A 70,258-nucleotide genomic window follows, 5' to 3' on the forward strand; every position below is an offset into this window, starting at 1 on the left:
TCATAATTCATGAGCGACAGAGAGAGAGAAGCAGGCACCGTAGGGACCAAAGGAGTCCTATGAGGGACTCTATGGCAGGACCCTGAACCCAGATGCTTAACCCACTGAGCCATCCAGGCACTCTCCAGAATTCCACCTCTAAGGCATGTCATGAGGCAGGAAAAAAGATTGTTACTTTTTTTTTTTTTTAAGGAAAAAGATTCTTGCAGGTAGGAACGTGGTCCACTCCTCCAACACTCCCAATCACGTGGGAAGGGAATGTTAATGTTGGAGACCTTTTCCCGCCCCAAAGAGGAAGGGAGGAGCTCGCGGACAGCACCGCCTCCAGGCCCCGCCCCCTCCCTTGGGGCTCCGCCCACTGATGCCCCGAGTCCGCCGCGGGCTAGCCGAGTCCGGGGGCGGGGCTCACCCTTGCCCTCGGGGTCTCTCGGGCTCCGCCAATCAGCGAGCGCCCTGTTGGCCGTCCGCAGCTCCCGCGCCCCTCCTCCTCCCGCCGGCCTCCGCTTCCTAGAATCCAAGATGGCGGGATCCAGGCAAAGGGGTCCCCAGGCCAGAGTTCGGCCTCTTTTCTGCGCCCTACTGCTGTCGCTTAGTCGCTTCGCCGGGAGCGACGGCATGGGAGGCGACCCTGCGGCTACTGGTGCCGCGGGCACCGCAGCCGGGTCGCCACACCGGCGTTTCGAGTACAAATACAGCTTCAAGGGACCGCACCTGGTGCAGAGCGACGGGACAGTGCCCTTCTGGGCCCACGCGGGGAGTAAGCCGGGAAAGAGGGCGGGAGGCCAGGGTCCCTTCCCCGCCTTGGGTCTCCTCTTCTCTACCCTCTCCCTGCTGCACACCACTGGCGCGGCGGATCCTTCTCAGCAGCCCCTCCTGCAGGTCGGCTCTGGTCCGCAGGGCTCTCCGCCTGCGCCCGGCTCTTCCCCCCGTTCTGCCCACCCCTCGTCCTCCTGTCCTCTTTTCTTTGATCTCGCCCGTTCTTTCCGTTCGGTCACGAGGTGTTTTGTTACTTTCCTATACTTCAAGCATTAAAACTCTCTTCTAAGCATCACGTTTCACCCTAAACGCCACGTCTCAACGCGAACGCCCCGCAGCCCCACCCCCGGCCATCCCAACCTGAGACTTGTTCGCGGAGCTTCCCTACCTCCTTTCCCGCTCGGTCCTCCCCTGCGGTCTTGTCTCCGGTGCTAGCAATGGTTAATGCTCCAGTGTGTACCCCCGATGACTCTAGAGATGGCATATGTTGGTTTTAAAGTAGTTTTTAAGTCTTCTTATGTCCGAGGACATTGTTACGCTACTGGAACTACTACACCTTGAATTTGCCTCTTTCAGTGGCTTGGTGTGGGCTTTGATCTTTTCAGTTGTATTAACACGTTATGTAACATGAGTCGCACTCCTCCGTTTATTTAGAAGAAGGGATATATTTTTTGGTATTGTTTCTGCACTTAATACATGAAAATAACATTACATATACAGCCTCTTCAGAGTTATAGTTTTTTTTTTAATTGAAAGTAATCTGTGCTCCTTGTTTTATTCCCTTTGTATGTTTGTCACTGTTAGTAGGTAAGAGAGCCTTGCTAGCCATTTACATACGTGAAAGAAAACGTATCTGTACTTTCTAGTGCTGATGTGTCACTGCTGACTAAGGAATCAGCCCTCACACTTGGCATGCTGTAAGCTCTGTTCAGTGACCATCAGATGCATCCTTTGAAACAAGTGGCAAATGCCTTTTTACGGGGTGAGAAGTTCTGTCATTTTGGGTTCCATTCATTATGTGTAATTAAACAGTCATTTATAAAAGGTTTGTATACCTCGTTTTAGAATGTCAGGTGCTTGAAACAAAATATTCCATTTCCAGAAAAAATATTCCATTTCCAGAAATTACTGAGTAGGAAACACACTCTAAGGAGGGAGCATTTCACTGAAATTAATATATAATTTGAAGGTAAAAATTTCAATTTGACTTAATGACCAAGTCATTAAGTATTCGAAGTAGAGTACAATTATTTTGTTTCTCAGCAGGCATTTTCTCTGTGCCCGCTCATTGAGGATTTATTGCTGGGCTTTTGTTATCAAGGTAACATTGTTCCTAATAAACAAAGATGCTGCAGGTGTACCAAACACAAGTTTTGGGGGTTTTTGATTCTTGTTTTGGAATGATGCTGAAGTTTTCAATAGTGGTGATGAATTTGCTCACACTTTTTTTCACTTCTGCATCTCTCCCTTGCCTGCTTTTTCTTCTTTCACACTTATGCCATGTACATCAGTCAATTAATGTTAACTACTCAGATTAGCTAACTTGACTTTCTCTACAGAGCCTATACCCAACTAAGCTTGTCTGCTGCAAAAATGTCAGGTAGTATACCTGGGTGAATTAAAGTTGGATGACTAGACTGAACTTGAAATAAAGGGATTCGTGTTTTAGTCCTGACTTTTCTGGATACTGACTCTGGGAATCCCTGCTGTGAATACCCCTTGCTTTCATTATCGCTGTAACTTTTACAGTCTCACTGTTTTCTTAACTCCATTGATCATTTTTTCCCTTCTCATTTTACCCTGAGATCCACTATTTACAGCAGTTTTTATAAATAGAGAAATTTGAGATTCAGTTTAAACATGGCCCATTACATTCATCCCTAAATGAAGATCAAATCGATGGTGTTTCTTTCTTAACTCTAATGGCCTTTTGTACTGTTAGTACACATCCTGGGTTCATAAGGGCACAAAACTGATCACAGCAATTTGTAACCCTTTGTAGCTCTCAGAGCTCTTTCACCTTCATTTTCTGATTTGATCATTTGTAGGCAAGGCAGGTGTTCTCTGTCTTAGAGATGAAAAAACTGCTGTTCAGAAAAGTAAGGTTCTTGGAAGGGACATAACTGGTGTCAGTAGACTAGAACCCCTGTCCAGGTCTTCTGAATCTGTGTCTGCTACTCTTCTCATGAGGCTTTCCCCAGTGTTTAAGTGCTTGAAAGTGTTGGTGACAGTGGCTGATCTTAATAAAGTACCTCAGCTTGTCTTCCGTCAGTTTTTCCTACCTGTAAAGACATAATACAGTTATTTCCCAGAATGGATGTCAGAATTCGTTAATATAATAATATAATAATCTGAGAGGATGTGTTAGAATTGTTCAAACTTAGGCCTGATAGGTGCTATGATAGTATCTAGTTCTATAACAGGACTAGCTAACGTTTTCTGAAATATTTCTGTACATTATATGCCTGTGAGGTTATTAGAGAAACGGAATCACTTACCTGTAATCAAACAGCTAGTAAGTGGTGGAGCTGGGATTTGAACCTAGCTTGGAGATGCAAACCACCATTTTGGGGATCACAGTTCTCTCTGAGAATCTGCTGACACTGAAGAACTGTTTATTGACTTGAAATTCAGTTGACCCTCTCCCTAGAAGAATGCATATATGCACAAAATTTTGCATATAACTTTTGGGATTTTTAGAAGTGATTGAGCCTAGCCCCTTCATTTTACAGGTGAACATATGGTGAACCCAAGACAGTAAGAATATTTGCTCAGAGTCACACAGCTGAACTGAGACTAGGAATAAGTCTCTTGATTCCTAGTGGTATGTTCTTTTCACACTGTTTCAGCTTTCTGACATTTGTAAACTGCTAAAATGGTTCACAGTTTAAAAAAAAATAATATGCAAGTTTTTGAGATACTTGAAAAAGAATATAATGGGAATCAAATAGTTGATTTGCTTTTTAAGTCATAATTTCCTTCCTCCTGCCCCTTGAATTTTTAATGTATTGCAGCATTAATTTTTTTCCAGAAGTATTTCACTATGCAAAAGATGGGGGTGGGAAGGCTGTTAGAAAGCTCTAAAATTCTATTTTATTTTCTTACTATTTTTAAAATATTTTATTTTTTATTTCTTAAAAATTTTTATTTATTTATTTATTTGAGAGAGAGAGAGAGAGCACAAGCTCAGTAAGGGGCAGAGGGAGAAGCATTCTCTCTGCTGATAAGGGACCCGGCCACAGGGCCCTCTCCTAGGACTCTGGGATCATGACCTGAGCTGAAGGCAGACACTTAACCAACTGAGCCATCCAGGTGCCCCAAAAGCTCTAAAGTTTTAAAGTTGAAACTATCAATGTGTAATTTTTTCCTAACAAAATTATTGTACAGGTTACCAAGTTAAAATTAGATCTCTCTCGGCATATGGAACAGTTTGGTGATGGTTCGTTGAGTTTTACCTAATTATAACCTAAAGCTCTTCTTCCCTGATTTTTGTTCCAGATGCTATTCCAAGTTCAGATCAAATTCGAATAGCACCATCTTTAAAAAGCCAGAGAGGATCAGTGTGGACAAAGACGAAAGCAGCCTTTGAGAACTGGGAAGTTGAGGTGACATTTCGAGTGACTGGAAGAGGTCGAATTGGAGCTGACGGCCTGGTATGATCATTTCTTTACCTGTGTATCGGTGCGTACAAATATCGATGCATATGTATATCCGTGCATATGTGCATCAGTGCATATACCACTAGCCTCTGAATGTCCCTTGTTATATATTTACAGGCAATTTGGTATACAGAAAATCAAGGCTTGGAGGGTCCTGTGTTTGGATCAGCTGATATGTGGAATGGTGTTGGGATATTTTTTGATTCTTTCGACAATGATGGAAAGGTATATTTGTTGTCAGAACTATTACCTACTTGAATACATCTGCTAACAAAGTTAGGCTGTGAGAAATACAGCTTATTTAACACTTTGGTCTGGTTAGTAGTTTGAGAAATCTCCAAACTCTATTTTAAGTATGATGATTAGTCTTGTATATAACCGAGACTTTGGAAATTTTAAAGCTCTTTGTTCCTGATTTGTCATGCACCAACTGGAGGTCGTAATGGAGTTCTAACTCTGAGAACTTTGCAGTGACCTCCCTCAGCAGCACCCTGTATGCGTGTAGTAATTTTGATGTATAAGCCTGAGTCATTTAGAGGTAGGCAGTGGAACCAGCAGTGTTTAGGATTATAGTCTGTTTTCATGAAAATACCCTGTGCTTTACTATTACTAGCTCACATATTAATACCTTTTTATAAGTTAATCACTCTTTTTGATCTGCCAGTTTCTCTGATGATGTCTTTAGGAGAGCCTAAAACAGTTCAGAACAAAATGTACTTGTGATTTAGTGACATTAACTTGTGCTGTGTTAGCCTTAAGATTGATGATCTTTGTTTCAGCTGGTAGTTTCTCTGCTGATTGTCATGGGTTATTATTAGCAATTTAAAAGAATTTTAATAACTTCTTAAATGCTGGCGCATACTAGTCCTGTTACTAAGCTCCCTTGGGTCTCACACGTGTCCCACATAGTCCTCAAATATGTGTTGTAGTTGATCATATTCTCTCTCTCTCTCTCTCTCTCTCTCTCTCTCTCACACACACACACACACACACACACACGTCTTTATTGAGGTGTTTAGAGACTGTCTTTGAATGATTATAATAGAGTTTACTAAATTTTTTCTAAATAAATAGAATCTTTTCTATTAATTACTTTAAAATTTTGAGCCCTAGAATTTTAGAGAAATAAGAGACTTTACAGCACTTCTAGAATGATCTAGAATTCTTTGACCTAAGGACTTTAAAACGAAATACATTCTTTTTATTTTTAGAAAAATAATCCTGCTATAGTAATTATAGGCAACAGTGGACAAATCCATTATGACCATCAAAAGTAAGTGTATGTTTTTTATATTACTTGGTTGCAACAACTTTTTAGAAACCTTGTAAAAAGAGATTATTTCAAGTCTGAATATTTTTCAGATGAAATAAGATTATCCTTTTTCTTGAGATGTATTTTGTAACTTGGTAGAAAGGTCTTTTTTAAATTTGGTCCTGGATGAAAGTTCATTCTATGGACCACCTCAGATTTCAAACATAAAAAAGACTTGTTTTATTGAACCGAAAACTATGTAATATTTTGAAAGATTTATAAAATGTTCCTGGTTCTTGGTGATGCCCTTAGTCATGTTTCTTTCATCTTTCAAAAATAAAGTTGAAATCCTTAACCAAACTAATGGCTGAGAGATTTACACCACCGCATACATCCTGCATGTTGATTTATTTAAAGATTCCCAGTAGGCTACAAAATTTCTAAGTGTTTAGTATATTTATAATGTGTGTGAATTAGGCATGTACATTGTTAATTTTTACATGTTTGTTGTGGGAGGAATTACCTTTGAGCCAATCAGGAACTGTAAGAAAAGTTACTCATCTGCATTTCCATTTACTGTTTCCTCCTAGTTTATCAAGACCCCCTGTGGAGCTGTTTAAACCAGAGGTGCCAAGGCCACCTCCTCCTGAGTCTCCTTCCCTTGACTTGGGGTAGGATCTAGGCATATGCATTTTAAAAGCTCCAATGTAAAATAAATAAATAAATGAAAAGCTCCAGTGTATTTTGATTCTGCCCTGACATAAAGGAGGATTTCGCCCTCATCTCAGAAAAGTAAAACTTTCTTCTTGCTGTCAGCACATTGGCTTCTGATGTTATCCATAGTTCTGACAGGAATCACAGGGAAAAACTTGTGCATTAACTTTGTGTCTTCTGAGTAAGTAACTTCAAATGTCCTAAGACTGTCATAACTTAATAATATATTCCCTTTCTGGACGCTGATCATTTTAAGTAGTGAATTTTTAAGTACTGAGAAGCTTTCTGACGTTTTTTGTTTGTTTTCCCTTTCTTCATACTCTAGTGATGGTGCTAGTCAAGCTTTAGCAAGTTGCCAGAGGGACTTTCGTAATAAACCCTATCCTGTCCGGGCAAAGATTACGTATTACCAGAAAACACTGATGGTAAGTAACACGCACTTAAGAGATGCTCAAATGAACAACATTCTAGTGGACTTTTCATTCTGAATCTTTGATAAAAATTAAAGGCATGTAAGTTTGGGTATCGGTTTACGTATTCAGCATTACTATGAGAGAACAGAAGTGTCTTCAGAGCTTGGCCTAAGTAGTCATGTGGTGTTAAAACTTGCCCATAGGTTTGCATTCATCAGTACGTTTAAGCATCTTACTTGCTAGATGCCACACATTACATACATATCTGAGCCATCCAGATACGGATCTGAGTAAGAGAAAGCTCATTTTCTCCAAAGAGCTTGTAGTCTAGTGGAGGGAAGATACTTGTGTAACATTACTGTGCTAGATGGGAGGTGTGTCACAGCACACGTACCATTAAGGAATCAAGGGGTTAGCATCTTGTAACTGCAGCTGGGAGCGGAGAAGGTCAGGAACAGTTTCTCAGAGCTGAGCTGCACCAGGAAGGGGAAGGGGGGACTTTTCTGAGACGTGGTGCATGTTCCAGGCAGAGAAAACAGGCACAGGGACTGGTGAAAGATTGGGGAAAGGCACGTGATTTGGAATGGCTGGGGATAGAGGAGTTGGGTTGAATAGGGTTGAATAGAGGGGATAGAGGAGTCTGGGGAGTGGGGTTGAAAGGTCCATGGTGGCAAGTCACACAGGCCTTGGGTAGTTTATCCTGTAAGGAACTGCTGAAAGTTTTAAGCAGGAAAGTGAAATGATCCAGTTTGCGGTTTGGGCAGATGACTTAGGCAGCAGTGTTCTTAAAATGGCATTTGTGAAAGGAGGCGCTGCACTTAGTGGGCCATTCCCTGTGCTCTGTCTTTTTAAGTGCAGTGTCCCACTTATTTTTTCTGACATCCCTATGGGGCAGGCATCCCCATCTTATACACAGGGAAGTGGGATATGGAACATTTTAAGTAACTTATTGTTACTTAACATACCATATTGTTAACTAATGTACCACGTAAGTAACACAACTGTGATGTGAACCGAGTGCCTCCTTCCCTTCGAGACTCCACTTGCTGTCTGAGCCAGGGGAAAGGGAAGAAGAGAGGAGAGGTGATCAGGAGGGAGAGACTGTGCTAGGGGGTGGGAGGGTGTGTGCAGTGGGGACTCAAAGATGGTTCCGGGATTTCTGGCCAGTTGTACACCTAAGCCAGGAAGCAGCATCTGAGTTTGAGTGAGGAGTGGGAGGGCAGAGGGTTGGTAAGGAGTTTAGTTTTAGACAGCTTGAATTCAGGGCAATATTTATGTAAAGTGGGTATATCCTGCGGCACCTGGGTGGCTCAGTCAGTTAAGCGTCTGTCTTTGTCTCAGGTCCTGATCCCAGGGTCCTAGAATCCAGCCCCTTAGCAGGGAGTCTGCCTCTCCTTCTCCTTCTCCTTTTGCTGCTTCCCCTGCTTGTGCTCTCTCACTCTGTCTCAAATAAATAAATAAAATCTTCAAAAAAAATAAATAAAGTGGGTATATCCAGCTAGCAGTTCTTCTAATATCATGGGAACTTTGCTTGTTAAAGGTACCATCAATGCCATCATACTAATAAATAAAAAACATCTTGTTTAAATTTTTCTTTCTCCTGTCTCAGTTCTTTGGAAGACTTTAATATTGGCTCAGTCTTTTTTTTTTTTTTTTTTTTTTTAAGATTTTACTTATTTATTTGACAGAGAGAGACACAGCGAGAGAGGGAACACAAGCAGTCACACCCCCTCCCCAACTGAATGAAGAGAAGCTCACTCCTTGCATGGCAGTCTATTTAATTTAATATAATTATATTTAATTCCCAACTAGCTGTGGTAAAAATTATAAATTCATCTTATTTGTTTGAGCTCTGACACTGGGGTTTTTGACCAAATCTGGTCCCTCTTCTGTATGAACCATTCAAAGGAAGTCATCATGGTTCCCTGAGTCTTCTATTTTAGAAAGATTTTCATGGAACATTATCAAATATTTCTCTTTAAGCCTTTGACACATTGTAGGATAAAAACTTCGAAGTGAAATATCTCATATAATGATGCTAAATAAGTGAGGTTATACATGGACAGGGGATTACCCTTTATAATAGAGAAAACTGATCGCTTTTTGACGGTTGGCTAGGAGACCAAATATAAAGATCAGTTAGTCATAAATTGACTATTTGAAATTCATTTTACAATGCCTGTTGTAAAAGCTATAGCTGTAGTATGTCTTTTTTAGGTAATGATCAATAATGGCTTCACACCAGATAAAAATGACTATGAATTTTGCGCCAGAGCGGACAATCTGGCTCTCCCTTCCCAAGGGCATTTTGGAGTATCGGCTGCAACTGGAGGTCTTGCAGGTAAGTCTTGCCATCTTTTAATGTTACAAGTTCGTGAATTGAGTTTCAGTGGGAACAGTCTACTGGGAGATTTGTAGACTTGTCTCCTCTCAGCCTTTTAAGACGAGGGGTACTGCAGAGCCAGTCTTTTGGTATCTTGAATCTGCTCATTTTCTGCTGATACTCTGTAGGTATACAGTTGGCTGGGGCCGCAGACAACTGATGGTTGATATTTAAAGTCAAGGCTGAAATAGGTTAATTGCCAAGTGGTTTAGGATCCTGAAAGTTGTCACAGCACATTTAAGTGAATTTGGTAGCCTAAGGAAATATTACTGGGACTAAAGCTTAAACAAGACATATTTACCATTTTTGCCCCACATTTGGTAATAAATGAACTTCTCACATTAATACCATCTTGTGTTTAAAAAATATATATATCATGTTGTGTTTACATGGTACATGGTATAATTTTTTATTATTTTCAAATATATAATTGTTCCTTACAACATCACAAGGAGGGAGAGAGAGAGAATAGATGGTATTTACCCTATTTTTAGTTAAGTGTGCCAAATCTTACATTAAAGTACATTATAAATACTATATAGCCAGTAATGGTCAAACCAAGGCAGGACTTCGTTTGAATTTCTGACTCCTGAGTCCAGTGCTCTATCACACTGAACATCTCCTGAGGTTAGGTAGCTTACACACCTAGAGTGTTAGAGTTTTCTCTTTCATCTGGTTGCATATCTCAATCTTCATAACAGTGGCAGAAAGCATAGAGATCACTGGTTGGAATTAATTGCGCTTGCTTTGCAGACGTGACTCTCCAGGATTGGTATTTTAGGTCAGCATTATGAGGTTTGATCTGCTAAGTGTGTTTCCAGCTTAAGCAGCCTGAAATTAATTTGATTTTTAAAATATGATTTTAGATTAAGTAAAATTGTTAATATCTGCTATGTGAGGGAAACAGAGATGAATATTGTATAGATAGAATCATCATATTATCTAATTGGAATGCTTGGCGAATAAAAGAAGATGCTGTTAGTAATACCAAGACAGCATGAATAAATCAGGACTATCGCAGTAAGCCAGGACAAAGCAATGTCAAGTTTATAACAAGAAAGTAAGGCCAAGTAGTGGTAAGTACTGTAAGAAAGGTTGAGAGGTCCAGAAATACATGAAGGACAGGATTTTGTCTCATTTGGCTGGGACACTGCCTATAAAGGAGATTTGTGGGAAGATATGGGAAGTTCTTGGTGTCAGGTTTAAGGGTTTAGGCTTTCTTTTGATTCCTCATTTGTTTTTTTATTCCTTTATCCCTTATTTATTATTAACCTTTATACCCTTACTTATTAATTATCTGTCATATATTAAACACTGTTAAATATTCTGGTTTAAGATAAAATAAAGTGAATTTTAGTTTATTTCTGATGTAAATTTTTCTGGTGAATTTTCATCTCTAAGCTCACAAAGCTCCGTTGCCTTTACCAGATGAGAGCTGATTTTTGTTATTTTTCACAGATTATTTTTAAAGCACTAGATCTCTCTAAAGTAACTTCACAGCGGTAAAAATAATCTATTGTGGAACTTTTTCAGATTTTTTTTTTTTTTTAATTTTGTAGATGACCATGATGTCCTTTCTTTTCTGACCTTCCAGTTGACTGAGCCTGGGAAAGAGCTGGTAAGTATACACATTTTTTTTTTCCCCAAAAAAGTTGACTTCCAGTTTATTGGTATCTCCCTGTAGCTGAAAACTTGGGAGGTCCAACTTAGATTTGGGTCTTGTTTCTGCCTGTTATTGCTGTTTAATCTTGTGAAAGTGGCTTAACCTCTGTACCGCTCTGTTTCTTCACTGGTAAAACTGAGACATTGGTACCGGCTACCTCATGGTGTCATGAGCATTAAATAAGACCGTGCACTCAATAAATGGTAGTGGCTAGTGTTACTGATTTGTTGTAATTATTAGTAGCAAGAGTAAAATGGTTAATATTTTTATGTTAACCTTTCAACTAGTGGTTGAGTAGTTAAAATGAAGGAGGAAAAAAAAGTATACTGAGGTTTAATATTTTCTTATCTTTTAAATTTTTTTTTAATGATCTATCCCTAAATTCCAAAATAAGCCTACGCCAGATAAAGAAATTTCAGAAAAAGAAAAAGAAAAGTATCAGGAGGAATTTGAGCACTTTCAACAAGAATTGGATAAAAAAAAGGAGGAATTCCAGAAGGGCCACCCTGACCTTCAGGGGCATCCTGGTGAGTTGGAGGAAGTTGTGCTCAGAGCCACATGGGGGTCGCGGCACACACATTCATCCCATCCTTGAGCTCTTGTCTGGCATATCCAGACAGTTTCCAGAAGCAATCTATGAGCAAGTCTTCTGTCATAAGGCTTGGAGGTTGATGTTTCTATCAGTAAGGGTGTGGCTTAGGAAAGCCTTTGGTGGGCGATACTGGGTAAAATGGATGAACAGTGATCCCTCCAAGTGCAGGCTCTGTGAGAACAGGGATTCTGTTTTTCTGTTGACTCCCGTGACCCCCCAAACCTTAAAAAACAAAACAAAACAAAAAACCAACGTGACCTAGTAGTTGAGACTCTAAATATTTGTGGAATGAAATCATACAAAGTTTATGTCTTTCCTTTGAGTGGCACATATTAGCTTATTAATATAGAGATAATACTGGGAAAATAACAAAATCTTGTGAAAGTAATATGAAATGATCTCTAGTTCTCCTCCCCTTACTGCTCAGCAGAACTCTGGATTTGAAGATTTTGCAAATTTTAAAATAATTAGTCTAAGCCATTGTTGAACTTAAGTGTGCTATGGGTCAAAAATAAAACATGAGAGGTCCAAGTAGAGTGGCTTTATATTATCTGCTAAGTTTTATCTGGATTGTTCCCACCGGCATAGATCGAAGCTGTATTTAACAAAGCCACAGCTAGCTTTTGTATTCCTTAGAGTATGTGATTCTCTGAATGATCAATAATATAAATCGGACTTAATGAAGATAAAAATGAAAAATGAATTTAATTCTCTTCTTGGATTTTTTTTAAATATCACATACGATTCCTGAGAATATCCTGAAGCTTACTGTAGTAAATGTTTGAATGAAATGATTTTCAGCACAGTTTTACAAGGAAAATCAGCTGTTCTCAACTCCATTATTAAATTTGTTACCTAAGTGAAAGGCACAGATTTTAAAAGTGTAGTTTGATGAATTATGACAGACTTGTATACCCACTTAATTGTCACTCAGTCAACACATAGAATATTTTTACCACCCCAGGGTGTTCACTCATGCCTCTTCCAAGTCAGTCCCGCTCCGCAGGGACAACCACTATTCCTGATTCTAGTAGCATAGATTAGTTTTACCTTTTCATATAAATAGAATCATATAATATATTTGAAAGAAGATTATTTTTAGGTGAAAAACTTTCAGAACTAATTTATAGGTGTTCAGCCACCATACGTGGCAAAAAGCATATAGTAATTTTGTCATGATTGAATTGACTATCTGCATATTTACTATTGAGGAGCTCATACCACTGGAGTAGATCATACTGGTGATGTCCTAATTTTAGTATATACTGATGCTTCAGTCACTTACGGTATTGCAAAAACTACACGTCGGTGATTTTGATCATTTTAATTTGCAATTTCCATTTCAGCGGATGAAATATTTGAGAGTGTAGGAGACCGCGAGCTGAGACAAATCTTCGAAGGACAGAATCGTATCCATCTTGAAATCAAGCAGCTGAACCGACAGTTAGATATGATTCTTGATGAACAGAGAAGATGGGTCTCTTCGCTGACAGAGGAGTTTGCTAAAAGAGGGCCGGGAATCCCAGCCCAGCAGGGACAGGTGAGCTTTCCAGACAGGCGTGTGTGCCGTAGGTAGCCTCTGATGGAGGAGGAGGCACAGAGGAAAGAAAGGGTACTCTGCCTTGTGCTCCTACAGAACTGGGTTCTTCTGCTTTCCTTCTAGATCACCCAGCAAGAGCTGGATACCGTTGTGAACACTCAGCATGAGATCCTGAGACAAGTAAACGAAATGAAGTAAGTCTGCAGAAGTCATGTCTGAGTGTTAGGTGATACATTTATCCAAAATTCATGACTTCTCTCTCCCTCTGTGCAAGCACATTATTATTGTAAGAATTCCACAAGAGGATAAGAATCACATTCTAGATTCAGTTTATAAATCAGGGAGTGGAAAGTACGGGAACTTTTGATGTTCAGAAACTGCCAGTAGGCCTAAATGTTTGAGTTGTTCTAAATCAGAAGAGAAAAAATACTTTAGCATCTTTAAAAAAATACATTTGCATAGCTACTTGAGACGAGTATTCGTACATTTCTAAAATAAAAAGAGTATGTGTAGGGGCACCTGGGTGGCTCAGTGGGTTAAGCCTCTGCCTTCGGCTCAGGTCGTGATCTCGGGGTCCTGGGATCGAGCCCTGCATCTGGCTCTCTGCTCAGCGGGGATCCTGCATCCCCCCTCTCTCTGCCTGCCTCTCTTTTTTTTTTTGACAGAGAGAGAGAGAGAAATCACAATTTCTCTCTCTCTTTGTCAAAAAAAAAAAAAATAAAAAAGAATATGCGTAGTAGTATCTGTGAAAAATCCTAGAAGGATAAGCATGCATAGCATTGTAGAACTGTGATACAAGCATGCCTGATGCAGGAACTTCTTTGTGATGGAATGGAACCATTTCCAAGGAAACGTGCCATGTGTGACTACCTCTCTTCCATTCCATCTTGTACCCTAAGAGAGACTGGACAGAGTTGGAACAGAGAGGAGTTACTGTGTCCTTGGAACTTTGAATAAGTTGCTAAAAAGTATTCACTTACACTTAACAGCTTTCAATGCCTAGAGTAGAGAAATAGCCAAAGTGTTACGTTTTATAAGCTCACTTTTTAGAGCATTGCACCAACCAGTACAACCCTTGACAAACAAGAATGTCAAGGTGAGTTCTTTAGCACTGGAAAATTAAACAGTATTGGGTTAAACAGGTGATAATATCCACACCTAGAGATTAAAGGCAGCCCCACTTGTAACTGCAAATTTGGACTTCTTTTCACTTATACTATCTGACATTTTAAAAAATTTTTAAGTTGTAAACTCATGATTAAAATATTTACGATCCTAAATGAATGAATTCTTTCAGAAAAAGGGGCACCTGGGTAGCTCAGTCAGTTAAGGGTCTGCCTTCGGCTCAGGTCATGATCCCAGGGTCCTGGGATTGAGCCCCGCGTTGGACTCTCTGCTGACCGGGGAGTCCGCTTCTCCCTTTCCCTCTACCTGCTGCTCCCCCTGCTTGTGCTGTCTTGCTCTCTCTGTCAAATAAATAAAGTCTTTAAAAAAATTTTTTTTTCATAAATTTCATAAAAGGATCATTTGATATTATTTTTGAAATCTTTATTTTGATCTAATTTTAGACTTCAGACATTGCAAAAATAGCACAATTTCCGTATATTCCTCGCCATCTTCCCCTAATGTTCATGACTTATGTAACCGTAGCACAAGTTGGCAGAGCCAGGAAATGAACAGCAGTGCAGTACTATTAACTAAACTGATGATCTTACTCAGATTTCACCCACTTTCCACGCATGCCCTGTTTTCTGTTCCAGGATCGTGTCCAGCAACACGCATTGCATCTAGTTCTCTCTCTTCAGACTTCTGCAGTCTGAAGTAGTTCATCTCCTCTTGTCTTTCATGACCGTGACAGTTTCTGTCCGTTCTTCGGCCCACTGTCTCCAGGTTTGGGGTCCGGCTGGTGCTGACTCATGACTGGATGGAAGTTCTGTGTTCTTGACGAGAATACAACACTGTGTCACGGTCACGATGTCCGTACGGCTCACTGAGCTGACACTGGCTGGGGTCACTTGGTTAAGGTGGTTCCTTTCTGCTTTCTGTACTTTAAAGTTACTGTCTTTCCCTTACTGCCTAAATACATTTTGGAAAAGGAACTTTGGGACTATGTAAATAATGTAAATATCCTGTTTCAGTTTAAACTTTTGCTTGCTAATTGTAGCATCCGTTGACGTTTTGTCTGAAACAAGAACGAGATGTTTCCCAAATGCTGATTTTTTTTTTTTTTTCTATTTTCATCATTCCTTCCCATGCGTTCATTGGAATTCTGTAAGGACTGGGTCTCTTCTGCCCCATTTATTTATTTTAATCAATTATTTATGTCGTACGGGCTCATGGATATGTATTCTGTGGGTTGCAATCCCATACTGTCATTTTTTACTGCGCAGACGATTCTGCTGTGGTGATTAAGAACTCCTCCAGGTTGGCTTCTGTGTTCTTTCAAAAAGCTCCCATCTTTTTTTAAAGCATTTCTTAACTTTCTGGTGCTACACCGTGTTTCAGGCTCATTTTGTGTTTTCTCTGCCCCAGCTCTAGAATCAACCACTTCTCTGGTGAGCCCTGGATCCTTTTATTAAAGAAAAGTATTTAGAAACCCAAGATCTGGACAGTAGGTGTGCTCACTATCCGTGTGGTGCCACTGCTCCTAGGCCCTCTCAGTGGACAGAGCTAGGGAATATGTGAATGTCTACTAACCCACTCAGACGCGCATATCTTTATTTTTGTGCCCATCACTCTTATTTGTATTAAAAAGACCCTGAGATTATCCAGACACTTTGGATTCTGGTTGGACTAGACTTGACTGAACATTATAGGTTGATTTTCACCTTCTTCTTTCCTTCTTTGAAAATTCTTTCTCCAGGAAGGAGAAACCTATTTTTTATCCTCTAAAATGTATTTACTTGTTTATTTTATTTTTTTAAGATTTTATTTATTTATTTGACAGAGCACAAGCAGGGGGAGCGGCAGGCAGAGGCAGAGGGAGAAGCAGGCTCCCTGCTGAGCAGGGAGTCCAATGTGGACTCAATCCCAGGTCTCTGGGATCATGACCTGAGCATGGTTTGTTCTTCCTGTACTTTGTCTGCACATGTGTATTTTCTTAGATCCCCTTCTTTCTTACACAAATGTTACTATATTCCAGATACTCCTTTTTGTTCTTTGCTATTTTCACATACCAATGGTACCAGAACATCTGAAGAGTCAGTGAGTGATTAGTAAACCCTAGCCATCTGCTGTATAATGCATGAAAACACTTACTTAGAGTAGTTAGCAGTCCTCATAAACTCCCACTTGCTAACTGAGAATGAATGTCATGCACCCTGTATGTGAAAGTGAAAACTGAGCGCCGATGTCTAAATTTGTCTTCTAGAGCTTTTTTCCTTCTGGATTAGGCTTCAGGAAAAAACTGTAAAGAAAGGAAATTTGTCTTTGTGGAGCGGTTGATTTGTGTCTGTGGATTTTCATATTCTTAGAGAATCGTAGAGTTTTTTTTTCTTTTAAGCAGAAGCATGTAGTACAACCCCCTTCAGTTTACAAAGAGAGAAAAAAAGGCCCTGACTGTATAAGGTCCCAAAATAAAAAGTCAGAAGTAGTTTCATCATCTCCTCACTTTCAGCTACAGTTTGTAGCAGACCAGAAAGAACGTCTTGCCAGTTTTTATTTTCATTTTAGACATTTTCAAACATACAAAGAAGTTGAGCATAAAAGCCATCCCTTATACCCCACCCCCCAGTTGCAACAGTTATTAATAACTGGATGTTGTCGGCCTGCACTGTTCATGATGAAGTACCCCCATCAGCCCCTCCAAAATTTTAGTGGCGGTCATAGTCATAGCCAGTATCCCTCATTTCCGGAGAGAGAGTAAAGGATGGTACTCTCACTCTAAACTTCTGTCTCTGTTTTTGCTTTTGGTTTTTTTTTTTTTTTAAGGTTTTATTTATTTATTTGAGAGAGAGAAAGTACTAGCAGGGTAATGGGTAGAGGGAAAAGCAGGCTCCGCACTGAGCAGGGAGCCCAATGTGGGGCTCAATCCCAAGACTCTGGGATCATGACCTGAGCTGGAGGCAGATGCTTAACCGACTGAGCACCTAGGCGCCCCTTACAGTTTTATAAATTATTTTCCATAGGCACCTGGGTGGCTCAGTCAGTTGAGTGTCTGCCTTCAGATCAGGTCCTGATCCTGGAGTCACAGGAATGAGTCCCTCATCTGCTCAGTGGGGGGGGTCTGCTTCTCCCTCTGCCCCTTGCCCCCAACTTGTGCTCACTCACTGTCTCTCTTTCTTGCTCTCTCTCTCTCAGAGAGATCACAAGTAGGCAGAGTAGCAGGCAGAGAGAGAGGGGGAAGCAGGCTCCCTGCTGAGCAGAGAGCCCAATGTGGGGCTCCATCCCAAGACCCTGACATCATGACCTGAGCCAAAGGCAGAGGCTTAAACACTGAGCCACCCAGGCTCCCCTAAATAAATAAAATCTTTTAAAAAAATTATTTTCCAATCCTGAATATGATTCAATATTTCTAAATGTTGATTTTTTAAAATAATCTAACATTGGGCTTCGAAGTATATCTAACCTTTCGAAAAATGTGACTAAAAAAATCATTTTTCTAGCAACTCCCTTGTCTAAAGGGATTTCTGTTTCAGGAATTCCATGAGTGAAACCGTCAGACTGGTCAGCGGCATCCAGCATCCCGGGTCTGTCGGGAGCGTTTATGAGTCAACCCAGCACTTCAACGACATCAAAGAGCACCTGCACATCGTGAAGCGGGACATAGACAACTTAGTGCAGCGAAACATGGTAAGCTCTTGACTCCTGCTGCTGTCATCATTAGTCTCCCTTGGTTAGAAACAAATAAACGCATATTCTACTGAAAAATGCTTTATAACTTTTTACTTAATACTAATGTTCATTTTTCATATTCAAGGTAGAATTATTCCATGTGATCCAAATGTCTTTATATTCCATGTTTCCATACCCTATTAAATAGAATTTTTTTAAGGATTTTATTTATTTATTCGAGAGAGTGAATGAGTGAGTGAGAGGGGGAGGGACAGAGGAAGAGGGAGAAGTTGACTACCTGCTGAGCAGGGAGCCAGATGTGGGGCTCAATCCCAGGACTGTGCAATCATGACCTGAGCCGAAGAAGGCAGATGCCTAACTGACTGAGCCACCTGGGCGCCCCTCCATACCCTGTTGAATAGAATCTTTAAAAAATACATTGCTATTCCTATCATTGCGATGTCAGTCCCAGACTTTTGTTCTCTAGGTTCTTTCTGTAAATTTTCTTTTTTTAAAGATGCCTCTTGTTATCAGTAGTAATGTCTTTAAACAGCTTTAGAAAGGTGAACAAAGGTGAATGTCTCTTGACCCTTCGCTGAGACAGGTGCTGGGTAGCTCCACTTCTCTGTCTGGGCTGCGAGGAAGCGCACGTCTGACATTGGCTGACTGGTAGCCTCTTTCTTTAAGCAAGATTCTTCTTTTTTCTAGCAACTCTTCCTCTCTTACTTGGTTCACTTTTCAAAGTTTTTTTGTTTGTATGGTTTGGGTTTTGGTTTACTTTATCAGTCCTGTTTTTTTCTAGCATTTTTCACAGATACGCTGGCAAAAAAAAAAACAAAAAAACAGATACCTACAGGCACCTGTGGGGTGCAGTTGGTTAACCATCCAGCTCTTGATTTCGGCTCACATCATGATCTTGGTGTCGTGGGATCAAGCCCCTAGTTGGGCTCCGTGCTCAGCGGGGAGTCTGCTTGGGATTCTTTCCCTCTGTTCCTCTCCTGACTCTAACGTGTGCACTCTCTCTGTCCCTCTCAAATAAATACATCTTTAAAAAACAACATACATACTGGTATGCTCAAGGCCGTTCTTGCTGGACTATATGGAATAGCTCTAAGACTGGGGACAGATTGTATTGGTAATTATGAAGCCGGCCGTTTGCATAATTACACTCAATGTCAGTTTCCTATAAATTTGTATCTAGATTAAAGCTCAGATGATTCAAAGAAGGCTAACTTTTACACTCGTGCTTTTTATTTCTACCTTATTATGGAGCAGTTTGGGGGGACTGTAGTTTCTCAGTCCACTGTTTGTTGCTTTTCTTAATATAAGCAGAAACTGTGATGAAATCTTCCCCTTTTTTACAGGTAGTAGCAGACTGTACACATTTATCTTCTCCCTGCTTTCTTTCACTTACCAGTGTGGTCGTAGTGGGGCACAGATACTCCTTATTCCTCTTACAGTTGCATGAACCCCATTATGGGACTGTATCATAGTTTTATTATTTCTCATGAGAAGTCAGTCTTTTGTTTCTCTGTACTCTTTTTCTCTGCTTTTAAGATTTTCTCTCTGATACTGATTTTAAACAGTTTGATAATTATATGCTTTGCTTTTGTTTTCTTTTTCCTCTGCTTGGGGTTTAATATCTTAGTTCTGTGAGTTTATAGTTGTCATTAAATTTGGGAAATCTTTAGCCAGCCTGAGCACAGCCTTCCAGAGGGCTTGATCCCACAACCCTGAGATCATGACCTGATCAAAACCAAGAGTCCCACGCTCAACTGACTGAACCATCCAGGCGCTCTTTCTAATTTCCGTTTCAGTTTCTTCTCTGATCCATGGATTTGAAGTTGTCTTTCTCTGGCCTTCCCCCTACCCCCCACCGCCCAAAAAAATGCTGATCCCATCACTTCTTGCCATCTCGTTCATTGCCTTTGCCTTCAGACGGGTGTTGTTTTAGATTGGATTTGTTTCTAGCTCTGCTAGTTGTCTTCTGCTAGGAGGCTGGTCCGTATTACCCAGTGTACCTTCCCGGAAGCCCTAATATCTTATATGTTATGTGGAGCTTTCTAGCTTTAAAAGTTTTTTAAAAATAACTATTATACTTTAGGAAAGAAAGTTAATGTGTTGTTAACTAACTTTCCTGAGATCCTTAACTATTTAGTGGGAAGAACTTAAGTCTTTAACATGTAATCTTGTTTCCTTTATATTTTTGGATACTGCCTTTCTTACCTATATTTTTATGTATGTCTTGGGTATTCCCATTTTTCAAATAGGAGTTAAGAGTTTTCTTAATGACCATTATCTGTCATCCAGAGCGTCGTGGTCTGTTCCCTGAGTTCTGTTTGAGGCCCGTTTCCCCCGGCTGTGCCCCGTGGAGCGGGGTGCAGTCTGGTTCTGGGACAGGCACACACGCAGTGCGGAGCGCTGTCCCGCAGGTGCAAACATGACGGTGCAGACAAGCCGTTCTGTCAGGATACCGTGATTGAATCTTTGCCCCGGTATTTAATTGCCCCCTTAAAACAGAGAGAATACCCATGGAAATAGGAAAAGAAACTTTTTTTTCTTTTAAGATTTTATTTATTGACAGCAAGCATAAGCAGGGGGAGCAGCAGGCAGAGGGAGAGGGAGAAACAGGCTCCCCACTGAGCAGGGAGCCCAATGTGGGGCTCCACCCCTAGGACCCTGGGATTATGACCTGGGCGGACGGCAGATGTTTAACGGACTGAGCCATTCAGGCGCTCCAAAAGAAACATTTTTCAAAATACTGATTAGTAATGTTGACTGCTAGGAGGTTGGGGAGGATGGGGGCTAAGAAAAAGCCATTGTATTTGTCAGGCAGTTCCTTGAGAATAAAGGGGATACTATTAATAATAATAATAATAATTAATAATCAGTGTAGTACAGCAAGGATAAACTGGGTGTGTCCAGGGAATTTGTGGTCTGTGACCATCAAGAACACAAACAATCATTATCACTGTGCTGAAGATTCGAGCCAGACAGCAGTGTGTTAGTGACTGGGCCATGAAGGTGGAGGCCTTCCTGTGTCAGCTACTCTTCCAGAAAGTTCGGTGGTAGGGGCTCCTGGCGGGCTCAGTCAGCACAACATGGTGGTTCTTGATCTCAGGGTCATGAGTGTGAGTCCCAGACTCATGGTGGACACAGATACTACTAAAAAAGTAAACAAGTAAGCTTTATTTTAAGAAAAAAGTGGTAAAAGTTAAGGGGATGGAAGATATTTATGGGACGAATAAATAAAAATCTTGAGTTTATGTAGTTAACCATGAATTTTATGAAGGTTTCATGTTTATCTCTTTTTCTAAAATACCGGTTTGACTAATTGTAATAGTTTTTTGCCTTATAGCCATCAAATGAAAGACCAAAATGCCCAGAGCTGCCACCATTTCCATCATGTTTATCTACGATGCACTTCGTTATATTTGTAGTGGTACAAACGGTGTTATTCATTGGTTACATCATGTATAGGTAAGTCTCTGAAATTTGACTCCGCATCTTTCTGTATTTGTTTAATTTTAAACACTTCAACTTCCACTACTTGTAAAATTCAGTTTAACACAAAGCAAGTAGTATTTCTAGTCTATTTCTGTCACGTGGGAGTGCATCTGTAGGAAGGATGCTTATCTTAATGGGATGTATACTTCCGAAGGCGATGTGTATTTCAATTCTAAGCAGTCCTGATTCTTACTGAAGTAAAATGTATAGAACTTTCACGGTTTTTTTCTTCTTTTTCCTTAGGACTCAGCAAGAAGCAGCTGCCAAAAAATTCTTTTGACCCCGTTTTTCATATGTGTGCATCATGTATGTATATACAAAATGTTGTCTTTTTGAGGGAATTTAAATATTTAAATTGCTTCATAGTCTAAATTATTAAATTTTGTATAAAATGACTGTTTAAACATTGATTTGCAGTAAGAATAAACCGTAAAACAAAGACAACCACATGTAAATTTGTGCATAGTACATAAATCTATTTAAATTTCAGTGAATTTCTGGCCAGTAGAATACAGCCACTGAACAGAATATTGATAAATAAGATGGTAAATAATAGAAACTAGGCGCAGCCCCAAGATGTGAAATTTACCCCTTAGTCTCCAAAGTTGGAGGTTTCTTTATTTAACATAAATACACTTGCCTTCCTAACCCCCAAACTATGTGGTCTAACTTAGAGCTCCCCATCACGTTTATCTTAAAACCAGAGTCTTTTTTTAGAGGTCAGAGTTTCCTACTCTAAGACCCAGTCCAGCAGTCCTTTTATCCAATACAGTTCCCTTGGAAATCAAAGAATATTTTGTCTGAGAGCTTTAGGATCTAGGTAACAGGCTTCAGAATGTTGAAGTATCTTTCCCTCTGATTATCGATGATACATTTCACTTTTAAAGGAAATTTGGGGGGAAAATTAATAGCTGCTCTTTGCCTGAAAAACCATTTAGGTGAAAATGTTCCTCTGATCATGGTTTTCGTGGTTTGGCGTGGTAATGTGCTCAGCTCACGCCCGCTCATATTCGTGAACGTCTCTATGCCAACAGCATCAGTTCAACAGTATGAACATCATTTTGTGATTTAAGTTTGTAACTTAAGGAGCGTCTCCCGTTTTGTATAGTGTAAATGCAGCCCAGATTGCACATCCTGGGGAGAGTTTAAGTTCACCAAAAAAACCCACCACTGAGTTTTGGTTACATCACTTCATATAATCTGGTGTCGTTTAAATCAAGGAGACTGGAGTAGAAACAGTGTAGACGTTTGAAGACCAAATTTGAAAAACAGAATTTACACTTCTGATTTCTTCTTCTTTTTTTTTAATGCCAGAACTAAGGATATTGTGAAGCATTTGTTAGGAAGCTTAACCTTGAAATGTCAGACTGCAAGGGTTCGCTGTACTGTTTGTGCATAGTGGTCCTCAGTGTTACAGAATCAGTCCGGAAAGGACATTTGAACATGCAGACTTCATGTTGTCTTCACGGCTGATGTAGACCTGTGTTTTTGCTGACTTCAAAATACTTTTATCTCTTTTAGCTAAGTTGTTATCTTTCATTTGTCAGAGAACCCAGAGTAAGAAGTTACACTGTTGTATAAAACAGTACCATTTCATTCTTGTAAACCTTCATAAATTTGTTCTCAAACGTCATTTACAGACTGGGCTAACCGCCTAAAATCTGTACAGAGACTGAGGAACTCTGCACTGTAGCAGTACGTACTTCGTGCTGTGTACGCAGGCAGCCCTAGCATTGCTTTGCGTGTTAGCGTTGATCCCGGAATGCTGAGTAAGACTATTCTAATGACTGCTCGCTCTGCTTCAGTCACTTTAAGAGAAAATGCTTCTCTGGTGTTTCTCTCCTTTGTGGTATTCACATTTTGAAATTCATGTTCCAGAGACGCCATCACAGAATTTGCTCTTAATCTGTGGGGAAAAAAAAAAAAAAAAAACCTTCAGAAGAGTATTTAAGTTGTGGGCTGTGGAAGTTGGGAAATCCTCTTGATAAAAGGCTGCAAAATATCCAGTGTTACGAAATCCATTGTCATGTATGCCTGAACGGACTAAGGGGACACCCGACATATGAATGCGGTGGACATTGTTCAGGCTACAGTTGGGAGAGGAATTGTGCTGACCGTTACTAATTCAGTCGGAGAGAGCTATTATGAAAATGCGTGAATCTTTTTCTTTTTTACCTAGTAATTTAATTTACTTGAAGATCACTCATAAAGCAGTTCGCACAGGCTGTTCATCGTATTATTTGAAATTCGGTTTATTTTCCTCAAAATCATTCGCTTTAAGTAGCTCATTTCAGAAGAAAAGTGTCTGCTCTGTGGAAAAATCAATCACTGCCAGGATTCTTTCATTTCTGTACTATTTTGTATAATTGCATTTGTTACCTTCTCTCACACCAGCAAGTATTTTACAGGTGCCTTGGACTAAAACAAAATTGATTTTAAAAAACTTTAGTGTTGAGTCATCGTGCCTGTGATGCCACTTTAAAAAAAAAATCTAATGCCATAATGGCTAATACTTTTCTTTTAATGTACCTGTTTGTGTTCTAATTGTTTGAATGTTTTATTCAGCTTAAAACTTTACTAAGAAGCCACGAACCATCAACAATGTTTTGTTCTGTATTAAAGGGACATCAGTGTTTCTCAGAGTATGGTCCGTGGACCGTGTGGGTCATGCTGTGCTTGTGAAGCGTAAGGATTCCAGGCCTCCATTCTAAAGCACCTGAATCAAAATTCAGAGGCGGGGCTTCAGAATACCACTTTTCAGCAAGCACGTCAGGTGGTTCTGAGCACACTAGTGTCTGAGAACCACTAACATGGCGAGTGGAAAAAAAGTACTGTGTTCTGTTGGTTTAAAGCTGAGCAGAGAGCATAATCATTTTCATTGCCGGTGACGTTAGCACATGTGCACGGATCCTTTTCTTCTTGCAGTGTTCTTCCTCCTAAAATTCTTGCTTTCTTAACAACCACAAACTAAACCCAGATTGTTGCCTGTAGCTCTTGGTACTTTGGTTGATGGCTTTTAAACTTACAGAATCATCGTCAGATCATGACTAAACCATGAAAACCCCCATCTCAAAGTCTGCCTGCTAAAGCTTTTTGCTTTCTTGATTGCGATTTCTGTGACATTTTATCTCAGACAGTTGTACTTTTTTGATAACTTAGGGAAAACAAATTACTTGAATAAGGGATCGCCTGACCCAATGCGTTGCAGAGATACAATCTTTGTAAAGAACTTAAATAACGGTTATGAATATTAAGATGTGATTATCTTTTCCTGTCCATGTGCTTATGCGGGGAGATCCTGAATAAACCATTATACGGGGGATTTTTTTATTTATAAGATATAATGTAAAATCACCACTTGCAACTTTTTAGATCTGTACGTTGCCTATTTAATATATTTCTTTTAAAGTTAAGGGTTTTCTATCCACTGTTAATTTCAATTGGATGACATTTTGTCAAGTGTTTTTTTTCTGATTGTTATTTGACGCTAGCTGGAATTCAAGAAATGACATTGACCTTATTCAAATAAAGAAATATTTTAGTAAATTTACTTTTTCCCTCATTGATCTCGGGTAGTAAGTAGGCATTTATTTTCCAAGTAGGCCCAGGTTGTGATCCTGTCTTGTTTGTCGTTTGCTACATGCTGTGCCCTGGGTGGCCTCCCACACGCAGCAGAACACGTGGAAGCAGGAAAAGAGAAGTTGGAATGATGATGGGTACGGCTTACCCTTGCTGGTAATGACCGACACCAACTAATTAAGGTGGTGCATTTGATGTTTTCACCTGTGATAAACCAAATACTGGGAAAAGTGTAGTTCAGCAGGAACTCTTCATCATGCTGATGGCAGTTTAAAAAAGTTCTTTAATCTTCTTGGCAAGCATCATTTATTTAACCAAATAATTCCAATTTTGAGAGTCCATGCAGTATTAAAAGGAAAGAAGGGGGCTTTGGTGTCAGACAGAACTGGATTTTAATCTTGGATCTGCCACTTGCTAAACATGATCTTGAGTTTCTTTATAATATTTCTCTCCCAGGCTCCGTAGCATGGTCAAAGAGTCTTTCAAAGTGGTTTCAGAAGATGGTAATGGGCTCTCTCCTGCTGTAACACAGAGAACGACCAGACAGAATAAAAGAAAAGATTTAAATAAATTAGATGGGTTTGAAAGAACTCAGAGGAAATGCCATAATGCCTGATCAGCAAGCCTGGGGAGAGAGCGAGGCGCAGCGGAGGCTAGACTGCGTAGATAAACCCTAGACACTGGGCCGATGTTGTGCGGTTCACTTCAGGCTTTGCCGATACGCCTCACCTGCCTTGCCATAGCAAAAAAGTCTGGGGACTTTATTCAGGTATGACGAGAAGCCTTTGGAGGGTTACACCTGGTTGCCTCGTGTCACAAGTCGTGGGATATTTATTTTCCTTTTCTGGAGGAACACAAGATTCTACACATAGCAGATAGTTTATTGGATGTCAAGGGAAAGGCCCTTGTAATAAATTGAGGAATAAAGAGATTTTAAGGACATGATCCCACTTTCAGTGGAATTATCTACTGGGGAGACCATGAGAGATTTGGGTTCATGAAACAGCAATACCCAGGGGTATCCAGCTGCCACACCCACGTAGTCGCCACCTAAGGGTCTCTGCGATGCTAGCTTACCCCTCCTCCCCGACACCTGTACCAAAAAGTGTAGGGGTTTCATTTTCCGACCAACACTGTGACATAGGTCAGATCTTCAGCAGATCCTCTTTTTCTTTGGGAATAAAAGTGGTTTTTAGGGCATCTGGGTGGCTCAGTCAGTTAAGCATCTGCCTTCTGCTCAGGTCATGATCCCAGGGTCCTGGGATGGAGCCTCCCAGCGGGCTTCCTGCTCACCAGGGAGTCTGCTTGTCCCTCTGCCTGCTGCTCCCTCTGCCGGTGCTCTGTCTCTCTCTGACAAATAAAATCTTACAAAAAAAAAAAGTGGTTTTTAATCTCAAGAAACAGTGTAGTGTTTTTTGTTTTTTTTTTTAAGATTTTATTTATTTATTTGACAGAGATCACAAGTCGGCAGAGAGAAGGGAGGAAGCAGGCTCCCCGTTGAGCAGAGAGCCTGATGCGGGGCTCAGTCCCAGGACCCTGGGATCATGACCTGAGCCGAAGGCAGAGGCTTTAACCCACTGAGCCACCCAGGCATCCCCAGTGTAGTGTTTTCTAAAGAAGAGTTGGGCTGGCCTGAGCAAACAACATGGAATCCTAGGCTGTGGCTTTTACCCCATCCGCTAAAGGGCTCTGTAATACCCCTCAGTGCGATGAGAGGAGACACGGTGGGTTAGAAATGGAAGTGTAGTGACAATGGTCCAGATGGATTAAGTTCCAGGTAGTGCCCCTAAAAGTGAAAGTGAAGCCAGTATGAATGCAAACTCTCCGTCAGAGCACTCGGCTCAGCTCCTATCTCATCCTGAACCTTTGCTGTCTTTCATGGTAAGATTATTTTAGCAACATCCTTAAATAGGTTTAATAAAGAGAATTTTTTTTTTTAAGATTTTATTTATTTGGCAGAGAGAGCGAGAGAGGGAACACAAGCAGGAGAAGTGGGAGAGGGAGAAGCAGGCTTCCCGCTGAGCAGGGAGCCCAGTGCGGGGTTCCATCCCAGGACCCCAGGATCATGACCTGAGCCCAAGGCAGACACTTAACAACTGAGCCACCGAGGCACCCAGTAAAGGGAATTATTAACCATTACACAGTTATGTGCAATCTGAGGGACCCGTTTCCTGAGAGGGCTCACGCCTACAGCCAAATAACAAGCGCAGGTTACAAGCGTGCACCTTTCTCCGCCCCACCCCCTCTTGGAGTGCTTTAATTGGAAAGATACTAACAGATTAAAGTCTTAGCCATACTCAGTTCCTCCCTTGACCTGCAAAAAACCGTGGCCATTGGAAATGTGCTGCGTGTTAGAAAACATCGCAGGAGTACACCACTGATGGTGAACAGAGCTCCCCAGGAAGTGGACCCATGTAAGGGGGAAAAGGTGACCCCATTCCACGTGGATGATTTAGCTCAGGTCGTGCTTACCTTGTGGGTTCGAGCACTGAAGTGTCTGGTGCTTCATTTCCAAGCAGAGATGCAACATGTCAGTGCGGGAGAGAAGCCCAAGGTGATCTTCCGGATCTAAACGGAGGGACCGCGTGTCTCGCCCTTTAGATTTGCCTCAGGTGGGGACTGATGTATGGGCCGCGGGAGCCACGGAAGCAGAGCAGAACTCCAGCACACAATAAGGCAAATCCTCGCATGGTACTTAAGGGTCCAATCAGATAAAATGACGGATCAAAGGATTATTTTTGCTTGATGAGGCATTCTGGGTTTTGAGTCTTGCTGGACTCCATTTTTTAACGGGATCTTGTCCTCAAGGGGCTGGACTTTGGACATTCCGGGACAGGCATGTGGCAGTCGGCTCCGGTTAATTGAAACGGAGCTCTTGATGAAGCCCTGCTGCGCTTATAATTTCAAATTTAGAAATGGGTAGGGAGAGGAGTAGATAATGTGAGGGGATTTTTTTTTTTTTTACCTCTGAAATTAGCTTAGTGTATTAATTCAGAAAGCAGTCGTTTGCATCTGATTGTATGCCTTAGTAATCACAACCATCTGCCTCCCTATATTAAGGAGTTGGTCTCTTTAATCCAGCTTACAGCCCGCAAACCACTCTTCTCCATCATCATGCCCTTGAGCAGATGAGGCCGTGCAAAGTCCTTTGCTCTTAAACGCGTTATCGTTGAGGATATTGGGAGATTTTGTCTTTTTTTTTTTTTTCTGTTCTTCACGTTTCGTCTGAGTTTTGGCTTTATTTTTCTGGGGGCAGAAACCATGGCTTTCTTTATGAAAACTATGATTAGCAACCAGGTCAAGAGCTTCGGATTCGGTGGCGGGTCAGAAGAAAAAAAAGAAGAAGGAGGAACGTCAGATCCCGCAGCAGCCCAAGGGATGACTCGAGAGGAGTACGAGGAGTATCAGAAGCAAATGATCGAGGAGAAGTGAGTACCCACGGCTCCCCTCCCTCTCAGAGCCGAAAGAAACCAATTCTGGCCGTACCTGCTTCCGCTCCCCGACCTCTTTGGCTTTGCTAAGATGCGCCTTCTTGTGCTGTTTGCCTCTCACCTTAGGAACGAGTGTCCTGCTCCTCAAACCCTCTCCTCACCGCAGCCTGGAGGGATGGCGGCCACACAGAATGCAGAATCTGTCTGTCGTTCTGAAAGCCGCTTAGCACTTTTTCTGGTCGAGGTTCATTTCAATTAACCCCACTTGGAATGTTCAGATGGACAATGGTGAGCCTATCTCCCCGGTCTTCCCCAAACCCACCCTTCTAGCACATCAAAAGCTTTCAGATCCAAGAATTCAGATTTTGCACTTGGAAGAGGGCTTCGAAGCACACACCGTGCCATCTTTTTTCCCTTACGTGTGCAAAAACCCTAGAAAGCACAAGAGGATTAGGTCATAAGACTCAGCTTTGCAAAAACTGTGAATAAATTTGTGGGAGGTTTATTGTGGCAATTTTATTTTATTTTATTTTATATTTTTTAAATGCCTGGAGAGATAGGCAGGTCACATTTTTTTTTTAAGATTTTCATTTATTTGACACAGAGAGAGAGATCACAAGTAGGCAGAGAGGCAGGCAGAGAGAGAGAGGGAAGCAGGCTTCCCACTGAACAGAGAGAGAGCCTGATGTGGGGCTCGATCCCAGGACCCAAGCAGAAGGCATAGACTTTAACCCACTGAGTCACCCAGGCGCCCCTATTATGGCAATTTTAAAGGTACAGAAAAGTAAAAGAGTATAATGAACACCCATACAAACCTATGAATAAAGTCACAGTTAACATTTGGTTATAATTGCTTATAGATGATTAGTTGGATAGATGATTGGATAGATAGATAGATAGAAGCTTTAAAAGAAAAAGAATTTATTTATTTGACAGGAAGAGAGACAGTGAGAGAAGGAACACAAGCAGGGGGAGTGGGAGAGGGAGAAGCAGGCTTCCCACTGAGCAGGGAGCCTGATGCAGGGCCAGATCCCAGGACCCCCGGATCATGATCTGAGCTGAAGGCAGACAACAACTGAGCCACCCAGGCACCCTAGATAGAAGGATTTTAAAAGTAAATTGTAAAGTGAAAGTGAAGACATCATGTTACGTCACCCCTAATACCTCCAAAAAATAAGGACATTCTCCCGACTGTGTAAAATAAAAATAAAATATGGGTAACATTTTCGTTGAGCATCATAGAATGTGAATAGAACGCACAATTTTTCACTGCTGCAGACCGATCTTTAAGTATAATCTGTACATAATTTTTTAGACTTTAAGGTAGAGTAACTTAAGACTCTGTTAGTAACAATGAAGAATTGAAGCCTCAATCTTGAGGTTAAGTGATCATCATTTTTTTTTTAAGTATTAATTAAATGTATTTCTTTGGGCACCTGGATGACTCAGTCCGTAGAGTGTGTGACTCTTGATCTCGGCATTTTGAGTTCAAGCCCCACTCTGGGCATGGAGCCTACTAAAAAAAAAAAAAAAAAAAACAGTATGTCTCATTTAATAAGAGTTTTTCTTTTCCCATCATGGCTCTTTTGCTAATGATCAATTACACTAGAGTGGCCTAAGTCCTATCGCTAAGATGATTATAGGTGAAAGGTTAATGACCTGGAGGAAACTAAGAAAGTACAAAGGCTTACATTTAATGGAAACTTTGTCTATTGTATTTTTTCTGAAAGAAATCGTAGCTTATAAATTACCTAGAGTGTATTACGCTCGGCTGGGCAGTCCATTAAAGTCATTTTAAAAAGTAAACGCCAATGCAAACATGATGTTGGTGCTAGAGCAAAGCTCAGGCAAAAGAAACAACACCCCTTGCATTTGGCTAGTTTCACCTACGGCTTGTAAACAAACAAACAAACAAACAAAAAACAAGCATAATGAAGTAACAGAAGCAGAATGATAGCACCCAGTGAGAGAAGAAGAAACCGGCCAGAAATTTCAACTCTCCATCTGATTGTGTAAAACATCACGTAAGAGGTCCAAGCAATACATCTGGTCACAGATACGGCATCTGTTTGATTAACTAATGTCCTAGTTTTCCCTAAGTTTGTATCCAGATAGATCAAAGGCCAGAAGGCCCAAATGGTGTGGTCAATCAGTGAATTGGGTTATTTGCCAGCTACTTGGCTGTGTGTGTGTGTGTGTGTGTGTGTGTGACCAATTTATGTAGTCACCCAATTTAAGGAATAGTAACAGGGCCGTGGGGCCAGGCTCCTTCCCTCTGGCAAGAGGCATGCCCTCCAGGTTGTTGCTTGGGTTTCCAATAGCTTCACCACCCAGAAGGCAACAAAACAGTCCGTTTAGCCCTCCAATTCTCTCAATAATAGTAAAATGTCCCTTTACCTTACTTATGGTGCGGTAATTGTTAGGGTGCCATTTGTTACTTGAACTTTGATATGCGTCAGAGAACCGAACATAAAAGCAAAAATGATAAAGCATTTAGAAGAAAACAGTATCTCTGCAACTTGAAAGTAAGGCAAAGAGTTTTTTTTTTTTTTTTTAGATTTTATTTATTAATCTGACAGAGATCACAAGTAGGCAGAGAGGCAGGCAGAGAGAGAAGAAGGGGAGCAGGCTCCCTGCTGAGCAGAGAGCCCAATGTGGGGCTTGACCCCAGGACCCAGGATCATGACCTGAGCCGAAGGCAGAGGCTTTAACCCACTGAGTCACCCAGGTGCCCCAAGGCAAAGAGTTCTTAAACATGACTCTGAAAGCAATAACCATAAAATTTTTAAATAATGTAGACTTTATCAAAGTTGAAAATTCTTGTACATCAAAAGACACCATTAAGAGAATGTTTATAGGCAAGTCCCAGACTGAGAGAAAATCTTTGCAAAACATGCCTGACACACAACCGGAATCTAGAATATATAAAGAATTTCTACAACTCAATAATAAAAGCAAAAATAAATAAACAAATGGGCAAAAAGAGTTGAGCAAATACTTCCTAAAGATACACAAATGGCCAATTAGTACATGAAAAGAACCCATCTGCTCTCATTAGTCATCATGGAAAGGAAAAGTGAAATCCCACTAAGTTACCACTACACACTCCAGAATGGCTAAAATTAAAAAGACACCGTACCAAATGTGGGCCAGAATGTGGAACAACGTAGAACTTCCATTCCATTTCATGAGACGTGAGATGGCACACCCACCTGGGCAAAACTCAGGCATTTTCTTACAAAACTAAACTCACTCGACCAAGTTACCCTGTCACTCTGGTGCCATGCCTAGATTATTTACCTCAGAGAAATGAACATGTAGGTCCACAAAAAGACATGGACAGAAGTGTTCATAGCAACTTCATCGGGAGTGGCCCTGACTGGGAAATAGTCTGAGTCCATCCGCGGAATGGAGTAAACAAGCATGACTTCTTCATACAGAACAAGGCACTCAGTAGGAAAAAGGAACAAACCATGGATGAGTAACACCACCTGGATAAATCTCAGAGGTTCGTCATGCTGAGTAAAAGAAGTCTTATACAAAAGAATGTATAGTATATGGTTCCATTTATAGAAAGTTCTAGAACAGGCACAACCAATCTATGGTGGATAAAGGACAGTGACTGGGAAACAGGTGTTAACTGGGCACGGAAATGAGAGAAATTTCTCCGGTGATGGTAATGTTTTTCATATCTTAATAGGGGTTCGGGTTATACACAGAAACAGAACCAGTAGGAGAAACAGACTTACGCATATGTGTATATGTAATATGCGCACGGGAGATTGAGTGTAAGGATTGGCTCACGTGATGATGGAGGCTGAGAAGTCCCGCCATCTGCTGTCTGCAAGCTCGAGGCCCAGGAAAATTATTGCTGGGTCTTTCTCGGCTGGAAGGCTGATGGTGTAAGTTCTAGCTGAGGGCAGGAGAAGACTGAGATCTTGGCTCTAGCCAACGGGCAAAGGCAGAGAGAATTCCCCCTTCCTCTTGGCCTTTTCTTTTCAGTCAAGCCCTCGACGGATTGGGTGCTGCCCACCCACACAGGGAAGGGAAGTCTGCTCTGTTCAGTCCTTTGATTCAAGTGCTAATCTCATTTGGAAACACCCTCCGAGACACACCCGGAAATCATGTTTAAATCTGGGCACCCCTCAGCCCAGTCAAGTCACCATGTAAAATTACCCAACCTAGTACCTAGAAGCTCTGTGCACTGAACTGTACTCAGGATTTTACTTCAAAGGAAAAAAAAAAACAAAAAAACTGCAAACAAGTATGTCACTATAGCAAATGGCCTTTGTGTTGAAGTGTTTGGGGGCGCGAGGACGGGTGTCTACCACTTTGAAATGCTTCAGAAGGTCAGATGGTAAATGAATGCATAGAGAGAAAGAGGTGTGTGACAACACACGGATAGTAAGATGCTGATTGTAGAATCTAGATGGTGAGTATGTGGGTTTCACTGTAAATTTCTTCCAACTTTTCTGCACGTTAAGAAATGTTCGCAGTAAATTATTGGGAAGGGTAGATCTGCTTCTACCCCAGCCCTGGGTCGCTGATGTCTTAGGCAAATCGCTTATTCTGTTTCTCTCTCCAAAGCTGGAAGATGGACCGGCATCGTCTTGTGCCTGTTCCGGGCCTGACCTTTGGTTGCGGGGATGGGGGCGGTGAGGTGCTCGGGGAGTGCCTGATCTCTTCGGATCAGCGCCCCCTGCAGGCAGCCTTCAGTGTGCTGGGGAAGAGGATTTCAAAACGTGAAGTGAAGAAATAGAAGCCAATTAGCCCCCTGAAAATGAAAACGGAATTTATTTTAATGCAAATAATGCTTCATGCAACGATGCTTCACCAAGTCCCTCAGCAGAAACCCCACCAGGCCGGACACCTGGGGGTGGCTCAGTCCGTTAAGGGTCTGGCTCTTGATTTCAGCTCAGGTCTTGATCTCAGGGTCGTGAGATCGAGCCGTGTCAGGCTCCATGCTCAGCACAGCGCTTGCTTGAGAGTCTCTCTCGCTCTCCCTCTGCCCCGCCCCCGCACAGCGGCTCTCACTCTCTCTCAATATGTAAAAAATAAGTATTAAAAAACAAAAAAAGAAACCCCACGAGGACTCACAGGGGCCTAACCTAGGAACCAGAATAATGTGGGAAGTCAGCCGTGAGCTCCTTCTCGGCTCTTGCCATCGCTTCTGTCCCCAGTATAGCTCCTTTTTTCCTGCCTGTCAGCCGTCACCTCGCCTTGCCGTGCCACCCAGACCCCGTGGCCCAGGGAACATGGCAGCCCACGGCCTCCAAGTCCACCTGTTCCAGCAAATGTCTGTCTTTCTCGGTCCCCGTCCCAACCTCCTAAGAGGAAAGATTTCACTTACCCAGCTGGGGCCAGTCCAATAGAACCAGAGGGCAGGACCCTGTGTATAAAGGTAGCCCTTCATAATGCACCTTGGTGGGCAGCTGGGAGGGGAGGCAGTCCCCGTGAGCTTCGCAGACATCCCCAAAGATCGTCTGCTCCTGCCTGGGTCAGCGTGGCCAAGGGAGTCAGTTTTAACCCAGACTAATCCTGAGTCCAATTAGATCATCCCCAGAGCATTATGGGAATCGACCCTACCTTGTTTGGGGATGCCTCCTTCCCAACAGGGAATGGAACACTGTACCCAAGTTGGGGCCCAGAGGGGGTGACAATGAGGGGAAACAGCTTTCTCTACATCCCTAAATACCATGCGCCTCTAAAGACCCCCCAGCCCTGGATGCTGTGACCGAATTTTCACTTGACTAAGAATCATTCAGGAAGCTTCTTCAAAACAGAGCTTCCGTTCACGCGCCCCAGGGGTTCTGATGAGTCAGTCCAAGGTCACACCCAGGAAGCTTCATTCTTACCTGGAGCCCAGGTGATTCTGATGTTTGTGGTCGCAAGTTCTATTCAGAGCAACCCTGCAAGGTCAGCGAGATATTAGGAAAAACCACTGTGCCCCACCCTGGGCTGCATCTTAAGGAGATTCCCAGAACCAAGCTGTCTCTGGGATTCAAGGGTCTGCCTTGAGTTACCACCGGAGAATGACCGGAAAGAGAGGCAGGTGTTTGGGACATAGGAAGGTTTATCCCAGCATCTGGCTTCTCTGTGCGGGGGGGGACTGTCCTCAGCCCTCTATGTCCTTTGATCTTTTTTTCTATTCTTTTCCTTTTAGGATGGAGAGAGATGCTGCATTTACACAAAAAAAAGCAGAGAGGGCATGCCTCAGAGTTCATCTCAGAGAAAAGTACAGACTCCCGAAGGTGAGACGCTCTTAACACAGTAAACATCCTATTTAATTTCTTAAATAATAGAAAATGGGGAATGTTTGATGATCAGCAAAGAGTCCCACTCATGAATACACACACACCCCCACATGCACACACGTACACACAGGTATCTTAATCCTAACTGAGGCATTTGGTGTAGTGAAAAGGCCCTTGAACTAGTTCATAAAAACTAGATTCCAGTCATTTAACCTCTGTGAACTTCCATTTTCTCTCAACAAAATGGAGCTAATACCTCTAAGTGACAGTTTAGTGTAAGTTTCTGTCAAGCCGCTAGAACCTCCCTGGGTAACGACACAAGGAGGAAGTCATCAGAGCTGGCCTTCAGTGGCATGCCCCAGGCACCGTTCAGAGGGCTTCGGACATGACAGTTCACTGAATCCTTCCCAACGGTCCTCTCGGGTACTGCGTTGTGCCCCCCGCTTGGTGGTAGAGGAAGCAGAAGAAGGTAAGTCCCTTTTGCCAAAGGCCAGGAAGGGCAGAGCCCAAGGTCTTAACTCCCCCCATACTCTGCCTGTATTTCAAAGAAGCAATCCGCTCCTTCAATGTGGGGACGCTGTTGTGGTGATGGCCATCCCCTGGTGTCATCCGTTGGTCCATCTTGGTACTGGCGGACAGATGAGCACCTGTGGGCTCTGGCCAGGCAGCTGGTTTACCAATGGGAAGAGGAGGTGTTGACCTGTGACAGCGGGCTCAGAAGCTCTGCTCCTGTGGGTCCCCTTCTGGACTTCAGAAGCTACCAGCCCTAAACAAAGGGAGACAGCCCCACTGTCCCCTGCAAGGTCAATGCTGAAGTCACCGAAGAGTTCAAGAACCTCAACTTGTGGGAGAGACTCCCCCCTAAGATGCCCCAGGAAGCGGGTTCTGCTCTCAGAAAGGAGAGGAAAACTCACAGAGAAGGTTAAACATTTTCATTGCGACCCAGGAATTCTGAAAAGAAGGGCTTTGCTTTTTGCCTCCCTTATTCTGGTTTAATGCTTTTTCCCATTGGGCACTTGGCACACGGTCTCCTCTACTCCCACGGTCTGGTGGATTCTCCGAAGCTGCCTGGGATGGGTCCAGCTGTCTTTAGGAGAAAGGGTTTCAATTCCGGGGCTACTTCAGCTGGCTCTTCAATATATCTGAGCCTCAGTTTCCTCATCTGTAAAACGGAGACAGTGACACCTGCGTCACCAAGACACCTGTGTCTTTGTCTGAGGTAACAGAACCTAGTTACCTTTAGCTGATGTAAAGAACCTAGTACAGGGGTGCCTGAGTGGCTCAGTGGGTTAAAGCCTCTGCCTTCGGCTCAGGTCATGATCCCAGGGTCCTGGGATCGAGCCCTGCGTTGGGCTTTCTGCTCAGCAGGGAGCCTGCTCCCCTCCACCCCCACCACCTGCCTCTCTGCCCACTTGTGATCTCTGTCAAATAAATAGATAAAATCTTAAAAAGAAAAGAAAAGAACCTAGTATAGTGCCTGACCAATGGGAGAAACTCAATAGATGACCCCTTCTTATTTTTCCCATGGTTGTCTCTGTGCCCAGAAATCTTCTTCCTTCATAATAACAGCCAGAGGTCTCGAAGACCTTGGGTAAACACACTGATCTGTGTCAACTGAACTTTTGATTGTTTTCTCCCTAATGAGGGTCCCGCTGTCTTGCTCCTTTCCAGAGCCTCAGCGGTGAACCCCTCAAGGCTCAGCAATGGGGCTTTGATGGTCTTCAGAGAAAAAAGAATCCCCAAATCTTTGAGTCAAGCTATCCTTTGAGACTAGAGCGTTTCCAACAGAAGCTATAAGAAGAGGAAAGAATTATCGCCAGGAAATGTGCACATTCAGATCCTCCCTGGAGAGGATCAGGCCAGGGGAGGGACAGGGACTATGTCGGGACAGGGACTATGTCGGCACAGGCTAAGGCTCCCTAAAGCCAGTGGGGGGTGTGGTGGGTGGAGTGTGAAAAAGTCATCAGATTGTCAAGCGCGGAGCCCCGTTGTGATGTCCCAGTGCTCATCAGCCCCTTTCCCCTGTCTAAGGCATGTGACACCTCACCTGAGTTTTCCTTGGACCCTGAAAAGAACTTTGAGTTCATCTAAGAACTGAACGCCACTGCCTCTTTTTAGACAGGAGAGCACTGCAGCCAGCAGGGCTGGGGAGCTTTGCAAACATCCATAGCCGCTGACTGATAGAACCGGGCTGGGATGTAAGTTCCTCAACAGTGAAAGCACGTTGACTGCCTCACAAAAGGGTTTGAATGCTGCTCCTTCTGACCCTGAGGTCTTCCGCAATTTCTACTCAGCGTTCAAGGTGTCCCAAAGTCTGAGAGCAGCTTTGAGCTCTTTGCGGCTTCAACCTGCAGGTAGACTTTGGGGACAACCCGCACGGCTGGGGATTTCAGTGACTGAGGATTTCAGTGACATGCGGAATCCCACCCTGGAACCCAGCAGGTGCACGCGGCTTCTCCCGCTCCGGGGTAGTGTGACTCCCAGCCCTGGGAGCCGCTACGACCTGCCAAACACAAGCGAAATAGATGAGAATATCACTTGAAAGCATTCTGCCCTTGGCCCCTCAGTGCAGCTGGCTTTCAGGCAGAGGCCTCCCTGGCGTTCTTTTATATTATGGCTGCATTTGGTAAAAATGGATCGATTCTACACAATGTTTCCAGGATTGGCCTGTGGTGGGAACAGCAAAAATACTAACAGTACCATTACCCACTCTTCCTACAGCACGGAGGAACTGGGGAGATTCTAACTCAATTACACAATCCACGAAACGGTTATTAATAGAAAGTGTATCCTAAAAAACCAAGGGGTCCCATTCCACTTGTCCTCCTATCACCAGATGTGGCTCCGGCCCAGCCTCACCGCAGTTCCTTGCCGGTGAAGTCCAGTCCCCGCCTTGGGCACCACGTCGGCCTCCCGAAGGCCCAGGCCTAGAAGGGAGCGCTGGGGGGACAGACACATTTCCCAGGCCAAGAACTGCCCCTACTCCTGTCCTGGCTTCTGAGCGCAGTCGCCAGGCCGGGGAGTAGGGAGGAGGGACGGGGGAGAGGGGCGGCGGTGCGGACCAGGGATAGGATCTGCTCCCTCGCGCCCCCTGCTGTCCCTAGACGCAGCGCGCACCGCAGCTGCAGGGAAGTAATGGGGGCGCCGCCGCTCTCAGTGCCGTGGGGACTGGGGGTTGCAGCAGGGACAGTGATGGTGGGAACCAGAAATAAATGTCCAGACTTTTTTTTTTTGGAAGTCTATTCGTTGGCTACTAGGGACCAGATTGTGCATTGTATTGGAAAGCAGTGTCCATGCTGGCGAGCGGGAAGGGCCTGGTGGGCCCTCCTAGGAGCAGCTGTCACAGAACAGGAGGTGGCCTGCCCGAGAGGGGCGGGCCGGGTGGGGACCGGCTGGGAGGGGAGCGTCAGAGCAGCAGGACCCTCCCACGCTGTGCCAAGATGGAGAGCTAGAAAACCAACCGGGGTGAGCTGAGCTGTCTCCCCCAGTAACTGAGGAGAAGATGAAAGCACTGGAATATTGGGCAGGACCCGAGAGGGGATGACTTTGGGGAAATGGCCACTATGGGGCCAGTCATTCCCTGGGCTTTGAAAGCCATTCTTCGATTCTCCTACGAAGCCAGCTTACCCGGAGGGGCCGAGCTGCTAGCTACACAGATGTGTATGTAATTCTTAGGGGTTTCTCTGATGATGCAGACGGACTCCTCACAGCTGAATCCCTAGAAGGCCTTCTGAAAACCACAATAGGACTTGAGCTTGTAGGTCTTCATCTCCTCCATGCTCCCCTCAGGAGCAAGGAGGCCCTGGAAGGTCAGGCCAGGCCTAGAGGCTTCGCTGTGACTGGAAAAGCCTCAAGGCCATGGCCATATGTCCAGAGAACCAGGGAAGGGAATGACGGGCTTGGGGCCAGTGCTATACCCGTGGAGGGGGGCTGGGTGCAGGGGGTGCTGACAGAGGCCCAGGCCAGCCAGGAACTGCAAAGCCAGAGATGTGGCCACAGATCCCCAAATTATGACATATATCCTCTTCGTGGGGCTCAGAGTCTTGATTACTTCGCTTATTTGATTACTTATTTGATTACTGCCGTTGAAAATGGCAATCCTGGGTGTGTGTGTGTGTGTGTGTGTGTGTGTGTGTCTGTGTGCATGTGCGAGCACGTGTGTGTGTGTTATTCCTTAAATATGTTTATATGCCATAAAAAGAGGAAATCTTGCTATTTCCAACAACGTAGATAGACCTTGAGGGTATCATCCTAAGTGAAATAAGTCAGACAGAGAAGGACAATAGTGTATGATTTGACTTGTATGTGGAATCTTAAGAAGTCAGACACGAAGAGCCTGGTGGTTGCCAGAGGTGGGTGGGGCGTGGGGGTGGGGAGGATGAAATGGGTGAAAGGGGTCAAAGGGAACAAACTTCCAGATATAAGATAAATAAGTCCTAAAAAAAAAAAAAAAAGATAACTCCTGGGGATATAATGTAAGGCATGGCAACTATTTAAAAAGGTCATCAAAAGACATCGCTAGGACAAACCGTAGTCACTAACAAGCAGCAAGAACCTCGGGGTGGGCGGGGCCGTCTGAGGAGCACGCCCACTGCCCCGCCCACTGCCCCTCCCACTGCCTGTCCAAGCTCTCCTCCTGGGGCAGGTGTGGGTTCCCGGGCTGTCCCAGTACTTTGGCTCCCTGGGTCTGAATGGTCTTTCAACTTTTATTAAACTTAATTTTTTATATATATAAAAAAAAGTACATCAATGCATAATCCTAAAGCTCACTGAAATCAAGGGACCTGGCCAAGGTCACAAAACTCACTGTGGCCAATGGGGCCTCCAGCCTCCTGATTCTTCACCTAGGACTTTCTGGGTCCCGCTGTCCCTACACCCCCTCTCAACTGTATCTCCATCCAGGCTGGTAGACTCGAGAGCAAACACAACTGTCTAACAAGAAAACAGTGCTGGGCAGTAAGCAAAGCCCTTCCTGGGCTCCTCATAACCACCGTTCCCTCCCCTCAAGGTCTGCAGACCGCTAAGCCCTCTGTTGTCTTATCAAGTGCCTATTGGGTAAGCAGCCGTATTAATGGTATTAGCAGTCCACGGGGAGTTGGACACATTCACCGTGTCCTCCCGCTAACGAGGGATGACCCCCCGGGTGCCTCATTCACAATTCCCGGGGGTCACCGGCCAGCAGCCACACAACCAGCAGGAGGCGGTTCTGGGCCCTTCCCCTTACCGAGGCCCAACAGAGAGCAGACTTGAGGAAAATGTCTTCCCGGGAGCTGTCAGGTCTAATGAGGATAGCTATGTCACATTTTGGAATTAGAACCGTATTTTCTAAAGAAATTATTTGGCTGGTGTCCCCCGTGAAAGCATTTCACTGATTGCTGACCGGGGGAAGGAAATTTGGACTCGGGAAAGGAGCAATTTGGGCCCCGCCCCCTAGGGAACAGTAAAAGCCTCCTCTCCCAGTTCATCCTTCACTGTCCGTGACAACACAATTTATTGTACCCGTGTCTTTGGATGACCCCTTTTAATTGCAGTAATCACGTCAGGCGTCCACTAAGGACGGCGATCGAATGCCATCATCCACAGGATCTAGGAAACTGTGCGCATGTCCGCGCAGGGTGGCTTTCCTCCCACTTTGGGGTCGCAGGTAGTTGGTCGATTTCTGGCAGCTGAAGGAATCCTGGATGCTCGCATTAGGCTGGGGTCTCGCTCCGCTGATCTGCCCCTGTCCTGTGTCTCCCCTGTTCCCCCTCCGCCGTCTCTCCCTTATAAAGGTCAAATCTCGTCCCCACGAAAACAAGCAGATCGCACTTTGGGAGAAGACAGGCCTTTCCAGGTACCTTCCCGAAGTGACCGGCTCCCACCGCCCCATTGACGCCTTCCTCCTTCGGATGCCGGGTAGTCCTGCTAAACACCGTGACCGTCACCGTCACCTCCTCCCGCAGCCCTCTCTCTCTGTCCTCGGTTTCCAGGTCTCATTCACCCTGAATGTCTTCTTCATGGCCTACCCTCCCCCTGTGTGCTGCCCCCAGATTTTGGAACATTGCAGGTGTACTCTTTTCCCCACTGAATCTGCACACTCTCCCCCAGAGAGAAGGGGGGCTTGTTGCTGTCGCTCTCAGCTGCCATCCACATGGGTGACTCTCGGACCTCTACCCGCAGCCCCCCTCTTCTCCCCACGGTTCCTGCTGCGTCTGCCTCCGCTTCGGCACCTCTTAGCTCTTCTCCAGAACAGATTGGCTCGTTTTCCCCCAAACCTGCTTCTCCTGTAGGCCCCATTGCCAGGGGTGCCCACCCCCACCCCAACCCACCCCCTCACACACCCAAGGCCGGTGACCGGAAGTCACCCTTGACTCTCCCCTCCTCCTCCAGCCTCACATCCAATAAATCAGGTGACCCTCACGTCACCTCCTACATAATTCTGATCTCATCCCCCCCATGCAACCCCAAGGGCTCCTGAGGTCTGTCTCCCCACAGCAGCTCAGCAGCGGCTTTTCTACGTGGAGTCTTGCTCCTCTCAAAGTGGTAGTGCGAGGTTTCCAAAATGCAAATCTGATCCTGTTTCTCCCATTTAAAAAAAAAAAAAGGCTTATCATAATTTCTGAGAATCAAGTCCCAATCCCTTGGCCTAGAGGCCGTGATGGGGCTCTGATCTTTCCAGTCTCTGCTCTTGCTAACTTCCTGCTTGGACTGAAATGTCCTCCTGCTTTGTCCCCTACACTCTGCTCTCCGAGGCCCTTCTCTTCCCAGAAGACTTCCGGGCCAGTGCCACTTCTTCTTCTTTTTTTTTTTTTTTTTTAAGATTTTATTTATTTATTTGATGGACAGAGATCACAAGTAGGCAGAGAGACAGGCAGAGAGAGAGAGGAGGAAGCAGGCTCCCCGCTGAGCAGAGATCCTGATGCGGGGCTTGATCCCAGGATCCTGGGACCATGACCTGAACCCAAAGCAGAGGCTTAACCCACTGAGTCACCCAGGCGCCCCCCAGTGCCACTTCTTACAGAACCTTCTGTGACCGTCTTCTCCCCACCGGTGGCCCCTCATGCTCCCATAATCCCGGGTGCACATCTCATGTCATCTCACTCACTCCCGTGAATATTCCCGCCTGCCGGACTCTTTAATGAAGGAGCTGAGTTGTTTGTCTTTCTCTTCAGTGACTTGCCCGGGGCCCGACATGTAGCAAGTGTGCATGTGCGTGTGTGTCCATACACACACACACACACACACACACACACACACACAAGAAATGGTTGCTGAATATTGGATGTTACTGGGCAAAAGGGGGGGAAAAAATATACCCAAAGAGCAAAGTACCAAAAACAGCAGAAAGAATTTATCTGCTGTAAGAGTTATATTAAAATAACTTTTCATGAAGAGAACAAGTCTGGATAGACATCATCACTGTGTACACAAAGTCCAAAGGTGACTTTATATTATAATTAAAATGTCGTATTTCTTCAAATAGAGGAAGTAACATGTTTTAAGTCAAGCCCCAAGTTTCTCTAAAAACAAATTTGCCTTTCTCCCTAGCCAATTCAAAATGTATATGTAAGTCAAGCCAAATTAATAAGAGAAAACAGTTCCACAATGAACCCTAATCCTATTAAGGGAATTGTCAATCTAGGTTAGTCATTGAAAAATAATGTTGTGCCCCCTGCCGCGCTATGATTTAGTTACACCTGGTGTTTGTCTGCTGTATTAAGGGCATCGTTCGTGCTGAATCAAGACGAAGGTAGAAGAAAATCTACCAGTGGGGTCGACTCTGAAGGTATCACATTGAAAACTCCCTTAGAACAGAATTTAAAAGTTACCTCTTTTTTTTTCTTTGGCCATTTCTTTGCCTCCTCCTTCAGATTCGGAGCTCTGGGGCTGCCCAGCAGGGTCCTAGACACTGAATCCTCCCGGCCTGGGAACAGCTGTTTCTGGTGGCAGAGCTGGAGGCCATCAGGGGCCCCGTCGGGGGCCTTCCCTTCCCCCTCTCCTCCCCATCCTGTCCCCGTTCGGTTTGCTCCTTCTACTCCCCTGTCCCTGAAAGAGCCGTGGACTGAACGTCCTGAGGGGACTTGGGGAAGGGGAGAGAGAGCCCTGGGAACTGGTACAGTGGTCCTTAGCCACGTGGGCAATCTCACTGAATCCTCTCGACCACCCCGACCACCCCGCTGCGCGGTGAGGTAGGTCGGTCTTATTTCCCCTTCCCAGATACGAACACTGGCTGGGAGGGGGTGAGGAAGAGCAGCTTCCCAAGGTCATGCCACCTGTAAATGGCAAAGCAGGATGAGACCCCAGGCCGATCTGACCCCTCTGGCCATATCTTCCTGCTAGCTGCGCACCCTGAACAAGCTGAGTGATACTTATGTAAGTCTTGGAACCTCAGCTTCCTCCTCTGTAAAGAGAGGCTTGGATAGTGACCCCCACGAGCTTCTCGAGCGCCTCTGCAAAGGAAAGAAGCGAGAGATGTACACAATCGGTATCTAGAGACCCCGCTCCTCCCTGGTCCTATCGGTGCGAACGCGCTCGGCCGAAGAAGTCAGACCCACACCCTCTGTCCAATAGCTGATGGGGGGAGGACAGCATGCTGTAGGGGACAATGCAGGCACCAAGCCCCAGACAAGGGTCCTTGTCCTGCTCGACACTAGAATCACCTGGAAAACTTTTAAAAAATCGTATTGCCCCGGCCCCTGCCCCAGAGCCTCGCTCCTGCTCTGGCCTGAAGACCCCTTTACCTCTGGCAAAGCAGGCTGTGCTCATTTTGACTTGCCGCGGAGGGGTTTGCTGACTGGCTGTGTTCTTTTATCTCTCCCCCTCCCCCTTCCACGTCTCCTAGGTTCCTGCAGGACAGGAGCCAGGGGTGGCTGTCACCCTCCCTAGCAGCCAGTGCGGCCCCCCTTGCATAAGCGGGTGTGAAGACCGGTGGTCCTCACAAACACAGAAACAGCTGCTGTTAGATCAGCGCATCCAAGTCGAAGAAATCCGTCCATCTAGCTGTTTGGTATTACGTAGACCAACACCAAATAAACAAACCAAAGCCCAAATAGAATCTGCCTAGAAGCCGATGCGCCGGTATTTGCGACGTGCCCGGTTTGGTTGTCTAGGAACTTAACCAGCGGTGAATGCTCAGCTTTTTGACAAAATAGCCATCTGAGATAGGATTGTTTTTCAACCTGGCTCAAGGTGGGTACAGGATGAAGGCCGGTTTGTCAAAATCTAGGGCTCAGACCGTGGGAATCTTGGGGTCGTGCTTACCCCTCAGTGAAAGGTCAGAAATCAGTCACAGGGAATGGCCAGAGCAGGGCGCCGGGCGATTTAAATAATGGGGCCTTGAGCGCTGGCAGGAAGATTATAAATCTGGTTAAAAACCAAGAGATTAAAATTGATTCTGGTCAGCCGGCATAAAAATAATTAGCTCTTAACTGCATTAAACAATATCCCAAATGGATAAGATTTCTAGAAACGAGAAGACCTCCAAGACAGGAATAAAGGAAAGCTTGTCGGGCCTCTAACTGCGTGAGGGCTCACCTCCCTCCCTCCCTCCTGATCACCTCCCTTCTTTTACACCGTGCTCCCCAACCCAGGGCTACGCCTCCCTGCCTCCCTGGAGCTGTGCCGGGTCGTCTGTAACTACACTAGAATCGGGGGGTGTGCGGAGGCATTACTGCCTTCCTTGACTTGTGGACGGTGTCCAGACCTCCCTGGCCTCCCCCGTCTGACTCATCAATGGGCAGCAGAAAGTGTGCATGAGACGTTCGCTGCGTGGACTGCAGACGAGGTCCCGTGGGCAGGGAGGCTGGGGAGGTCAAATGGACAAGGCTGCTTATATTCTTCGTGGCTTGCTCTGCTCTGGATCTTTCTCCCAAGGGGCCAATGCTCTTCCACCCTCTGTGTCCCTATCTGTGCCTTCTCAATCGCAGGGATCCTTTCAGCAGGGATGGTGACGGCGAGCTGCCCTTTTTTCTCAAAAATGTGAGTAACCACAGTCCTGCTTGTCTAGGGCTTAAAAGCTTACAAGACCGTCTCACATCCCAGCTCCCTCCATCTGCTTGGGAACCCTCTGAGAATCCATGGGCATGGGGAGTGTAAGGTGACTTGCCAAAGGTCATGCAGAGGGCAAGTGACAAAACTGGGGCTCGAACCCGGGTCTTTGGCCGCATGCCACCCCTGCGGGGGAGCGGTCTGAGTCCGCTGCAGGAGGCTGTTAGAAGCCCAGACCCCTTTTTACAAACAGGACCCTCGCCCTTGGCCTGTTCTGGACCTGGGGCCAGCCCACATTAGGCCCCAGTGCTAAGGAGCCTGGGGCCCAGATTTGGTCCCAAAGGGTTTCATTTTGTCCTCTAATTACTCGCTCACTGGCCCTGTCTGGTTGTCCTGCCCTCAGTCGTAAGGAACCCACAGCCCAGAGAAATGGGTCCCAGGGCTATTGGGTCATCACTGGAAGCAATGGTGCTGCTGATAGAGGTCAGTAACATTGTCCTTCTAGGAGGGGGACTGTAGGACTCGGCCCCTAACCAATGACGACGCTGCACACTGCCTTTAGACGGGACAGTTGGAGCCACCTGCCTTGGGCCCCATGCTTTAGATGTGTGCCTTGGGCCACATTCCTTCACATGGGGGTGCAAAGTCTACAGGGCCACAGGGACAGGCCCACCCAGAGCCCACATCCCTATTTTATTTTTATTTTTTATTTTTTTCTAAGATTTTATTTATTTGACAGAGAGAGATCACAAGTAGGCAGAGAGGCAGGCAGAGATGGTGGAGGGATGCAGGCTCCCTGCTGAGCAGAGAGCCCGATGTGGGGCTCGATCCCAGGACCCTGAGGTCATGACCTGGGCCGAAGGCAAAGGTTTAACCCACGGAGCCACCCAGGCACCCCCCACATCCCTATTCTAGACCACACTCCAGCTTCCCAGAGCTCCAAATTCCCTGCCTCAATGTATTTGTGGAGACTGCTTCAGGCCTCGTCACGGGGCCAGTGCCCTGGAGAGTTCAGTGAGCTGCTGGTCGGTGTCCTGCTAAGCCTCCAGGGGTGGGCAGGGGCTCTGCATACATAAAGTTCCCAGGGAGGGACAGACCCAGCGGTGGGGGGGAAAAGGAGGGCTGGTCGTGAGACTGGGCCATCCTCTGGGTCCCACAAACATGCACATGGGATGACAAAGGCTAAGGGAGTCCCGGTAGGTGTCTCCCAGAATTGAGGACCTAGTGCCGAAAAGGAAACAAACCAGCCCAGCCTGCCAGAAGCTTGACTGTGGAGTGAAAGCAGCAGAGGGCGAGGAGGTGCATTTCTAGGCCAGAGGTGAAGGTACCCAGAGGGCAAGACCTCTGGTCAGGCTGACTGCCATGTGCAGGAGTCACGGTTGTCTGCCACAAATCCCCAGCCCAGCGCTGAGGATTATTCTACTCCCGAGCAGCCCCTGGGGGTGACTGCTTCAGGCACTCCAAATAATGCAGGTGCCATCTAATTAATCTTCTTCAACTCTAAGGCCAATAGTAGAATCCTAATTTATAGGAAATAAAACTCAGAGAGGTTGGGGCGCCTGGCTGGCTCAGTGGGTTAAAGCCTCTGCTCGGAGTCCTGGGATCGAGCCTCACATCGGTCTCTCTGCTCAGCGGGGAGCCTGCTTGTCCTCTCTCTCTCTGCCTGCCTCTCTGCCTACTTGTGATCTCTGTCTGTCAAGTAGATAGATAAAATCTTTAAAAAAAAAAAAAACAACTCAGAGAGGTGCCCAAGGTCACACAGCATGTAAGTGGTGGAGGTAAATTTTCCGCTCAGGCAATCTGATTCTCAAGCCAACACTAACCTCCCAGGGCACTGGCCCAGCGGCAGTGGCCAGTAAGTCAGTAGCTGAGACATAGAGCTCTTTACAGCAAAGCGGACCTGCCCATTTAAGGATCGTTAAGGCCTTTGCAGTCCCGGAACACAGGCTCATGGAATCGTTCAGTAAACGTTCACCGTCTGTGTCTGCATGCCAGGCACTCTGCTTGGTTCGGAACCTTGCAGAGAAGTAAGTTATGGTCCTGTCTTCAAGGAAAAGGAAGCAGGGCCTCTTAAATGCACCAGAGTCACCGGGAGGGTTCGAGAAGTCGGAGATTGCTGTGCCCACCCTTCCAGCTTCTGAGTCAGCAGTTCCGGGTGAGGACGTGCTTTTGCAACAAGGTCCCAGCAGCCCATGCTGCTGGCCTGGGAGCCCTACTTTGAGACACAGTTTGGTAAAAGTCCCAGTCAAGAGCCCCTCCGTGAGTTGTAAGGCAAAATGGAACCCAACGCTCTCCCTTCCCCCGGCAAGGGGAACGAGGAGAAAATAAACCCGAAACTCCTCCCTGAAGGAGGGACTCTTTCCAAACCTTCCCCAGAGGCAGGAAGCCGCAGGGCCCCACAAAGGCGAGACAGGGGAGCACTATCTTCAGGAGCAGCCCAGCTCTCTGAGCACCAGCTGGCTGGCCCCCGACCTTCCAGCTGCCTGTCCCTCCAGGCTACTCCTTCCAGTCTGGACTCCACTGACTCCACAGAAATCTTATTCCCCACCAGAGGGGCAGGGAGGCAGTGCCAGAATTCCCAAGAGTGCCTTTTCAAATCATTATTTATTTTATTTCGGGGTGCGTAAGAGAGGGGAGACGTCCTGCATCGACAGGAACTGAGAATCGCCAGGCTGATGTCCCGCCTTTCCTTCCCTCCCTGCAAAATTGCCCAGAGAACGATCAGCAAGAAAGGCAACCTCTAGGCTAGGTAAATAAAAAAGAAATAGAGATGGAAGATTGGCTGGGAGCCCTGAGGATTAACTAACTAATTAATCCCCACAACAGTTTGACGAGGAACTAATTAATCCATTAAGCGCTTTGAGGGGCCGAGGCCTGGCCAAGTGCAGGGAGAGGCTTCTCTCCCTTGGCAGGCTGTGGTGGAGGGTGGCCCTTCCCAGGGGCCTTTGTGGAGGGCCTGTGCGAGGATCGAGGATCGTACATCTCAAAGGGGTATGTCTCCCCCGCATGGGAATCCTGCCTCCCACGCAGGCTTGCTGTCACTCCGCCCAGAGAACCAGAGAACCAACCGAAAGAAGGAGCTCTGCGGGGAACCACGGGGCCCTAGGGCTGGAGAAGGCCCTGGAGAGCCACTTTACAGATGGAGAATAGCGCGTCCCCCTTACCCTGACTCGCTCTTTGGACCCAGAGACAACCAATGTCTGTTTATAGCCATTTTTTTTTTTTGAAGATTTTGTTTATTTATTTGACAGAGAAAGACAGAGAGAGAGAGAGAGAGAGAGAGAGAGAGAGAGAGAGAGCAGGGGGGCTGGGAGAGGGAGAAGGAGGCTTCCCACTGAGCAGGGAGCCTGATGTGGGACTCCATCCCAGGACCCTGGGATCATGACCTGAGCTGAAGGCAGAGGCTTTAACCCACTGAGCCACCCAGGCACCCCTGTTTATAGCCTTTTCTACTCAGCACCCAGGCAAGCGGAATTCATATTTTCCTCTAGGTGTTGACTCTAGCACCCAAGGGGCCCTAAGATCTGTCTAAAATCAGATCAATGAAGGTCTGATTAAGACTAAGCGATCGCTTTATCTTGATGCGAGTTTTCACACGCTTTGGCTGCAGCACATGGAGGTGGGCGAGCCCCAAAGTCTGCTGAGATCTTCCCGACCCTTTGCTTTTCTGACGCTCTGTAATCTTCTGGGCCCCTGGAGCCCTGTGTGCCTCCTGTTACAACCAGACCTCAGAAATCGTCTGATAGGGCCACCTGGGGATATAAACTATCCCTACCTTTCCCAGAGAAACCTTTTCATTCAGAAAGGGAGTGAGGAGGGAGAAGCAGAGGGAGAGGGACGAGAGAGCTTAAGCTGGGTGTGCAGCCTGTTGTGGGGCTCAATCTCACAACCCTGAGATCATCGGGTCATGACCTGTGCCAAAAATCGAGAGTCGGATACTTAATCAGTGAGCTGCCCAGGTGCCCCTCCCAGAGAAACTTCTGTAGATCCTCCTCTCTCCTTAAGAAACAAAGGCTTGAAGCCAAAGGGATAAAGGAATGTCTGAGACCACGCAGCACGCACTATGAAATTCTGGAGCAGTCACTGGTGGGATCTCAGCCTGAACTCTGTGAGGGACAGACGGTGGCAGGGGCAGGCGCGGGGAAGGATGCTGGGAACAGCCACGCCCCGGCGAGTCCCTTAATAAACAGGCACCATGTGCCAGATTCGCTTCCAGGTACGGAGCCTGTGGGGTTGAACTGGACCGGATTCTGTGCCCCGCAAGGGGCCCCCTGTCTAAACGGAGGGAGGGAAGGGGCAAAGGTCAAGCAGAAGTTGCCACGGTGACTGAGTGTGGTCTGGCTTGTGGTCTGGCCTGGCCTCTGTGAGACCAGACCCCACCCTCCAGGGCGGGACCCGCCCACGGGAACCACTGAGTCACAGCCTGGGGCTGATAGACTGCAAAGCTTGTACAGCTGCCCTGAGGCGGAGTGTACAGGGTGTTGTTCTCAAGCTTTGCTGGCGGGCTGGAGGGAACGGATTCTTATAACCCATATCGCTGAGCACCGCTCAGGAGTTTCTGATTCCGCTGGTCTGGGGCGGGACCCGAGGATCCGTCTTTCTACCATGTTCCACGGTGTCTAATGCTGCTGGGCCCAGGGACCACACTTTGAGAACCACTGTTGTAGAAAGTTCTGGTCGGCCCGAGGTGCAGTGGAAGAGGGCATGTGAACCACGACCTGCAGTCCCCGCCACCAGCCGGAGAGAGACGCCATCCCCGTCGTTCAGCCCCCACCGGTGCTCTGGCGGCTACTCTGACTCTGTGGGTGGCTTGGTTGTGGGACAGTGGCTCATCTCCTCCGTGTTTGTGTTTGACACAGAGTGAAATGGATGAGAACCAGATCCAGATGGCCGGAGACGATGTGGACCTGCCCGAAGAGCTCCGGAAAATGGTGGATGAAGATCAAATCGAGGAGGAAGACAAGGATTCTATTCTTGGGCATTTACAGAACCTCCAGAACATGGACTTGGACACCATCAAAGAAAAGGCCCAGGCCACCTTCACGGAAATGAAGCAGACGGCAGGGCAGAAGTGTTCTGTGATGTGAGGGGAGGGCGCGGAGTCAAGGGCAAGGTGACCGCTCTCCTGAGGAACACTGCCAGCAATGAATACTTAAACACAGCAGACACAGAAAAACCATGGTTAGAAAGCACTCCACAAACTGGTAGACAACACCTTGATGATCTAAATGTTCCTGGTAGAGCACTTAGCCAGCACCTTGCAGTAGGAAACAGACTCTCCTTTTAGTTATAAATGTGGCTCCGGGGGCGCCTGGGTGGATCAGTGGGTTAAAGCCTCTGCCTTCGGCTCAGGTCATGATCCCAGGGTCCTGGAATCGAGCCCCGCATCGGGCTCTCTGCTCAGAAGGGAGCCTGCTTCCTCCTCTCTCTGCCTGCCTGTCTGCCTACTTGTGATCTCTGTCAAATAAATAAATAAAATCCTAAAAAAAAAAAAAATGTGGCTCCGTGTGAAATTTTTTTTTTTTTAAAGATTTTATTTATTTATTTGACAGAGAGAAATCACAAGCAGGCAGAGAGGCAGGCAGAGAGAGAGGAGGAAGCAGGCTCCCTGATGAGCAGAAAGCCTGATGCGGGGCTTGAACCCAGGACCTGGGATCATGACCTGAGCCGAAGGCAGCGGCCTAACCCACTGATCCACCCAGGCGCCCCTCCGTGTGAAATTTCATCTGTGAGTGATGTAGAACATGTATCTGCTTGGAGATCTTCAGGACAGCTTGGAAGAACCGAAAGCAAATGGCATTTCCTCTCTGGCTTCCTTTCTTAGAGGGCAGGGTCTCACCCTCTCCAACCATTAGCATGACTCCAAGTCCCTTGGAAAAAGATGTAGGAGGTCAGGGAGCCCACCGGGAACCCAGGCAGGTTCAATGGCAAGCAAAGATCACTCTGACTCTCCGAGGCACCTCGACAGGGCTGATCCTCCCCCATCAAGGGTGGCACTTGGACAGGTTCAAGGCCAAGGGGCGGTGGCGGGGATATGATGAGAGATGAAGGTGAGAAATGAGGGCAGGGAATGGACCTCACCAGCCATTTGCATCATTCTAGAGGCCATGTGAAGAATGGATTGTGTGTGTGGGGGGGGGCTGACAGGAGAGGCAGGGGGCAAGTAGGAAGGCTGTGGCTCTTCCCACGTTCAGCAGCGTCATCACCTGACGTCTGTTGGTGATTGCAATGACAACAAAGCAGGGGGACAAATAAAGAGCATTGAGAAGTTGAATCAGTCTCGCTCTGTGTGTGCGTGTCTCTCTCTCTCTCCTCGTTCTCTCTCATCTTCTCCCCAGCTTGCCTCCCTACCTCTCCTTGGTTTTCCTCTCCCGTCCCTCCTCATCCCTCGGCTGCAGACTAGATTCCAATAAATCTTGCTGTCCTTCTGCCCTGATCTTCCGAGGGTGCCACATTTCCTTCTCTTAACACTTGCTCTCGGGGGAATTGCTCCAAAGACAGACTATTTACCTCGGAAACATCTAGAGCTGGTTAACTAAAGCCAAACTAAAACCAAACCAAAACAAAACTTGCCTTTCAATGAATCTGTTCAATGAATAAATAACGCTTAAAGACAGCTTTAAAAAAAAAAAGATTTGTTTATTGGAGAGAGAGAGAGAGGGCTCACCAGAGCAGGAGTGGGAGGGGCAGAGGGAGAAGGAGAGAGAGAATGACAAGCAGATGCTCCACTGACCGTGCAGCCCACCACAGGGCTCGATCTCACAACCCTGATATCGTGACCTGACCTGACCTCGAAGAGTTGGGTGCTTCACCTGCTGAGGCAACCAGGCAGCCCCAAAGACAGCTTTTCACAAGAGGAACTGCTCTATCAGAGGAAAGGAGACCCAAGACCAAAAAGCTAGGGGCTAACCTGCTCTCTAACCAGAGCTCCTGAATGTGCGCTAGAAGAGGAAGCTGCGTGCTATGAAAATACGTAAATGATACAAATCATCAGCGGTCCAGGACCCACAATCCTCAGAAAAGTTTAGCTCCTCTTGGAAGTCCCTGGGAGAATATTGGAGCTGTCTTGAAGTTCACCGTCATACTCCATCCCAGCTGCTGTGATCAGATACGACAGTCTGGGTGACTTATAAACAAAAAATGTTTTTTTCTCATCGTTTGGGAGACTGGAAGGCTGCGATCAGGGTGCCAGTATGGCTGGGTGAGGACCTTCTTCTGGGCTGTAGCATTCTCATTTTATCCTCACACCATGGAAGCGGCAAGGGAGCTCTGGGGGGGTCCCTTTAATAAGAGCACTTACCCCATTCACGGGGCTCCACTCTCATCACCTAATCACCTCCCAAAGACCCCACCTGACAACATCACCATGAAGGTGAGAATTCAGCATATGAATCTTGAGGGGACACAGCATCACACAAACTCAGGACACAGCATCCACAGACCCCCGATACCGTGGGAATATTTTAAAATCATGCTTGTCTTTTATCAGAACTGGCATGCGAGTGCTGATTGGTTTTATAGTAGAACACGTAAAATAGTCAACATTATTAAAGCTGTAAAATAACGCATAAAACTTATCTTCATTCTGTGCCTGCCTCTGCCCCATAACGGATGGAATGCGTGGGACGTATGGGGGTGCACATGGGCCCTGGGTTTATATACTTTGCTGTGACATAAAATATTGTGGTTGTCAAGTTCGCCCACAGACTAGCTGCAGAACGGCCCACAAGACTTGCTTTCTTAGGAGATACCACCAACACAGATAAGGAAACCACCACACTAGCACCTCATCTTGACAATCAACATTGCTCCGAGGGCTTTTGGTCCACATCCCAGTGGAGCGGCGTAACTACTAGAAGACTCTGCCACAGTCGTCAGATTCCTCATATCACAACACATCACATCACGTGACACCACACAACCCTGGTTCCTAGTATCCCCAGCAAAGCCCACCGCAGCACCCCAAATAACACCACATCCTGCGAATGTGTGGGGTTGGGCCAGAGAGGGCCTGTGTTCGAGCATCCAGAAAGCCTTTTTCCTTCTAGGTAGGTAGGGTCTGTACCCTGTGGTGGACACAAAGGGTCTCCTTTCACCACAACAGAGAATCCAACCATTGTAAAGCACAAGGAGGGAACCTGTTCTAAACTCCCACAAATAGGGGTGCCTGGGTGGCTCAGTCGGTTAAGCATCTGCCTTCGGTTCAGGTCATGATCTCAGGATCCTGGGATGGAGCCCCTCGTTGGACTCTCCGTTCAGCAGGGAGTCTGCTTCCCCCTCTCCCTCTGTCCCACCAGCCCCCCTTTCATTTGCTCTCGCTTTCTCAAGTAAATAAATGGAATCTTTAAAAAAAAAAAAAAAAGGACTTTCCAATTTTGCCTAGAAGTGCTCAGTCCTCAATTAGCTAGGAGCTCCTATAGCAGAAGGAAACAGGAGTTCTTTTGAAAGAATATTGACGGGGCACCTGGGTGGCTCAGTCATTAAGCATCTACCTTTGGCTCCAGTCGTGATCCCAGGGTCCTGGGATGGAGCCCCTCATAAGGCTTCCTGCTTGGCGGGAAGCCTGCTTCTCCCTCTCCCACTCCCCCTGCTTGTGTTCCCTCTCTCGCTGTGTCTCTCTCTGTCAAATAATAAATAAAATCTTAAAAAAAAAAATAGAATATTGACATAGCAAAGCTCCGTCATTCAGAGTCCAAGTAGTCCAGCTTGTGAGTTACAGAAGCCCCCCAGTTTTGATCCTGACGCTAGAAATCTGGCCAAGTCTCCTCCTACAAACAGAATGGGCTGAGACAGGGAGAGGAGTGAGATTATAACTAACTGACTGTGGTTTGCAGCTTCTGATAACGGAGGATTAGCTCCCAGGGGATCCACCCGCCTACAGATAACAACTTTAAACTCTTGACCAAATACAAAGAAACAATAGCCCAAAGGCACCAGACAGCAGCCAAAAGCAGGTCCACACTGGAGGGGAATTGAATCCACACTTGGGAAAAGGAAGAAGGGCCAGTGAATTTTCTTTTGCTTACCAGTTTCATCTAAGGGCAGACCCCAGCCAAGACAAGTAAGACCACTAAAACTCGGATAGGAAACCTGCAGCCCTTTCGGCTTGCTCGAAGAACCGGGGTGACCCCAGGAGCCATAAAATGAAAGAGCAATTTCCAGAAGGGACAGAGCCCTGGGAGAATGGTCCTAATTCTGTGTATTAAGTCTGCTCCCGATACTGGCTAGTCCCTGATCTGTGTGTGCATCAGACAGACACCAAGCCTCCATCCACCCAGGGGAAAGAGTTGGGAGTTTCTATCTAGCCAAGTTTGCAGACTGCTAAAGAAACCAAGCAAAATACTCTTGGTAAAAACATAACACTTAGCAAATTAAGAAGAAGGGAGGAAACACTAAACACAGGAGCACCAATCAATGAACAAGAAAGCAATTAATATATTTTAAGAAGCCCAAAAGTTAGTTCTTTAAGAGGAGCAACAAAATTGGTATGTGCTTGGGGCGCCTGGGTGGCTCAGTGGGTTAAAGCCTCTGCCTTCGGCTCAGGTCATGATCCCAGGGTCCTGGGATCGAACCTGGGATTGAGCCCCGCATCGGGCTCTCTGCTCGGCGGGGAGCCTGCTTCCTCCTCTCTCTCTCTCTCTCTGCCTGCCTCTCTGCCTACTTGTGATCTCTGTCAAATAAATAAATAAAATCTTAAAAAAAAAAAATTGGTATGTGCTCGATCAATCAGTCCAGAAAAGAACAAGAACATGAATTGGCAATATCAAAAACCAAAACCAGCATTCCCTGCAGATTCTAGAGACGTTATTAACATCTCAGTAAGGAACATTACAGAGAACTTTATGCCAATGCATTTGACAACTTAGTTGTCTCAATTTGAACTTGACAAATTCTTTGGAAAAAAAATAAACCTTACAAATCCTGATACGAGGGTAGAATAACTCCATGTTTATTGAAGAAATAGAAGTAATTCCCAAACTTATCCCCAAAGAATAAAATATAAATATATACTTATATATATCCAAAATTCCAATCTTTTGTTAGTTATAAATATATCTATAATTTACATGAATACAACCCAATGATAAAAATTTTTAAAAACAAATGCAAAAAGAAAGGGAAAAGTGTGAGCAGACACTTAACAAAGGGAGACGCAGAAACAGCCAAGCATATGAAAAGGCGCTCAGTGTGATTGTCAGGGAAATGAACGTTTAAAAGAATCGCAAAAGTAAGTCAATCAGAGAAGGTAATTATCATACGATCTTGCTGATATGTAGAATTTGAGAAACAAGACAGAGGATCATGGGGAAAGGGAGGGAAAAATGAAATAAGAGGAAACCAGAGAGGGAGACAAACCCTAAGAGACTCTTAATCTCAGGAAACAAACTGAGGGTTGCTGGAGGGGAGGGGGCGTGGAAGGGATGGGATGGACATTGGGGAGGGTGTGTGCTATGGTGAGTGCTGTGAATTGTGTAAGACTGATGATTCACAGACCTGTTCCTCTGACACAAATAATACATTCTATGTTAATGAAAAAATTATTTTAAAAAATCACAAAATGACATCGTATCACAGACCCACTAGAATGTTTAACATTGTAAAAACTGACAAGGGTTGGGAAGGCTGTGAAGCAGTGGGACCCCTCCTGTGCTACTGGAGGGAGTGTGAAATGGTACCACCAGTTTGGCGAAACATTCTGGCACTTTCATATGCAAGTAACGGACTAAACCACACTAGCCTCTGACCTGGCCACTGCATGCTTAGGGTTTGAAGGCACATGTCCTCAAAAAGATGAGTTCAAGAATGTTCCCAGCAGCTTTATTCGTAAGACCCGGGAAGCAATCCAGGAAGTGGAAGTGGAAGCAATCCAGGTGTCCATCAACAGGGGAATGGATAAACAATGATAGATGATTCATTCAATGAAATACTAAACAGTAAAAATGAATGCAGTGCAGAACAACAGGGGAGACTCTTGAAAGCATCAAACTGAGTGAAAGGAGTCTGACCCAAAGTAGCCATATGATTCCATTTATAAGAAATTCTTGAATGGGGGCGGGGGGGTGGTGCCTGGGTGGTTCAATTGGTTAAAAGTCTGCCTTTGGCTCAGGTCATGATCCTGGACTGCTGGGATTAAGGGCCCTCCCCCCACCCCAGGGCTCCCTGCTCAGCGGGGAGTCTGCTTGTCCCTTTCCTTCTGCCTCTTCCCCCCTTGCTTGTGCTCTCTCACTCTCTCTCTCTCTCTCTCAAATAAATAAATAAAAACAAACCTAAAAAAAAAAAAAAGACATCATGCATTACTATCATCTCAGAAAATTCATGCATGCCCTTCCTGGCTAGTGCATCACACCGTTCCCCTCAAGCAAATGCAGTTCTGGTATTTTTCACTATAGACCGGTTTACCTGTTCAAGAATTTCTTTTCTTTTTTCTTTTTTTAAGATTTTATTTATTGGGGCACCTGGGTGGCTCAGTGGGTTAAGCCTCTGCCTTCAGCTCAGGTCATGATCTCAGGGTCCTGGAATCGAGCCCCACATCAGGCTCTCTGCTCAGCAGAGAGCCTGCTTCCCCCTCTCTCTCTGCCTGCCTCTCTGCCTACTTGTGATCTCTCTCTCTCTGTCAAATAAATAAATAACATATTTTTAAAAAATATGTTATTTATTTATTTATTTGAGAGAGAGAGAGGGAGAGAGAGCACGAGCCAAGCCGGGGGAGGGGCAGAGAGAGAGGGGATAAGCAGGGTCCCCGACTGAGCACGGAGGCTGATGCAAGGCTCAATCCCAGGACCCTGAGATCATGACCTGAGCTAAAGGCAGTCGCTTAACCGACTGAGCCACCCAGGTACCCCAAGATTTGCTTATTTATTTGAGAGAGAGAAAGCATGGGAGTGGGGGGAGGGGCAGAGGGAGAGGGAGACAGTCCTCAAGCAGACTCCCCGCTGAACACAGAAGCCTATTCAGAACTCCATCCCACAACCCATGAGATCAGGACCTGAGCCAACACTAACAGTTGGAAGCTCAACTGACTGAGCCACCCAGACACCCTCAACTGTCACCATTTTTAAGAGTACAGTTCTGTGACATGAAGTCCATTCATGTCGAACAACGATTACCACCTCCCATCTCCGGAACCTTTCCATCTTCCGCAGCTAAAGCTCTGAATCCATGAATGAAACAGGACCTTCCCATTCTCTCCTCGCCCCCTACCCTAGCCTGACAACCAGCTTTCTACTTTCAGTCTCTGTGCATTTGACAACTCTAGGGACCTCGTAAGATTGGATCACACAATATGCCTCCTTTCAGGACTGGCTTAGTTCACGCAGCAGAATGTCCTCAGTTTTCTCCCATGCTGCAGCATGTGTCTGAATTTGCTTCCCTTTTTAAGGCAGAGTAATATTCTACTGTATGTATAGACCACATTTTGTTTACCCGTTCATCTGTCCATCGACACAGGTTGATTCTACTTTTTGGCTACCCGAGCGCTCCTACATTCCACTTTTTTCAATGAGATTGGATGCATTTCCACCTAGAAACAGAATTTCTAGATTGCCCTTAGATTTCTGTCTACATTAGAAATAGTGGTTTGCGGAACTACAAAAATGATGCTTGGAGAATGCAATAAAATTTAGGGTCATACAAATTAAATTCAGATCTAGAAATCTAGGATTTCCTTTTTTTTTCCCTTAAAAAAAAAAACAACGCTTTTATTATGGAAAATTTTCAAACCTAACCAAAAGTAGCACTGCAAGTGTAGCAAATGAACTTGTATCCAAGTTCAGCTTCCTCAAAATGCTGCTCTCCTGGGAGAACTATGTGTTGTCAACCCCACCTATATACTAACGACGTCACTCTTAAATGGTGTCTAAGTCCTAGAGCTAGAGAAAAATAGCATAAATGCACAGAGTGATGCTTGCTGGTTTTCTCGAGTCGTTTCAGAAAACTCTGAAGATTTCCAAGTTGTATTTCTTTAAAGCTGATTCCTTTTGACTCACAATGCACGCACCCTCCGTGTAAGTGCGGTAAGCTCCTGACATCTGAATGAAGACACTTCTGGGGGAACATCTTGAAAACGCTATTGAAAGCATCTGGTGGTTAAAAGGGGCTAATTAGATTGGCCAAGGGGGTGGGTATATGAGATCAGCATTTTTAGGGCTTAAGGGGTCAAAGGAGAAAGTACAATAAAAATTGACAAACAAATGTCTATGAAATTGCAGTCAGCTGTAAAAGTAAGCTACGGCTTATGGTGCACAGGGGAGTTGCAGGACCCTCTTCGGATAAAGAATGGCATTTCTCAGACAGTGCACCCTACCAAGAGAGGAGCCGGCTGGGGTGGGCTCTGAGTGTGGTGGCTGGGGCATTGCACGAGGCCTGACTCCTCATTCGATGAACGATGAACACTCACATCAAAGACCAGCGAGAAAACCCCAGAGAGCGCTGATGCTAACAAGACTGGAATGGCCTGAACTGACTTTTGAAAGCGATCAAATGGTTTCTGTCGACTTCGTCGGAAGGAAAGCCAAGCAGTTTGACATTTTCCAAACACCTGGGAAATAACTAATATTTGGAAAAACTTCTGATGACTGAGGATAAGGATGTGAAAAAACATGTACTTGTGATAATAACACTGTGAAATCAGACAAGTTTCTTAACCTGTTTCCTCATCTGTAAAATACCGTTCCTTGCTGTTTTTCATTAAATCAGCCACCACTGTGGATAGCACATGTTCTCGATGCTAGGAATCCAATAGACAAGGTCCCTATTCTCACACAGCTTAGAGTCTAAGGTGAGGAGACAGGTAACAAACAATTACACAAAAAATAAATAAGATTGTTTTGGAGAGCGGAAGGTGCTATGAGAAAAATAAAATGACGAGAAGGATTATGTGGACATTTGGAATTGGGGAGGGGCCAGCATTTCAGGCAGTGAGACTAGTCAGTGCAAGTGTCCTGAGGCCGAAAGGGGATTGGAGGATTTCAACAAGAGAAAAAGACCAGTGTGGCTGTAGCTCTGTGAACAAGTTGGAGTAGATAGGAGGATGGCCAGAAGTGTTTAATGAGGCCATGTAAGTGGGGAAGAGGTAAGTTTTGACCTCACAGGGTGCTGTGAAAATGAAATGAGAATTGACTCCTTTCAAAAAGAAGAGAGGAGGAGACTGCTGGAGGTGGCCCAGCTCTGAGTGGGGGGTGGGTCAAGGCTGCAGCAGAATGGACATCCTCGGATTTATCTTCTTAGCATTCTAAAGAGGATTGATGGGCTTCAAGTCCATCATCCCCTTGAGATAAATGTCTCTTGTGCTTCCCTTAGACACTCCGAATTCAATTAGTTTAATTAGAAAACAAGTAAAGAGGAATTATCTTAATATAGCTTTGCTCCTAACAATGCACAAAAAAAAGGGGGGGGCTCATTTCTTTTGGCAGAAATCCAAGTTTCCCTCTTTTATTTATATATTCTGAGATAATGATGCAAATGTTCCATTTTATTGGCAAAAGATGTGGACATCTCTTATCCAATAGGTCACATTTTAGCTTTCATAATAATAATACTTTCTTATTTCTCCAACTCTTTAATGAAGTAAGAACATTGGTATGCCAGTGAATATTTTTAGATGGCTAAAAATATTGGGGGGTGGGAGAAGAGCAGAGGGAAAATGCTCTGATTTTCAGTATTTGCCAGTATCGGTGACTATGATTTGTTTCAAGTCACTAATGTGGCATCGGTGAACTCAGAGCTGGGAAGGGATACTCACCATCAGCTCTCATAAGCCACTACAAGCTGATTCCAGCACACTGATTGTTTGCCCAAATGCCCCGCAAATCTATTGCCAAGGGAATTTTTCCTGTTCTGTAGAAGCTACTTGGATTGGCATCCGCTGCAAAAGCAAGCTCAGGACCAAGGCCAAGGTAACTGGGTTGATAAATGATTGGGGAGTCGTACGAAGAGTAACTTCATTGTGTTTGTTCAATAAATGTATTCCTCCATGATTCGTGCACACACTCTAACTACAAGCATGGGCCTTCCAAGTGTAGGACCCCCTGAGAGCTCAGCATGGCTGTGGTAAAGCCACAGTAGCCCGTGGAAGAGTCAGGAAGTCTGGAGACTGGCCCCTGGTCCAAGCCTTGCCACAGCCATTCTGTCTCATCGTTGGGCAAATCACTTCCTCTCTCTGGACTCCAATTTCCCAGATTCCCAGATCGCTGAAGGACAGATGGGGGCTAGTGGTTGGAGAGCAGACAAGATAATAACCAAGTTTTCCCTTCTAAGTCTTAAACATATGATCCTCTGAAATACCAGAAAACTAAATCAGAGGCTAGTTTTAAGTGATGGTATCCCTAAAAATATTGTAATGGGGAAACAACAAGAATGCCAAAGGAGGACAGACTTCTTGCCAATTAATGGATAATCTGCAGAGAGCTGTGGTCTCTGTTCTTCCACAAAAGGAAGTCTTTCAAGAAGCGTATTGCCACTGGGGAAACTCAGCAGCTCCCAAATGCCCTTGGTTTCATTTTAGGATTAGGTAAAATGTCTGTTTCCATCTGCCCATCTGAGAGGCTCTTGGTTCAGCCAGAAATGCCTATAGGATGCCCTTCTCTTCGTTGGTTGGTGTGTTTTAGCCACAGTTATGTGATGAGGTGAATAATAATTCACTGCAGTATACTTTCATCAACACTGACTCCAATTTATTTTGAAAATACTAGAAAACATTCAGGTTGCCATATGGAATGGTAAACTGATGTATAGGAAATGTGTTTAGTACTCGTGCCAATTTGATGAAAGTGGTCAACGATATTCATTATTCGTTGTCTCCTTGTAAAAATGGGTGTTCTGATAAGTATCTCTAAGGACATGTTCCTGGGGCGCCTGGGTGGCTCCATGGGTTAAGCCTCTGCCTTTGGCTCAGGTCATGATCTCAGGGTCCTGGGATTGAGCTCTGCATTGGGCTCTCCGCTCAGTGGCGAGTCTGTTTCTCCCTCTGCCTCTGTGATCCCTCTCTCTCTGTAATTGCTTTTGCTCTCTCTAAAATAAATAAAACTTAACAAAAAAAAAAAAAAAAGAACAGGTTCCTGACTTCTTTCTGCTGGGCTTCCCAGTAGGAAAATACTTCACTGATTTAGGATGGTAGTGAGAAACGAACAAGCACTGTGTGTCTTATCTCTGGACTCCGTGTGTCCGAGTTAAAGAGAGTTTAGCGATTGTTTTTTTTTTGTTTTGTCATGTGGAAAGGACAATATGGAACAACATTTGGAGTGGGGCGGGGTGGGAGGGAGAGATTTGGAGGAGAAAGGGCATTGGGTCAGGCTAGCACGAGGAAAATGAAATCGAAATGTAGCTAGCAGTTATGGGCAGCTGTAGTGTAAAGGGGCTCTTTTGTCTTGGGTGGATGTGGGAGGTCCCATTTCTGGACACATTCTAGGTGGACTGCTTCCCCCAGAGCACTCTTGTGGGAAATGGGCATTTGTAGAGAGAGTTCCCTGTGCACTGGGTGAGCACAGGACATGTTCATGACACGCTAATGGCATTTGATGGTAGCCTCTGGTCATTTCACCGTGAAGCCGTGTTTGAGGTTTTGGCAAAAAATGTTTATTTAAGGGCCTATATGATATCACTTCACAAAGTGTTTTTTGTTTTTTGTTTTTTTTTTAACAATTGTCAGCAGCTTGTATATTGAGCCCACGACGTGACATGCAATGTACAGTATAGTATACGGGAGAATTCATAGCATCAAAGACAGACAAAATAAATGACACAGGGCTGATGCTTAAAATATACTGGGTGGTTGGGTAAAGCCCCGCCCCACTCCAGTCGTCGTTCCATATTGTCCTTCCCACATGATACGGAACCTCCCACTCTGAAGACCCCCCCCCCCACCAAGCCCCGACCACCCCCACTCTCCTCACTTCTGGAAATATTTCTCTGAGTCATGCCAAGTTTAAAGGGGCTTCAGCTGTGTCTAGGTTCAGCCCGCATGTGGGGGCTGGGAGGAGGGATTTTTCTTGGATCTGCCTAATGAATTAATGAATTAAACAGAGGTGGAGTTCAGAAGGCAGGCTCCTTACTTTTACCAAAGTTGGGCTGATTATGAGCTGGAGTAACTGGTGGAAAAATGCAGCTTCAGGCTAGAATTAGGGACATGGCCGAGTCCATTCATCTTCCCTAATCGAGTTCTTGGGAAATACACATGTAGATTAGCCCCTAACAATGACCCCCGGCTGATTGCTTGGAGTACCCTCCACCGTGCCCACAATGGCACTGACTAGCTCTTTATGTCGTGCACAAAGGAAGCCCCAATCTCCCCTTGTCCTGCTTTGCCCTGTTTCCCCCCAAAGTCCCTCACCAGTGGCTGTTGAAGTCTTTTTTGCTTTTCTCTCAAGACTCTGAAATAAATAGTAAATAAAAGCTAACCTCACCTGGACCTATTAGGGAGAGCTGGGCAGTCCCAGAGGGAATTAACTTTGGAAAACAAGGCTCTAAGCCCCTTAGCGTGTGGGCAGAAGCTTAAGAAAACACTGCCAATCTTTGTTGAGCAGGGATGATAGCGATCAATTTAATATTGGGGAAGTTTACATGAAAAGCGTCCTTGGTCATAGGGGAAACAGCAAACACCCGTCAGCCGCAGGCAGCCAGAGACATTAGCACCTGAGCCACCAGGTCTAGGAAACTGGCATTTGGGCATTGTGGGGTTGCCACCAGACCCTTTGCAAGGACAAGGTCTTCAACAGCCTAGAAAGCCCGAGGGCCCCAGGGACAGCCTTTGCCTGGACTGTGATGGGAACTTCCCAAGGATTTGTTCAGTGGTCCCAGACATCGGTACCCCACAGGCCACTGTTCTGGGCTCTGACTTCATTTCTGGGGGAAGCAAAGCCGCCATTACCTCAGCCTCTCAGATGCGGCGCCCAGTCTCTGGGAAGGATTAAGGATGGACTGCAGGCTAAGATGTGCCTCTTTTCTTTTCAAAAGCATCGCACTCACAACATTTATTACAAATGAGCCATAGGCAGAAGACGCTGGACAAGGAGTCCCGTGGTCTGAGTTCTTAGTCCTGACCCCTGTGCTGACGAGCTGCCTCACCGTGAGCCTCCGTGTCCTCTTCTGTAAAATGGGGACAACTGGATTTGTCCTGCTCCCCTTACATGGCTGTGAGGATCCTCTGAAGGGAAGAGTGTGAAAGGATTCTGAAAGCTGTAAGGTGCATACTGTTTATCATTAACGTAGCTTTTTCTTAAAATAAAACTCAACCTCTGGGGCACCTGGGTGGCTTAGTCAGTTAAGCATCTGACTCTTGATCGTGCCTCAGGTCCTGATCTCATGACCCTAATCAGGGTCATGGGATTCAGCCTCCAACCAGCTCCCCGCTCAGCAAGGAGTCTGCTTGATTTCCCTCTCTCCTTCTGCCCCTCCTGCACACACTCTCTCACACAAATAAAAATAAATAAGTCTTTAAAATGAAATACAACTTTTCACTTGAACGGACAGCTCAATTTCTATCTACTGCAGACTCACCTGCTTGCTATTTTAATTTACTTTATTCTAGGTCTACTAAAAATGGGAGGGATTTGTGTAATGACCATTCCCATATGCCTGCCACAGAGAATTAATCATTCCACGATCCTCAATGTGGTCACATGTCCTTTTGAGTGCCCTTCTAACATCAGTTTAAAGGTGAGGACTGGGGGCTCCTGGCTGGCTCAGTCAGAAGAGCACACAGCTCTTAATCTCATGAGGTTGTGAGTTCCAGCCCCACCTTGGGTATAGAGATTACTTAAATAAACTTTCAAAAATAAAATAAAAGTGAGGGTTGAAAGATACATGTTTTTCTCTTGTTTCTTCCTTTGTCTTGTCTCCCAAGCTGGACATTAAACTTCTCAAGACCAGCGCCCAGCCTTTCTTTTCTTCTCTGGGGCTGGCATTCCACCACCCCCGCACCCCTCCGTGAGTGCGGGACCCTCAGAAGGGAGGCAGTAAACCCTTGTCTGAATGCAAGGAGAAAGAAACTAATGGGGTTGGGGAGAGACATCCCTGTGTGGAGATCAGAGCTCCTACTGCAGAGCACATTTTCAGAATCTCTATAGTTTGTATCTGGATGAGATCATGAGAGGTGAACTAAACTTATCGTGGGAATCATTTCACGACACAGATATGCCAAGTCATTCTACTGTACACCTTGAACTCACCCAGCGCTGTATGTCAGTTATATGGCAATAACAGTGAGGAAAAGGAAAGGAATCTCTAGGTCCTTAGACCTTTAGGAAAGCATTTATGTTCACATTTCCTGCTAATAGTTTAGAAGGGGGACAGGGGCGGAGGGTGGTGGCTTCGGGTCCAGGATCAGACTTGAGCAGTGTCAGCCTTCACAGAGCGGATCACAGCACTGGCGGACTGGGGGGAAATCACTCGCGGACGGTAACCATCATTCCACCTGGCCTGAGACTCTCATTCTGCCCCAAGGAAGCCTCGTGGGGCTGCCAAAGTGGAAAGAAATGCAGGCAGATTATGCCTAGAATCCCCCCCACCCCGAGAATGCGAGGAATCACCCCAGACGAAGACCCTTCCCCCCTTCTGCCTGAGGCTGGAACATCTCCTGGGTCTGGAGAGTATTTGGTGGGGAGAGGGGTCCCGCGGAAGTCTACGGGAGTGAGGGGCCCCGGGCAGGTCTGTCTGACCCCCCACACCCGGCCTGAGCCCGGGAGCAGGTCCCTCTCTGGGCCTCCCAGCCTCCTGCTGGGCTGTCGGGCACTCGAGGTCACAGGCGCGCAGGCACAGATGGCCCCACCGCCTCCTGGGGTGAGCCTGCCCGCGCGCGAATCCGAGGGGACAGGAAGGAGCAGTTAAACATACGTAGACAAAATAAACGCGAAGTCCGAGGCTTCGGACTACGAAGCCGAAAGAGGAGTGCCCTTGGGGGTAGAAAGATGGAGAGAGAAGGGAAATTTTAAGCTGGGAAGAAGCGCGCGTGGCCCGACGTCCTACACAGCACAGCCTGGCAGCCGTCCGCCCCCCCCCCCTTTCCAAAGGTCGCCCCCGGCGCTCAGCCCTGCGGAGGAAGTGAGCGCGAGGGCAGAGGCGACTCTGGGGTCTGGGGAATGAAGAGGGAGGTAAGCCCAAGAAGGGAGGCAAGCCCCCGGGGTACTGGGGGAAGGTGAGACCGAGGGCGTCGGCCTCATTGGGGCCAGAAGCGGGCCCCAGAGCCGGATCCCCAGGCCTGTCAAACATCCCACCGCCGTTTCCCCCGGGACGTGCTTGGAGTGGATCGAGAGTTGGAAGGTGGAAAGTTCGGAACGCCGGCCCCGCCCGGAGTGGCCTCACAGCGAACCGGAGGGGAAGACCCGCCCCGCTGCCGGGGGAGGGGCCGAGGGAAGAGGCTGGGTCTTGGGCAGGAGGGGAGGAGCCGGGGCTCGCGGGCTCGCAGCCTTTAGCCCCCGGAGCCCCAGCTACCCCGAGTCCAAACTTCAGACTACTGCAGAGACCCAGGCCGCGGCGGGCGGAGCGCTGTCCCACCTCCGGCGTGCGCGGCCCAGGCCAGCGTCACCCGCCAAGCTTGACCTTGGGTCGGGACCAAGCGGGTGGGACGGCGGCACCCGGGAGGCACCGACTTAGGGTCTCTTCTCTGGGTCTCCAAAGCGGGCGGCGCTGCGAGAGCGCGGGCCGCGCCCTCCGGCCTCCTGGCGCTCCCCATGCACCTGCCGGCCTGCGCCCCCGCCATGGCCGACGGCAGCTTCTCGCTTGCCGGCCACCTGCTCCGCAGCCCGGGAGGAAGCACCTCCCGGCTGCACAGCATCGAGGCTATCCTGGGATTTACCAAGGACGACGCGATCCTCGGTTCCTTCTCTGCGGAGCCGGGCGCCCGGGGCGCCAAGGAGCGGGATAGGAGGCCGGGCGCGCGGGCCGCCTGCCCCAAAGCGCCCGGGGGAAGCGGCGAGCCCTCCCCGCAGCCTGCCCCCGCGCCTGCTCCAGAGTACGAAGGTGAGTGTGCACCCCTAGTTGCTGCAGGGCCCTGAGGGGTGCCCAAACGTAGGAGCTCTGCAAGACGAATAAGCCCGTGCCTTGACTGTTATTAAGGCATCTGGGCGCGGAGTTTGAGTTAGTGTGCAGAGCAGGAGACTCCAATTTGTGTTCAGAGAAACCTTAGGGGCCCCTACGGCCTTACCCCGACCTCCTGGCCCAGCGCCCAGGAGCAGCCCGCGTCCAGCTGCCGGCGCCCAAGGGTAAGCGGAGTGGGCCCAGAGATAGCTCCCGGAGTGTCTCTGACCGTCTGGGGCCTCTTCGTCCCAGCCCCTCGACCTTACTGCCCCAAGGAGCCTGGAGAAGCACGGCCGAGCCCCGGGCTGCCCGTGGGTCCCGCCACCGGGGACGCGAAGCTGTCGGAGGAGGAGCAGCCCAAGAAGAAACACCGGCGGAACCGCACGACCTTCACCACGTATCAGTTGCACGAGCTGGAACGCGCGTTCGAGAAGTCTCACTACCCCGACGTGTACAGCCGCGAGGAGCTGGCCGGCAAGGTCAACCTACCCGAAGTCCGCGTCCAGGTAAAGCGCCCAGATCGGTCCCCGGGAGGGCCCCAGGCCCAGCCTGCAGCCAGTGCTCCGCCGAATCCCCGGGCGTCCACGCATTTACTGTGACACTGTTCCCATTGGTCTTCCTCGACTGGGCTCGCCCAGAGCCTCAGACGAGCGTCGCCGATCTTGCGGGTGTCCCACCACCGCCCTTTGGACAGTCTGCTCCATTTTGTAGTAGGATCTCTCCTTTGGGGGGGGGTGTCTCCCTCTTTGAACCTAAAGAGAGCACGAGGGCATGGCTGTCGAGATGAAGGGCGACAGCTCATTACACGCCCTGCCAAGGACTGGGGAGAGAGGCGGTGAGTGGAGAGGGGATGTAGGCAGCCTCCCGGATTGGGACCCCAAATGCCACCCTAGTCACTAACTACACTCACCCTGTCCAGATATGAAAACCCAGTCTTTTGCAAGGGCTCTGGCGCCTGCAGTTGAAAGTTTTGGTGGATTTGTTTAAGAAACTGACTTTTGCTTCTTTGGTGCACATCCATCCAAACTTCTCACTACTGCAGAGAGGACTTGACTTTTCTTTTCTTTCCTTTCCTTCCTTCCTTCTTCCTTCCTTCCTTCCTTTCTTCTTCTTTTTTTTTTTTTTTGTAAGAGGGTTTTCGCTTTAATTAAAGCTGAATTATCTTTAATCCCTGATCATTAAAATATTTGAAAGCCTTAAATATTTGCTAGTCATCTGTGAAAAATCTGGGAGGATTTCCAAATTAGGAGAGTTTACAGAGGCCTGAAAGGGAGTCATTGGGAACAAATTTCACTGCCTCTGAAAGGCAATGGAACTAAGGTGGGATTTTTGTGTGTGTCTAATGAATTAGATTTCCAGGAAGTGAAGATATTCCGATGTTTGGGAGCTTTTAGCCTTACCTTAAAGCTAAAAGAGGACAAACTTTTGCCTTTTGTCTCTTCTGTTTATTATATTAGGAGTTTAAAGTAATGAGTGAATGTCATGGTTTTAAAAAAAATAATTCCCTAATGTAACTCAGGATTAACTTGCAAGGACAGTTCAGTTTCTCTTCATTTGGAGCAGTAGAACTGCAATGGTTTCACTGAAGGTGTGGACATTTTAGCACCTGCTTTTTTCAGGGAGAGGCTGGGGTAGGGGGAAGAAAGGGACAGGGGTGAAGGATGAAGGAAAAGAGACAAAACCTCCCAGTGCCCCTACAGACCACAGACACAGCCAGCACGAGGCTACCTTCAAACTGGATGCCACCTCTGTCCTACCTTCCTTCCTCCCTCTTTATTTGTTCACAGATTTTGGCTCCTCCTCTAAGTTGTCAGCTTCTTGAGAACAGTGTCTGTGACTTCTCTGTGACCACAGGGCCAGCACAGTGCCCAGCATATGGCGGTTCTTAACACATGGCTATGATGTAATCAGACGGAGGGGGCGGTCTACCATGGGCCTCCAGCTGTGTGGAGGGGAACGGTACAGCCTTCTAAGAGCTGACTGTCCCAGTCTTCAGCTTTCTGCCTTTGAATACTGGGTGGAAGACTGTAGCCAATATTTTGGGGGCCAGAGTGGGACATGCAGGGAATTGGAGGAAGCAGTGGGATGGGAGCCCTCCCCAAGCTGTTGTTTCTCTTTTCTCTTTTATCACCAAATAACTAATGTTTCTGGGGAAATTAGGGCCTCTGGTATGGAGATGAATCTTTTGTGGGAAGGGGACAAAGGTACTTAACTTTTTTGTCCTTTCTCCCCCGCCCCCCAAATCCTAGCCTTACATATACACTTGCCCTGCCCTGCCCAGGTGGTGAGTGGCTGTTCTCTCCGTGCTTCTTAGAGGTCCCCTCCCCCACTGACTCAAAACTGCCTTCTCCCTTCTAAGGTCTCAGCCATTCCTCTATTTCTTTCCATTAATATAACACTGAAGCCACCAGTTTGGCCAAAGTTCTTTCTAGCCCAGTTCTCTCTGTTATGTTTCCAGGGGTAGTAACTTGGTAGTCAAACCTTAATTACACCTTTTCTTGTGCTTTTACCAAATAAGTAATGGACGTTTTATCATTAAGAGATCAGACTTTGAGGGGCACCTGGGTGGCTCAGTGGGTTAAGCCTCTGCCTTTGGCTCAGGTCATGATCTCAGGGTCTGGGATCGAGCCCTGCATCGGGCTCTCTGCTCAGTGGGGAGACTGCCCCCCCCCCCGCCTGACTCTCTGCCAACTTGTGATCCCTCTCAAATAAATTTAAAAAAATTCTTTTTAAATTTTTAAAAAAGAGAGAGATCAGACTTCACTCTTGGTGCAGACTTTCTATATGTAAAGAAAAAAAAAGCAAAAAGAAAAATTTAATTCATTGAACTCATCTTAGAGTAATGTCATAATCGACCCCAAAAAGTCAACATAAATATAATAAACTTGAACTATTGTAATCATTGAAAACCATTTTTAAGAAATATCAGAAATACTAAAGGGATAGCAATTAAAGAAGAATCGATATCTTATTAAAGCAGCAACTTAAAAAAGCTTGGGATAAAATAAACCCACTTTTTTCCTACTAGTTATAACCAGTAATTCCTGGAAATAGCTGTATTATAATATCCTGTGCTGCTAGTTAAGGTACTTAGAGTATTTGCTTATACCTATGTTTATAATCGAGACAAAATGTGGGTAAAGCTCAGGGAGTCCAGAGGCCTGGGTGGGTCAGGGTGCTTAAGCACTCACTGCCTTTGGCTCAAGTCAGGATCCCAATGTCCTTGGATGGAGCCCCCTGTCGGGCTCCCTGCTCAGCCTGGAGTCTGCTTCTCCCTCTCCCTCTGCCCGCCGCTCTCCCTGCTTGTGCTCTCTATGAAATAAATAATATTTTTATTTGTTAAAGATTATTTATTTATTTGATAGAGCAAGAGCGAGAGCACAAGGGGGAGCAGCAGAGGGAGAGGGAGAAGTAGGCTCCCCCATGAGCAGGCTCCCCCATGAGCAAGGAACCTAATGCGGGACTAGATCCCAGCACCCTGGGATCATGACCTGAGCCGAAAGCAGACGTTTAACCCACTGAGCCACCCAGGCGCCCCATAAAGTATTTTTAAACATTTTAAAAAGAAAAGCACAAGAGAGTCTGAGCCAAACTCCCAGCCCTGAGCGCAGGGCCATACAGGGAGGAAGAAACGTCTAAACGGAAGTGCCCGGAGGAGCTGCCAAGCAGCAGGTCCCCGAAATTTGGTGAGATCTGCTTTCCAAAATCCTAGGTCCCATCCCCAAGGTTAACCTCCCTATTTTTCTGAGCACCCACTCCGTGTCGGGAGTCGGAAACAGACACAGCCACAGCTATGGGTGAGGTAACCAGGGACAGGGGTGGGACAAGGATAAGACAGAGACTCAGAGCAAACGGGAGGAGGGGAGAGGCAACAAGGAGAAAACGGGGTGGAAAAGGAAAGAGAGCGTCGGGGTGGGGAGGTGGCGCGATAGATTCCAGCCCCAGTTTTCTCTGGGGTGACAGAGTCGTCCCCGGCCGGGCTGCCCGGGGGGGAGCAGGGCGGGGGCGCGGCCCGAGCCTCCGCCGCAGCCGACGGCCGCTGTGCTGCCCTCCGCAGGTGTGGTTCCAGAACCGACGGGCCAAGTGGCGGCGGCAGGAGAAGCTCGAAGTGTCGTCCATGAAGCTGCAAGACTCGCCCCTCCTCTCCTTCAGCCGCTCCCCGCCGTCGGCAGCTCTGGCGCCCCTCGGGGCGAGCCCGGGCGGGGGCGGCGGGCCGGCGGGGGGCGCCCTGCCGCTCGAGTCGTGGCTGGGGTCGCCGCTGCCCGGCGGGGGCGCCACCGCGCTGCAGAGCCTGCCCGGCTTCGGGCCCCCCGCGCAGAGCCTGCCCGCCAGCTACACGCCGCCGCCGCCGCCGCCGCCCTTCCTGAACTCCCCGCCGCTGGGCCCCGGCCTGCAGCCCCTCGGGCCGCCGCCGCCCGCCTACCCGTGCGTGCCCGGCTTCGGGGACAAGTTCCCGCTGGACGAGGCGGACCCGCGCAACAGCAGCATCGCGGCTCTGCGCCTCAAGGCCAAGGAGCACATCCAGGCCATCGGGAAGCCGTGGCAGGCCCTCTAGGGGCACCCGACACCGGATCGGGCCGGACGACGGTCCTGGGAACCGACCCCGACCTGCAGGCGCGCGCCCTTTCCCCGTGCGTTCCCCACACCGCCAGCCTCCCGAGCCGCCCGAAGCTGCGGCCAGGCCTGGGTCTCGGACGCGCGTCTGCTCCTGGCTCGCCGGGGAGGACTGACCTTGCGGCCCGCCGAGGCCCTCTGGCCACCACCCCT

General features: G+C 46.4%; 3 protein-coding genes across 3 annotated transcripts; all 3 read left to right on the plus strand.

Annotated features, from left to right (window-relative positions):
• Positions 1-516: 516 nt before the first annotated feature.
• LOC111154267 (lectin, mannose binding 1) lies at positions 517-24,798 on the plus strand. The gene is made up of 14 exons (XM_022513776.1): positions 517-757; positions 4,255-4,409; positions 4,533-4,640; positions 5,627-5,688; positions 6,707-6,806; positions 9,012-9,135; positions 10,737-10,795; positions 11,235-11,367; positions 12,779-12,972; positions 13,096-13,166; positions 17,610-17,763; positions 21,104-21,225; positions 21,496-21,558; positions 23,875-24,798. The coding sequence occupies exons 1-13, from the start codon at positions 520-522 to the stop codon at positions 21,530-21,532; spliced, it is 1,557 nt and encodes a 518-aa protein (XP_022369484.1). The 5' UTR covers positions 517-519; the 3' UTR covers positions 21,533-21,558; positions 23,875-24,798.
• Positions 24,799-28,092: 3,294 nt separating this feature from the next.
• LOC111154307 (complexin 4) lies at positions 28,093-49,569 on the plus strand. The gene is made up of 3 exons (XM_022513819.1): positions 28,093-28,259; positions 34,426-34,513; positions 49,342-49,569. The coding sequence occupies exons 1-3, from the start codon at positions 28,093-28,095 to the stop codon at positions 49,567-49,569; spliced, it is 483 nt and encodes a 160-aa protein (XP_022369527.1).
• Positions 49,570-65,145: 15,576 nt separating this feature from the next.
• On the plus strand, positions 65,146-70,046 carry LOC111154208 (retina and anterior neural fold homeobox). The gene is made up of 3 exons (XM_022513658.1): positions 65,146-65,434; positions 65,744-65,997; positions 69,549-70,046. The coding sequence occupies exons 1-3, from the start codon at positions 65,146-65,148 to the stop codon at positions 70,044-70,046; spliced, it is 1,041 nt and encodes a 346-aa protein (XP_022369366.1).
• The last annotated feature ends 212 nt before the right edge of the window (positions 70,047-70,258 follow it).

This window comes from Enhydra lutris, unplaced genomic scaffold, assembly GCF_002288905.1.
Source record: "Enhydra lutris kenyoni isolate GAN:26980312 unplaced genomic scaffold, ASM228890v2 scaffoldscaffold36, whole genome shotgun sequence".
Lineage (NCBI taxonomy): Eukaryota > Metazoa > Chordata > Mammalia > Carnivora > Mustelidae > Enhydra > Enhydra lutris.

Excerpts from the sequence above, each read along its gene's own strand:
- LOC111154208 (XM_022513658.1), top strand. The coding sequence starts at position 65,146 with ATGCACCTGCCGGCCTGCGCCCCCGCCATGGCCGACGGCAGCTTCTCG. Across the intron at positions 65,435-65,743 it reads GCCTGCTCCAGAGTACGAAG|CCCCTCGACCTTACTGCCCC; the intron begins GTGAGTGTGCAC and ends TCTTCGTCCCAG. Across the intron at positions 65,998-69,548 it reads TACCCGAAGTCCGCGTCCAG|GTGTGGTTCCAGAACCGACG; the intron begins GTAAAGCGCCCA and ends TGCCCTCCGCAG.
- LOC111154307 (XM_022513819.1), top strand. The coding sequence starts at position 28,093 with ATGGCTTTCTTTATGAAAACTATGATTAGCAACCAGGTCAAGAGCTTC. Across the intron at positions 28,260-34,425 it reads AAGCAAATGATCGAGGAGAA|GATGGAGAGAGATGCTGCAT; the intron begins GTGAGTACCCAC and ends TTTTCCTTTTAG. Across the intron at positions 34,514-49,341 it reads AAAAGTACAGACTCCCGAAG|AGTGAAATGGATGAGAACCA; the intron begins GTGAGACGCTCT and ends TGTTTGACACAG.
- LOC111154267 (XM_022513776.1), top strand. The coding sequence starts at position 520 with ATGGCGGGATCCAGGCAAAGGGGTCCCCAGGCCAGAGTTCGGCCTCTT. Across the intron at positions 4,641-5,626 it reads CTTTCGACAATGATGGAAAG|AAAAATAATCCTGCTATAGT; the intron begins GTATATTTGTTG and ends TTTTATTTTTAG. Across the intron at positions 12,973-13,095 it reads TCCCAGCCCAGCAGGGACAG|ATCACCCAGCAAGAGCTGGA; the intron begins GTGAGCTTTCCA and ends CTTTCCTTCTAG.